Below are 71,903 nucleotides of genomic sequence, written 5' to 3' on the forward strand. Positions count from 1 at the left end.
CCCTGCAACTTTGTTTACAGATCAAATTATTGGTACATTTGTCATTGTGAAGATAGGACATCGGAAAGTGCTATATACAGACAGGCTGAGTTTATGATCTTAAATTATTTCTAGTAGGAAACGTCTGACATTCTCCAAGGCTTTTCCTCATATCTTTTCTTTAACCTTTGATCACTTCCCACCTGACTTTTTTGAGGCCTTGGTTTGTGCTCTCTTCTCTCTCTCTCCCCCTTAAGAGGTGGTCTGAAATAGAAGTTTATATTTTCATTTATTCATCAAACAGTTCAAATAGCCTACATGTTGAGCCAGGCACTCTTCTAAGCACTTTGTAAATATTAACTCTTTTAGTCTCCATAACTATTCTTTGAGGTGGTTACTGTTATTTCCACCCCTTTTTATAAGATGCGGGAGATGGCAAATAGAGATATTAAGGAACTTGCATAAGGACACACAGCTAGGGAGAGGGCACGCTGTAGAGCTGGGATTTGAACACAGACCTCAGTACAGGTGCTTAATCTAGCTGCAGTGCTGAGGTACAGACACATTCTGCTACTGGCCCACAAGCTCAACCCTTGGTAGGCTCTTTCCGAGTCACTAGACTTTTTCATTTCTGCCCAGAGCATGTTGAGCTCTTTATAGAAAGATGCCTTTGAATGCAGAGGTTGACAGCTTTATTTGTGGATCCACACTGTGGTTTTTGGCTAGAGTCTGCTGGGCACTGGCTTTGTGGTAGTCATTCTTTAAAGTGGTGTAATATTCACACTGTTTTTGTTGGATAATTGTATGTCTTTAATTTGCGGTATTATAAACAGAGCAGTAATTTGGCTCAGGAGTAGACATAGAAAGTGATTTGCTATCCATTAAGCCAAGTTTATTATGGACAGGCAAAAGCAACATCATAGAATATATTCTGGCGAGTGTCTCCTGACTGGATAGTTTTAAAACAACAACAACAATAACAAAACAGCAACAACAACACCTTCTTAAGAAGGTAGGAAACACTTCTGCTTTCTTCCCTAACAGGTGAATATAATTTTTCCTTTAGATATTATGATAGTTTAACTTTCTTTAGAATATAAATTTTAAAGGGGGGGGGCGGAAATCACACCTTTTTTAGTTTATGGTCTTGAAACAGTGATTGTTTTTTAAAGACCTATTTAAACTGCTGTTACCTAAAATGTTTACCTTACTCAGAAAATTCTGTTCAAGATAAATAAAAACATTAAATCATGTAAAATAATTACTCATTTAGTAAATTTGAAGTCTTCAGATAATAAGCACATTTGAAATAAGAGCATTCATTGTTAGTGATTCTTTTTCATAGGTGTTCTGTGATTTAGTTGACTTATTATATATTTATAGGCTAAGAACAGATTATTTAGAGAGCATCTTCTGTTACAAGACATTTCAGTGGTTTGAAAACGTGAGCCTAAGGTAATTGTTCTGTCTTTGAAGATAAATCATTCCTTTTGTTTAGTTCATTGGTACAGTATTTAAGTTAATTGGTAGGTTTCTATTTAACCCGACGGAGACCAAAGAGCTAGGTCAGACATATGCCAATGGTCTTTCTGGGGTCCTGACAGAGCTACACACAAGGAGGACCCAAGTCCTTAGTTTGTGATTAATGTTTACAGAAAGTAATATTTCTACCTTTTTATAGGTGGAGTAACTGAGGCACTGAGAGGTTAAGTGTCTTGCCCTCAATCACAAATCTGTTTAGTAGATCCAGGAAGATGGGGGAACTCATGCCAGCTGCCCATGATTTTGCCTCCAATTCTCATCAATTCTAAATTTTGTAAGTTACAGTTCCTGTACATTCCCACACACAGGTTACAAACTGGAAGCTGGACCAAAAATGAGAAGACGTTGACATTCACTTTCGAGGGGAAGGAAGCTACCAAGGTTTGCTTTGGATAACAAAGCTGACATTTAATTAGTTCTTTTTCCCCCTTATATCTAATGCTCCCTATGGACCCAGCTCTCCTGGATCCACTGGCTCTTTGCTCATCCCCCATGGCTTCTGTCCATGAGGATTCAATCAGCCTCAGACCGCTGGCCAGGGTGGGGGGCAGGAGGACTGTAAATCTAGGAAAGCTGCAAGTATTCAGGGTCTTGAACTTTATCAGGTTTAAATGTGTGATTGTGAAAGTAAAGAGCAGAGAAATGACAGCACTCAGTAAATCAAATGTAGAGAAGATCAAGACTGTCAGAGACAAGAGAAAAACAGGCTCTGGGCACAAACCCGGCTGAAAACCTGCAGGGAGGGGAAGACTTTTATGTTCCCTCCAGACTTTGCCTGCTGAAAAACAAATCTCTTTCCCTGTCATTTTATCTAGAGAATAATATTCTTTGTTATGACCCACAGACTTCTCTTTTTTAAGTTTTCATGATTTAGGTTTAACTCTTGTTTTAGAAGATGGGATGCTATAAGAAAAAAGAAGCAAAAAGAAAATCAGCTGATAAACGTCTGGAATAGCCTAGATTTTCCTCTGTCGCTAGTGTGTTCTGTTGTAAATAAAACTGGGAAAAAGTAGTGTATTCCATAGCTCTTCACAGATCTTTATTGTTTTGTTCCTCAACAAAAATGTGATTAAAGTAGAATAACGTCCTACATACAGAGCAACACCAAACTGAAAGGTCAAAAGCATGAGAGAAGTATAGTTAGCTGGCCGGGTCAATTTAATTAGTCCCCCCCCCCCACTCCCCGCGGACCCTCCCTCCCCCCATATCTAACGCCAGTCCTCACAGTGGCTCCCCTTCATGACCCCATCTGTTAATTCACTCCTATCTACTGCCAGAAAGAAGTTTCCAGGGACGGGTGCTGCTAAGACTGGGATTCTTTTCCCGGAGCAGAGGATGAGCCTCAAGATTACTATCTTCATTCTGTAGAAGATGTTGGTCTGTTGCTGGCATTTGCAAGGGGAACAACAAGGAATGTTTCCTCTTCAAAGGAGCCAAAAGCAAGTAAAGAACCTTTTTGTCTCACCTCCCTCCTCCCCCCTTTCCTACCATAATGCAATAAATAAAGTCTTCACTGCTGGCACATAGGAAAAGCCTAAAACCTGTGGTGAACAGCGGCCTCAAAGAAGTTCTTTCCTGGGAATTTGGCTCCAGGGGGTCAGTTGGGTCCTACAAGAAGTTAAAATTTGGTGTAGGATATGCAAATCTATTACACTGTAGATATTAGTAATAACAGTTCACACTACACGTTAATAAAACAGTGCTTACTATGTGCCAGGTACTATTAGCACTTTACATATAAAAAATCTTTTAATCTTCTCAACAATCCTATAAGGGAGGTACTTTTATCATCCCTATTTTATAGATGAGGGTATAGACACAGAATGGTTAGGCAACTTGTTGTTACTAATCACACAACTAGTAAGTGGCGGGGACAGGATCCAAACCCAGGCAGGCTGGCCTAGAGTTAGGGCTTCTAGAAAGTCCCTCAGTGTGTGAGCTAGAGTGATGCCCTTCTTTTCAAATTTACCATGAAGCCTAGAGCACAATCTGAACTTGGGTATTTTACTAGAGAAGAAAAAAGACTCAGGCATCATCCTCCATCTTGGAAATTGTCTGTGGTACTTTGCCTGACTGGCTCTATAGAAGTGCCAACCTTCTAGACTGTAAACACTTCAAAACTAGAGGCGAACTCCTCTAGTTCTCCTTTACACAGTGTATACTCAGTACTGCTGGGTAAGTGCAGGACTGCATGTAGGTAGACAACTCTTTGGTCCTAATTCTCTGCATATTTGTCACATAGCTGAATGGAGAGGTCATATTTCTGGGTGGCAAATGCAATAACTTTTTATTTCCTGGCACCTTTTTTCCGCTTTAATTGACTTAGAGAGGAGTGTTAGTTACTTAGTAAATTTCCCAAACCCTATCACCTCCTTTTTCTGCTGCCCCTTAACAATCTCACCCACCCCAGGGTGGGGGCCCCGGGGTGGGCCCCCCCGCCCGCCCCACAAGAAAGGTCTCTGACCTGAGACTAATCTAGGCCAGTGGCATCTGGGCCCTGACCCTAGAATTGGCATTGCCTGTACATCTAGTGACACCAGCAAAATCCAGGGAAAGCTCAGGTTCTCCCTGTTTAGCAGGCTACAACTTTTGGATCACGTTCACTTTTTGGGGTATAGAAATCATCCCTTTCTCTCTAATGATCTGATTTCTCCCTACCCTGGAGTCTGGATGAGGAGAAAGGTTTAGATAAGGTGGATGATTTTGGAGTTCACCCTATCTGGAGGGAGAGAGGAGAAAAGAGTCATCTTTAACTTCTGGGCCCAGCATGAGGTGACAGACAGAAGCTAAAGATGCTGGATTGATTTTTGGAATTCAAAGCCCTGTCTCCAGCTTCGACAGAGAAGAACAGATGAGGTAAGGCAGAAAACGTGGGAATAAGCCCCCCATTGCACAGAAGTTAAGGGAGGTCTCATATGCCACGCACAGCTTCTTAATTTATCATATTCAAAGTGACAGAAAAGGCAAATGGGAGACTGGAGGATGGGAAATGCTCCATCTACTTAAGGGGAGGACAGACAATTCTGGATGAAACTCGAAAACATGGCATTTCACTCCCCAAGCCCACTTTCCAGTCCTGGATCAGGAAACTGGATATTCCCAGATTCATCTTTGGTTAAAGGAAAGGGATCACCCCAGGGGCAGGGCCCCGGCCCAGCTGGCAGCCCTAGGCTTTACATAGTGATGCCAGTAGTAATTAATAATGATAATAAATACTGCACTTCATAACCATACCCAACCTGAGGATGACTGAATGATTGGACCTCTGCCTCCCACCTGTGCGCAGTTAGTCCGCCAGTCCACACCCTCCCATTTGGGTCTAATCCAGCTGCGGGGTTTCAGCCATCACGTTCTGACTGGGGTTCAAAAGAGTGTCTACTACCCGCGACCAGAGATGTGTAGGTAACACTGGCCTCAGAAAAACTGCAGGGAGTGCGGGCCGAAAGGTAGGGAAGTTTGGCTTTGTAGTATTATTCAGTATCAGAAAATAATCAAAATGGGATGGTAACTTAGGCCCCACTGAACTTGGTTTAGTTTTTCTGCAAAGTGCAGCGGGGGCTCCTTTGGGAGCCCAGCTTCGGCCTAGGGTTCCCCGGCTTCCCAGACCCCAGAGCCTAACACCCCCAGACCCGACAGCCCGGGGCCTTCACATTCCCCGTGCTACGGCCCGAGGTCCCGCGGGGCCCATCGGAGTTCTGGGCTGCTCAAGTGGAGATCTCAGGGTGTCAGGGCACATTCAGGCCTAGGGGAGGAAGGCCGGCGCCGGGGTGGAATGCCTTTATCGGATCCGCGAGCCACCCGCTTCTCCTTCGCTTCTTTAAGCGATCACAGAAAGACACCTTTCGATCTTTTGTCAGACATCTTGGCCCTTAATAGCTAAATTTATTTGGTTTAAAGCGGCCTTGGGAGAAGCAGGGAGGGAAAATCTTTCGTCGGTCATTGGGTGGCCTAGATAACAAGCTTTAAAAGAGAGAGGGGAGAAGAAAGTAAAAAGGTTAATGGATGAGGGGAGGGCTCGAAGGCGCCCAGCGTGGGGCTTTTACAGCGACTCTGCCCCGGCCGCCCCCTTATCGCGGCCCTAACTTACCCGTGGCGTATGAAGTACATTAAGTCACGTAAACAGCGCGCGGAGAGGAATGCCACCGCGGTGACCTTTCGTGCGCCGCCGTAGCTAGCCCACCTCCGCGCCGCGCTGGCGGCCGCCGGCGGCGCGCGGGGGGCGGCGCGGGGCTGCGGGGCGCGGGGCGCGGGGCCACGGGGCTCGGCTTGCGGCCGCCGCGCGCGGGAGACTTGATTCCCGCGGCCCGGCGCCCAGGGTTGGCGCTGCGTGTTCTGTACCCAAAGTGACCGGCGGCGGGGCGAGGGGGCGGAAAACCGGAGCGGGGGGTTGGGGCAACCTCTGGGCTGTGTGCAGTGTTCGCGCTTCCGCAGCCACCACCTGACATTTCTAAAGAGTACTTTTGGGTTTTCGAGAATTAAAATCCAAGTCAAACCGCCACCAACAAAATCCCCAAGAAACCGCCGTCAGGACTCCGGGAGATGGTCTGCGTTGGACTGACCGCCGCTGAGTGGGGGCAAGTGTGCGCGAACGCGGGCGGGGATGGGGGCGTCTAGGTAACCCCATGTCCTTCGGCCAAAGCGTCTCCGGGACAGGAGAAAATATGGTATAAAGGAGAAGGCCGCATAAATCTGGTTAAAGAAAAAAATCCTCTCAAGTTAAAACTATGTTTTAAGTCTAACGTTGTATTCTTTTTCTTTCTGAAACGTCGCTGGAGCAGCTAGGAGCTTTGTCGAATGACAAAATAACGAGCTTAAATAGGCGGGAGTAAAGCCGTATGGTGACGCGGGTCCTCGGGGTCTCGTTGCTTCTCCGGAAGCAGCGCACGACTGAGTCCCCCAACACCGTTTCTCGTTTGGCAGCAAAGCCTCCGCCCCCTGCCCAATTGGCTGCTGCTTTCTGGCTGAATTCGAATCGCGAATAGTGGTGTGGCCCGGCCCAAATAAATCAGCCCTGGGGACAGGCCGCGCCCCAGAGTCAGCCCCTCTCTGAGGGTGAGGAAAGAGGCGGGGAAGGTGGGGGGTGTTTGCTGTGAAGGGGCTACCCCTTAGGTCTATGTAGTCCCGAGACAAACGATTTCGTTCCAGATTAGTAAACCCCAAAAGAAGAGACAGGCGGAGGGAAAAGGAAAAAAGAAAGCAAAGGGGACAAAAAAAGGAAAGAGAAAAGAAAGAAACAAAACCACAAAGAAAACACAACTTCTAAGAGCCTGTCTACCTGGAGCACTTTGGGGGGCCTTCTCCAGCTCCGTTTGCTCCCTAGTTTGCGGTGCAGTCCTTTCTCTGCACCTCCTATTCTCCCCCACCTTCCGGGACCTGCTAGGGCGCTTAGAGGAAACTCAAAGCGACCGGGCCTGGGGCCCGTGGGGGATGGCTTTGAAAATTTGCGGGAGTTTAGTCCCCAGGTCCAAAGCCTATGAGATGGGAAAACTGCAAATTGAAAAATTCAGGCAACTTGGTTTTCTGGCTGAATAAACTCTACGGGTTAAACAGTTTTGTTTTATTTTAAATTAACTGACAAGAAAATCATTTCACTACCTACTCCCTCCTTTGGTTGGAAAATCAGTCTAAACCGCCCCCAAAACCCGAAAAAATAATTGCGACCCTGCAGAAAAGCAAAGAATGACCTACTCCCTCCCCTCTTTGTTTTAGGAGATGTTAAAAAGATTTGGAATCTGGAGGGTAAAATGCCAGGTCCCTTCGAGTCCTTAGAGCCATCACATTTGGGACTCGGTCAGTGTCTCTCCCACCGCTCACCTCTGTCCCAGTGGTGCCGGGGGCCAATGCACCCTCTCACCGCTGCTGCTGAGATTCGGGAAAGCAGATCCTGGGGGTTAGTTATTGTCCAAGGAAATTCACACAGACACTCCCATACTTGCAAATGTAACCAAACACACACAGCCGGGCTGGATCTCCCAGGGGCTCCCGCTTGAAGGCCCTTCACAGTCTGGACTCTACAACATAGCCAAAGGATTTGTTTGTTAACTCGTCTTTATTAGAAATTATTTCACTGAGATTGAATTAAGAAAAGGAAACTTTTGCTTTTAAGAGCAAACCTGAGAAATATTTAAAAACAGCTGGACTCAGAGGAAATCAAATGTCTACAACATTTCTGTAATGCCTACGAAGGGGCTTCTGCAAAACTCAGTCTATTTAAAAATTTGGTTGGAACTCACATAAAAACCAAAAGAAAGGCAGGCATTCGAAGCCCAGGTCGGAGTTATGCGGTCAGCGGACGCCAGGCTCTCTTCTGGTTATCCCACTCGATCGAACTCAGGTTAAAATTTAAAGCCCCTGGATCCTGCTCCTGTCGCCAGCCTCCTTTCCAGAGTTTTCTAGTTTCAGCCTTTCCGAAATGCAGCCACACGGAAACTGGGAGCCATCGCAGTGGCTGGGGGAGGCAGAGAAGAATGTAATAAAAGTGACTAAATTGGATGAGAACAGTTTATGGATCTTCTCAGTAGCAATGTAAAATTCAGAAGTGTTTAGCATCAATTTACATCGAAGAATGGGGAAAAAATGTCACCGACTTACTCTATTCTGCGCCCTCCTCCCCCCATGCTTCCAGGCCCTGTCCCCCTCCCCCCCCCCCCCAGGACACACAGGTTCACAGCTCACAGTTATACTGAGTGGAAACACACACTTAGAGCCTTACAGGTCTCACAATCTTTTGAAACCATATTTTACCACGTCCCTGCTTATTCCGGTTCAACTCTGCTGAGGCTCTTCTCCCACAACTGGAAAAACACAAAACAAACAAACAAAAACAGTACAAACCCTTTCATGGGAGGCTGACCTTTAGAAAATCATTTACTTCGATGTACCTGAAAAAAGTGTAAAAATCCAATCCCACAAAGCAACTCCTCCTGCCCTAATTAAAATTTTCTCTTGCCAGCCTTCTGGGGTCACGTCTGTCGGAAGAAATCCTTTTCGTGAGCGAAAGGAGCAAGACCTAATATGCGGGCTCCTGCTGCCGAGGAACCTGCGGCCGCGCGACTCGTTGATGACAGATCGGCGCTGATAACCCCGCGACGTTTATTTCCAGTCCCTTTGCCGGCTAAGGACCGTATCAGTTTGTACACAGTTGTGATAATCATTTGGAGGTAGCGAAGAAGGGGTGTGTATGTGAGGGTGGGGGTTGGAAGTGGTATTTCTCGCTGGGTCCAGGGAAGGTGACACCCCTCTCTCTTCTTTCCAATGATTTATCTGAGACTTACCTAAAGTTCTCCAGGGAAAGCTCAGAGCAAACGGGACACCCAATCTCAGAGAGCATCTGTGGGCGCGACTGGCGTGAAAGTCCTTTTCCATCCTGTGCACCTCAGGGACCAACCTAGTACACCATTTACTAATTAACGTTAAGTATACAACGACCCCAAATTAAAAGTCTCAAAGGTTAGCTGGGAAGGGCTGGCGTGAACTTCCCGAAACTTCCCAGGAATTTAGTATATTTCTTAAAAAGCAAGGCAGAAATAGGGAGCTGGGCACCCAGTTCCTTCCTTCTCATATCATAAGAGCCTCGACTAAGACGGTCATCAAGACTTGAGCCACAGACTGTTGAGAAGAGGTCGGGGAAAATTTAAGGTAGGTCAGACACAAATGTGGAGCAAAAGAAAAAAAAAGAAAAAAGAAAAAAGAAAAAAAATCTTATTTAATGTGGAAGGAGGCGTGGAGAAGGCCAGGAGAGCAATGTAACCCTATTTTGGGGGTACATTGACCCGGGAGCTGGCGTGTCCCTCCCGAGGCGGTGGCAGCGCGGGGCTTGTACACAGCCAACTTCTGTGCCACCTCCACTCCCGTGAGTGCGTGTGTAAGTAGGGGCAGAGGAAAGTGCTCCGCCAAAGGATGGGTGTGGGTCGCCTGCCAGGTCAGGAGTTCTGCCACCATGGCCCCTCCCCGGGCGTCCCTGGGCTCGGCGCCCCCTGGATGCACTCGCTCCCATTCCCGGTACAGTGCTCGCAGCTCAGCTCACACTTGCAGGCTGCGCTGCGCTCATTGTCTGCCATGGAGGCGCGCTCCCCTCCCCCCGCCGCCCTCCGTCTGCTCCCCACCCTCTTTTTTCTCCTCCCCTCGCTCCCTCCTCCTTTTCCTCCACCTCCTCTTCACCTCTAGCGCCCAGCTGCTCGCAGAGTGCAGTTCCGACCCACAGCCTGGCACCCTTCGGCGAGCGCTGTTTGTTTAGGGCTCGGTGAGTCCAATCAGGAGCGCAGGCTGCAGTTTTCCGGCAGAGCAGTAAGAGGCGCCTCCTCTCTCCTTTTTATTCACCAGCAGCGCAGCAGACCCCGGACTCGCGCTCGCCTTGCCTGCGCCCTCGGCTTCTCTCTGCGCTCGAGAGCACCCTCCGCCGCGGCCGTTCTCCATGCGCAGCTCCCGCCCGAGGTTTGGCTGCTTTCTCTCTTGCTTGTGCCACCCCTCTTTCCTCCTTTCTCCCCACCACCCGTCTCAGGACCCTGGGCTTCGGCTCTCGGGCCCTCTGCGGGCCGCGGTCGGCTCCGAGGGTGTCTCCCTTCTCCACTCCGGGCAGGCTACAGCGGCTCCCAGGTTCCCGGGACACCGCGCACTAACTTCTGCTGTTTTTTCCTCTTCTCCTCAAGCGCTTATCTGCGCGCAGCCTTATCTCGGAGTTATCTTTGCGCAAAGGGGCGGGAGCCCCAGTCGGGCGGGCAAAGAGACTTTTTTCTTGCCATCTATCCCAGGTCTGTGTGTGAGCATTCACTTTAGTATGGTTATCGCCAAAAACCTCAATCGATTTGGAAAGGCAGCCCCTAGAAGGCCTGTCCGGCTGCATTTCGCCTCCCTCCTCGACCCCCTCTGAGTCTGTTATTCCTCCTGCTCTCCCCTTTGGGGTGGCTTTGGCTGAGGGGCGGTCTCACGTCTCCCCTCCTTTTCTCTGCGCTCCGCTCCACCCCACTACGTCCGATTCCGGAACGGTCTGGCCTTTCCACCGCTGGGGATGACTGCGGGGTAGGCTGGGGTGGTCCGGTGTACATAAGCGCACGCGCTGGCGGCTGCAACGCGAGCGGCGTCTGAGGTGTGTGGCGCCGCGGGCAGGACGAAGGTTGGGCGAGACTCAGCCCCGCGGGCGCCCCGCGGCACCCCACACTGCCTGTGCCCGGAAGGTCTAAGACTGCTGTCCCCGCCCCGGCGCCCCACCTTCCCCGGGCTGAGTTGCATTTCTCTCTGGGGCTCGCGTTCCGTCTTGTCAGAGCAGTTCGGGAAACTCTGGGAAAGCCAGTGTGGGAGAACGCGGCGGTTTCGTTTTCGGAGACAGGTTGCCTTCCTAACGCTAATGATTTTCACGCGGGCAACCTTCACACTGAGACATTCCGGGTGAGGGGCACCCTCAGAGAGGCGGGATAAGGTAGCGCCGACACGCGAAGCTACTTAAAAGTTATTTGGTGTGCCATCGGCCCGCAGGGAGCCACTTTGGGGAGGAAGGAAAACCTCGTTCAGTCTCGCAGTCTCCTTGGTCTCTGACGTGCGCGCGGATGAAGGATGCTGCGGAGGGGGTGGGCGCGGAGGAGGGCGAGAGGACCCGAGCGGTGCCAGTAAGAAAGGGCGGGTATCCCCGTCCTTGGAAGATCCAGTGGCGGCTGCGCAGGCTCCAAAGCAGAAACAGGATCTTTGAGGAATCTTATTAGCTAGAATGGGAGTGGAAGTGAGATGCCGTACAGCACGCGCTTTTGGTAACCCCTTTTTATTTCTCCTCTCGTCCCTGTCTCCCTGTCTCAGGAGCTAGACGTCAGCTTGCAGCGGCGCCGGACCGTGGATGGCCTTGACTGACGGCGGCTGGTGCCTGCCGAAGCGCTTCGGGACCGCGGCTGCGGACGCCAGCGACTCCGGAGGCTTTACAGCACGGGAACTCTCTACGCCGCCTTCCCCCATCTCCTCCTCTTCCTCCTCCTGCTGCTCTCGGGGTGGGGAACGCGGCCCCAGCGGCGCCAGCAGCTGCAGGACGCCACAGCTCGAAACGGAGACGGCGGCGGGACCCCCGGCACGATCGCTGCTGCTTAGCCCCTACGCCTCGCATCCCTTCGGGGCCCCCCACGGACCTTCGGCGCCCGGGGTCGCTGGCCCCGGGAGCGCCCTGTCGAGCTGGGAGGACCTCCTGCTCTTCACTGACCTCGACCAGGCCGCGACTGCCAGCAAGCTGCTGTGGTCCAGCCGCGGCGCCAAGCTGAGTCCGTTCGCACCCGAGCAGCCGGAGGAGATGTACCAGACCCTCGCCGCCCTCTCCAGCCAGGGGCCGGCCGCTTACGACGGCGCGCCCGGCGGCTTCGTGCACTCGGCGGCTGCCGCGGCAGCGGCGGCGGCGGCGGCCAGCTCGCCAGTCTACGTGCCCACGACTCGCGTGGGTTCCATGCTACCCGGCCTGCCGTACCTGCAGGGGGCGGGTAGCGGGCCTGCCAATCACGCAGGCGGCGCGGGCGCTCACCCCGGCTGGCCGCAGGCCTCGGCTGACAGCCCGCCGTACGGCAGCGCGAGCGGCGCGGCGGGCGGCGGGGCCGCGGGGCCCGGTAGCGCCGGCTCGGCCGCGGCGCACGTCTCGGCGCGCTTCCCCTACTCGTCCAGCCCGCCCATGGCCAACGGTGCGGCGCGGGACCCCGGGGGCTACGCAGCGGCCGGCGGCGGGGGCGCGGGCGGCGTGAGCGGTGGCGGCGGCAGTAGCTTGGCGGCCATGGGCGGCCGCGAGCACCAGTATAGCTCGCTGTCGGCCGCGCGGCCGCTGAACGGGACATACCACCACCATCACCACCACCACCCGAATCCCTATTCGCCCTACGTGGGTGCGCCGCTGACGCCTGCCTGGCCTGCAGGACCCTTCGAGACCCCGGTGCTGCACAGCCTGCAGACCCGCGCCGGAGCCCCTCTCCCGGTGCCGCGGGGCCCCAGCGCAGGTAAGGGTCGCGCCGCATGGTGGGCGTGGGGGGATTTGAGGCTCTGGGACGCAAGTGGGTGTGGAGCAGCAACTTGATTTGAGCCCTGATTTCGGGGCTTTCTGTCCGGGTGCGCAGAGGTCGGCCTGGCCCCAGGTAGCATTTGTCGACCTGCGGCTGCGCGACCGGAGTCTAGCAGAGTTGATATGGTGCTTCTATTTTGTGGACTGTCTCAGTTCCCTTTCTATGAAAGAGACTGAATGCAGATATATATCTTAGTGCTTAGGAGAACCTCGAGAAACTTGATGAATAGTGGATTGGGTGGGCATTTAGAAAATGATACTGCGAGGGAACCAACTGGGCCCGAACCCTGTCTCAGACACTAATTTACCCCTGTGTCAGACACTAATTTTCGGGAGTGGGAGACTCCACTTGGGGAGTAAGTTTAATAGTGTTGGGCACTTAATTCACCCTGTCCTCAAATGTACATATAGTCTGCAAAGGTGAGAAGTTGTGCTTTCCTCAAGGAGAGTATTTAAGAGGGCTTCCCAGTGGAAAAGGACCTAAGGACCTAGTTGGCATCCCCACCTCTCCTTCAGAGAGAGGGAAAGAAGAGAGAGGACACCTGGACACCTGGGCAGCCTTGTGACTATCGCGCGGGAAAGCTAGTGGGGGGCGGGGGCTTTGAGTTGCCATGAGCTGGGAGGGGGTGTCTGGGGCTGCTGTTGGGATCCAGGGATCCAATTTGTAGAATTGAGCTCACCAATTTTTCAGTTTCCATTTCCCCTCATACTGCCATTCCAGTGTCTTAGCGCAATTTGGGGTGAAGTAGGAAAATAATCCTCAAAATACCTGGAAACACCTCCATTTTGAAGTGTTTTGTTCTGCTTAAAGAGGGGACTGCTTGAACTGTGTCTGGCCTGATGAACACGCTTCCGCTTCTTTCCTCAACTGCAGCATTGTGGATCCTTCTTGGTACTTTCACAGGTCTCTCTTTATATCCAACCTGTTTGATAACCTATCTCTTAAGACAAAACTTTTTTTTTTTTTGGCTGTTTGTTTGAGGGGAGCTGTGGGAGCTACAGAGGTGGCAATGACGAAAGAGGTACATTAGCCTACATGATCCTACCTGATGCTCTCACACCCCAGGTCTGGAATGTTCATAGGCACCTCAGCCCTCTATTTAGGGACAACACGTCTTTTAGGGACCCCGATTAGATAGAATAAAGTGAGGCATTGTCAACCTTGGGTTCAAAAAACATGTTGGAAACTCTAGTAGCCTGAACATGAAGGATCTGATCTGAAAAGCATTTTCCTAGTAACACTGGGAGGGAGCAACAAACTCTTCCACTCCCTCTAAGATTTTGGTCTCAAAATTCCTTGTTTCCCCTGCAAAGCTGTCTCTGGAGACCATCTTAATCTTGTATGTAGAGTGGGAAGTGGAGGATCCTGTAGAGGTTTGCTCTTTTGAGTAGACTTGAGACAGGGAGAGACAGCGAGAGACAGCGAGCATTGTTACTGTTCTTGGTGCATAGGGACCCACGTCTGGCTTCCAGAGGCAGACAGACTGGGAGATGAGGGATCTTCAAAGGACGGGAAGGGGTGTGAGGGTGTGAGGCTTTTGTCAGTCAGAAATCCAGCAGGAACTCTGAAAGGGTGTGTGAGTTGGGTAAAGGGGAGTTGCAACTGGATCAAGATAGTGAAGCTCTGCCAGTTTGGTGACACACCTTAGCATCTCCATATTCCTTTCTCCTAGTCTTCTAGCATTTCACAGGACTGAGAAAGAGAGGTAGTCCAAAAGGCATAATTGGCATCTTTGGATATTTAAGGTAACTGGTTCTGTGTGGAAAATCTTTTAGAGGTAGTAGGGTGTGGTTGCAGGTGAGTTATAAGTTTCTTTTCATTTTAAACTTAGCCTATACGTTCACTAATTTTTTTCACCTTCAGGATAGCACATTGCAATATTAGAAAAATCTTCTGTAGACTCAGAGTATGTTTAAAAAAAAAGAAAAGAAAACGGGAAGGGGTTTAGGAACACACTCAAGCTTTTGCATAGCCTTTAAAGAGGGTGGAAAGCTACTAAGTGAGAATAAGCTAGTCTGTGGTGGCAAAGGCAAATGACTCGATTGTCCTCACTGCTGTTCTCATGCTAGGGAGACCTCAACCCCCAATGCCTATCATCCCAGCTTCCTAGCTAGATTCCCTGCTTCTCCACTTTGATTTAAAAATTTTTTTTTTTTTTTGGAGGCACTGTTTAATAATCGATCCATGCAAACAGCAGGGCTAAAACTTGAGGGCTGAGCTTTCTCAACCTGCCCAGTGCTGAGGCCTCTGGGAACCTGCTCCATACATCTCTCCCTGATTCTGGTGGTGGGTGGGTAGCAGGGAGTCCTGGAGTGAGCTCAGGGTCCTCACAGCCCTTCAGGCCCTGGGCCCAGTGCCCTCTTAAGTTCCCGCTGAACCGGTTCCATTCTTTGGGTCCTGGGATGACATTCACTGGAAGAACCCTTCTCCTCTGACTTTGTCACTCCCCAGGGCACTCAAGGCAGCCATGTTAGGAGGGAGATGATGATGAGGAGGGGGAAACTGATGAATGAGCTTTCAGCACTATCAGATTTTGTAATTTTTATTAGAAAACGTTTTTCTTATTTTAATCAGTTATAGCATTGTAGTTGCTGGGTGAGGGGTTGAGAGAGGTAGGAAGGGAAATGGGAGCTATCAAATTTATTTTAAAAATAAGAAAACTTCCTAAATTTTATTTATTCAAAGCAGACTTTAAGTTTTGTCTTTGAGCTTTCAGATGACTAAAGAGATTTACCTGGAGAGCTCACACTGTCTTCTCCTGGGAGTCTTTATTGTTCCCAGTCCCGGGGAAGGAGGCCAGGCATAGGGCTGGGTTCTCCAGGGAATGCCCCACTCCTCTATAGAAAGAGAGGTTCTGATAGGTAACATTTTAAAGTCAACAACAAAGACAAATACCTTGTTTAACTTCAGTGTCCTTGAAGTCCTGAGCATTTTACTGATTACCGTAGTAGTCAATAGTGGCTTTTAGGGCGGAGAAGAATAAATCTTTGTGATGTGTTGTAAGTTGCAGTATCCCCATGACAACTTTGAACTGAGTTATGTAGGATGCTAGTTTCTTTTAAACTTATTTCTTGAGAAAGGAGACTTGTTTTGTACAGTAAGTAGTATTAATGGAATTAAATAATATTTATTCCAAAGACACATTTAAACATCTACAACAAACAGTTAATGGTAGAAAGAAGCCGTAAACTGTGGGGGAATGAGAAGGAATAAAAAGGTTCGGCAGCTCATATAATCTTCAAATAAACCTCTAAAGTGTAATGTATATCTACTTTAAAAATGAATTCAGAAATGCTCCTTAAAGACAGCCAAATTGGAACATTTAAACCCACTATAATATAAATAACCCTAGAGGAGATGTTTATTTTTAAATCTATTTAAAATACTTAATGTCTCTTCATTTTAGATAATATTTTTTCATTCATATTTAACCAATTTAGGGAAAGTAATGTTACACCATTTACTCAAGATTGTTTTTTAATTGACAGGTTTACGTTACTTGTCAACTCTGAAAACTGACCAAATAGCAAAATAAATGTAATTTAGAAAGATTATGTAAGTTGAGATTTTAGTGTAGGAAAATAGGAAACAGTTTTATTTAGCACGGGGACGGTTTTAGTAATTTTCTAAATCAATAAAAAAAATCAACCGTTTGTGGAAATGTTGCATATAGAAGCTCTAATTAGACCCACTTCAAAACCGAATATTTTAGCGTTGATCTTTGCGGCATGAAAATAAAACTTAACATTTGTCTCTGTGCCTATTAATGTTAGTGCGTTTTTTTTGACTTGAGGAGACCTGAGTTATTTTCTAATTAATTGATGTAAATGCCGAAGAACAGTATTTCTAATTCAAACTTGTTGATTTTTTTAACTAGGGAAAAGGAAGGGTGTCAGATATAGTACATACTTTTAAAAGAAAAAAGAAAGATAAAGGAAGGCATCCTCACTGTCCTGGGATATTTGTGGGCTGGAGCGGGGTCAGTGATCAGTGTTAATATTGTATGGCTTGCTCCGGTTTGGCAAGTGGCATACTGTAATTATGATGGATTTCAGTTTTGAAAAGCTTGGAACAGCCATAACGAATGGGTCAGGGGACCCAAATCAACCTCCTCACAGCTCATCTCAACCCGGAGGTCCTTGGTGATAGGAGGCAAAAGATGCGGCTCTGCTTCCAGCACTGTCTCCTTTCCTTGGTTTTTACTGGGAGCGCCCAGGGGTGCAGAGAATGGTCAGCAGGTCGATAAGGGCATCACCAGCTGGGTCCTTGCTTGGCTGCTGCGCAGAAAAATCCGTGGGGAAGGGCGCAGGCAGGGTAGCAGGCAGCGCGTCGCCAACACTGGGACTATGGGGACTGGGGGTCGTCCGGGGAGGCTCAAGGAGCGGCGTGGGCGGCGCGGCCTCACCCGGCCTTTGATTATCCCCTCACCGCAGACATGCTGGAGGACATGACCGAGAGTCGCGAGTGCGTGAACTGCGGCTCCATCCAGACGCCGCTCTGGCGGCGGGACGGCACCGGCCACTACTTGTGCAACGCCTGCGGTCTCTACAGCAAGATGAACGGCCTCAGCCGGCCCCTCATCAAGCCGCAGAAGCGAGTGGTGAGTACGAGCGCCGCCCTCCCCGGTGGTCCGGCGCAGAGAGGCGCAGCTGCTGCGCTGCCCTGCCCGCCCGCCGGCCCCGGGCGCCCTCGTAGGTACAGGTGCGGCGCGGCTCCGGGCCGCCTGGGTCTCCACGAGCGTAGGAACCAAGCTGTACCCTTCATTCTCTATGCTCTGACCCCGGGCTGGAGGTTATCCCGAAACAGGCGTATGTCTGGAGAGCGAAAAGCTTTTTTCCCCCCACGTACTTAACGTAGGAAATGACATCGTTAAATGAGAGAGGCAGGAAAAAAGAAAGGTGGAGGGTGCTACCTTTTGTTTTTGTTTTTGTTTTTTTTTTTTTTTAACGTACAAAAATCTGTATTGATATATCTCTGTATATTCTTGTAATTAATTCCATAATTCTGGAAGGACACACAAGAAATCAGTAATGATGGTAATCCCTGGGGAGAAAGACGTGAGCACACCGGACCCAGGTCAGGTGAAGGAAGATTTTTTTCACTATGTACTCGCTGGTCTGGTCTGAATTTTATTCTTGAAAAACCATGCTCATTATAACGTCCCCCCATCCTCGATAGAATATGACAACAAACCCACACTCCCTTTCTCCCTACAGCCTCATTGTGGGATCCTCTGGGTCTCCTACCCTCTTCTCCTTGAAGTGAGACAGGTTTTAGCCTCCAGATTCCATCTGTCTTTTGGATTGCCCTTGAGTCTGGTGAAAATTTATTTACTCTAGCCTTTGTCATTTTGAAATCTGGCTGTTTAAAGAACTACATAGAACTTGAGAAAAAATAGTCTGTTCTCAAATTGAGGATTTTTGCCCATTCGAACACATTTTCTCATTTTTGAAAGTATGGGAATTCTGATTTTCTTCAGGGATTAATCTCTTATTGTCATTGTTATATGTTTTTCTTTTTAGGGGAGGCTATTTACTACTGTAGTAATTAGAGAAAATAAAGCTTTCACAAGCCCCACTCTAAGGCTAACATTTGTTTAGCCAAGCACGCAGATTCTAATACCTTTTAAAGTAAAATATTTTACAGTTAGATGCCAGACATCTTAAGTATCCAAGTAATTTATTTAATTGTTATACTCTAATTAGCAGGAACAAATGCTACACATGTTGTTTGTGTTAAATAGATTAGAGTGAAATTGCATCACAATGTAAGTCTGACACCTTAAGGAGAACCGATTAGTTTTATGGTTCTTTTGTTTTTAATGCATTTAAAATAAAGTGGCCAAGGTTAATTTAATGAGTGTATGTGCCTTAAACTTGTTACAACCTCCCATAGCTTAAAATTTTCTTCAAAGGCCATCCCTAATTTCAGTGCCTGACTCCCTTTGGTTTTCAATTTTCTTACATGCATGATATTGAAAAAAAAGTAGCGGCTGGAAAATATTCCAAGGTAGTTCTTTGTTCTCATGTATTATTAGTCAATGTATTAACAATGAAACTATTATTATTATTTTGGAAGGCACATTGAGCTGAGTACTAGCTGAACTTGGAAAGGTAACATTTTCTCTAGACTGAGCAAAAAAACTGGTAGAATAGTAGCCATTTAGGTTCTAGTTGCATTATAAATTAGATCTAGTAACATCCATATTTAGATAGTACCATTTGTTTTGTGTCCTTACCAGTAAAAATAGCAGAAAAATGATTTTTAACATTCTGAAACAATTAGTTTTCCTTCTGGGAGCAGGTGTCTTGGCAATAACAGAGGTCAGCCAATGTGCTTTGTAAATAGGTTATAAATGATACCAATTGAAGGGTGTGTCTATCAATTAGTTCTCCTTGTGGAATTCTTAATTATGGTTTTAATGGATCTACCTTAGTTATCTACCTTAGAAGTAGAATGTTGAACCCAAGTTTGTTTAGCTAGCAGTACAGAACCAATCACTGTGAATTTGAACTTTTAACACATTGCAAAATAAAAGATTTATGGTGTAACTTGAATTCCTTGTCAGTGATGAACATAACTGAGATCACTTGTTACAAGGAACTTTTATAACCCATTCACCTTCATTTCACATGTTTATGAGGACTGGCTTTACTTATGATCTGCAGTTGACCGTCATAAAGTTCTTTGTTATAATGGCAAATTCTGATAACAAGTTTGTTCCACATTGGCTCCAAATTCCACTGGAAACTGTCATAAATGACCTGTTCATAAAATGAGCCTTCCTGTCCCTAGTTCACTGATTACAGATTTATTAAGAGAAAGGAGTGCTCTCCTAGGAAATTATTTTCTTTTACCATAAAGAAAAAAAGAAGCCCTAATGTGTAGGGTTTTGTTTTCATCATTTTAGCAAAGCAATTTCGCAAATAGTTCTCTCGTCAGACAAGCATATTCATTTCAACCAAAAGTCAAATCGATTCTTTTTCTTAGTGCTGACTTCTTAAAATATTGTAATACTAAGAGGCTTACCAGTGTCTCTTTGTTTTTGTAACTTGTCTGTAAAGAGCAATGCTGAAGTAATACCACAGGATGTGAATTGTAAATGCGAAATTCAATTTTATCTTTTAAATTTGCCAGCAAAGGATTTGGAAATTCCTGTCCTTTAATCTGTGAATATTCAATACGTGCTCATTTTTTATTTTTGTTGTTCATTCTTTATGACTTCGTTTCTTAAATTAATCAATGTAGCTCACTTATCAAATTCTATAACTTCCATCTTGCTTTGGTTCTTGAATTTACTGCTATAACTTTTTTATTGAAGTCATGGCACTGTTTTTTGTTTGTTTGTTTTTGTTTTTTGTTTTTTAATATGCCTATCTAGGTAATTTGAAAACAAAGTTAGATTTTTGCCATTCTGGGGAGGAACTTTACTGGGTTAAATTTTCATTTTTTTCTTTACAAAAATTTTGTACATTTTCAAAAGTCTATTTTTATTTATATATATATATATATGCCCTTCTAAAGTTTCTGATTTATTTTTCTGCACATATCTGAGAAATAGACCTAAGTATTTTCAGTTTTCAGGTGAATCGGAGGCTGCCCAAAGTCACTTAACACATTGATTGTGATTGATTGCATTTCATGACTCTCATATCTGACCTCTGACGACAGTGAGTGCGGTTTTTGGCCAATGCGGTGATTGCTTCCTGGTTATTCTATAATGTACGGTAATATGCTGGAGCATATAGTTGTATGTTTGGGATTGAGCACACTATTGTTGATCCAGGAAGGTCAGCCTAATTACATTTCAAATTTTTTTTCTCAAGGGACTTCTTATTTATAATAACAAGGTACGTGTTTGTTGATGATAGGAAAACAATACATTGATGTATGTACCATAAAATAAAAATCACTTACAAACTATACACTAACTTTTTGTGCTGCCTTATAGCCTTCCTCCCGGCGGCTTGGATTGTCTTGTGCCAACTGTCGCACTACGACCACCACTTTGTGGCGCAGAAACGCTGAGGGTGAACCTGTGTGCAATGCTTGTGGACTCTACATGAAACTCCATGGGGTGCGCCACATATTCTCATGTGTATATATGTTGATTATAGTTAGTACGTAGCTTCAGTTAAGAAAATAATCAACAATGCAGAGAGGATGAAAATGGGAAATCTGGTTTTCTGTTTGCATGTTATTGAATCTAGGATATTAATTATATTAAACTATTATCCTACATACCAGTGAGAGACAAAAAATTCCAATTAAGATGTCACATGTCCATTGTAAGACAATACAATTTTAGAGATTAAAATGTGAAAAATGCATTTTAGAATTTAACATGGTAGTAACCCTTTAAAAAACTGCAAAGAAAAAAGCATGGAACCAACTAGAAATGCACAATAACTACTAGTACATTTAAAAGTTTTGAATGCAATCAAATACATTTATACAAAAGAATAATATATTTGATAGTTATAGTTAGAAAGATTCTGTACTTCATTTTAAGGATAGCACAAAATAATATAAACATATCAATCCTAAGGAAAGTAACCTTGTATATGTAGAAGGAAGAGAATACATTATCTCTTTCAAATAAAAACAAATATTCAGTGGTTTTACACTATAATTGAAGTTGTTTAAAACAATAAACATTAACCAAACGAATAATTTCTTCCTGGCAAATCATTTCTCTAATGGAATCTCTGCATTTGATGGAGAAGTGTAGTCTTTGTGCAGTTGGAATCTATTGAGTGTGTATAAAAATTGGATTGAAGTTTATGCTAAGTTCTTTTAAATGAGGGCTTTAGTATTGATGTTGTATTAAAGGTTGTTTTTTCTTCAATATTTTTTAAACGTAAGGACTATGCGAAAATTTTTTTTAGGTGCCTCGACCACTTGCTATGAAAAAAGAGGGAATTCAAACCAGGAAACGAAAACCTAAGAACATAAATAAGTCAAAGGCTTGCTCTGGTAAATATAATAAAATGCTATTTGATTGTAAAGTATTTGCTAGCCTTAACGGTAGTGTATATGTATATTTATGAGGTTAATTTTGACTCACAGGTAATAGCAATAATTCTGTTCCTATGACTCCAACTTCCACCTCTTCTAACTCAGATGATTGCAGCAAAAATACTTCTCCTACAACACAACCGACAGCCTCAGGGGTAAGTGTTAAAACAGCATAGATTCTTTCTAAACTAGTGGGTAGCTCCCTTGTATATTATCTCAAATTTTATCTTATCTGGTGGTACAATAATCTAAATCAACAGTTCAGTTTAGTTAGCTGATACCTAAGAATAGTTTTTTAGAGGAAATTACATTTAAATGTCAACAAAATGACAAACTTAAGTGCTTTACAAACCTCTTAATTAAGATCTATATCATATTTTTATAATTAAGTTAACCCAAGTAAAAATGAAAAGTTTTAGATTGAATGCTTTAAATTATTTTATTTCCAGGTTTTTATCTGAATTGATGTGTGTGTGTGTGTGTGTGTGTGTATACACACACACACACATATATATGTATACATATATATATTAGATCAGAAAAACTACGAGCTCAGTGGTTTCATATATCAGCACTCATTTAGATTTTTTTTTTAAATTGCTTTTGTTTATCATATAAACTTCAGCTTTTTTTCTTTTCCCTACCTCTTCCTCCCTTCTCTCTCTCCCTCCTGCCCTCCCTTCCTTTTTAAAAAAATCATCTTCCCGTTATAATATACCACGTGCTGCTATATTCACTGATCTGCCTTCATCCAACTGTCCTCTTGCTGGAAGGTCTTGCTCTCTTCAAATGCACCATAATTGTGCACAGGCTTCTTTCAGCCTATCGACAAAGCTGTGAGCAATTTGGTTTGTGAGCATGAGTCTTTGTGAAGATCAGAGTTAGTTTCTGTAAAATTGTGATTACAACTCAGTTTTTCTCAAAAGAAGAGCATTTTCCCACCCTACTGTTTCCCAAAGTTTTCTAGAATGCTTTTTCAAAAATGACCATGTCTCACTGAGGGGGGCCCGGACAGCTGGACCTTATGGCGTGCCCTGGGTGATGGTAGGGTTATGTATCCTGAGACTAGGGTAGGACAAAACACCAGCATTAAATCCCTATTTACTTAGTAATTGTTTCCTACATTTAGTTTTGCCCTATTTGGGGCACTTTGAAATACTACAGATTCCTGGGTCCTACCCTGGATTTTCTGAGTCAGAGTCTCTGGAGGTGGGGCTTGGAAATCTGTATTTTTGAACCAGTGAGGCAGGTGAAATTGAAACCGCTGCCCTTGAGGTGTCTGTCTTTCAATCAGGGTTTGAAAACCACAAAGCTAGTTTCTTTTTGTTGTATTATTGTCTTAAACAAAAACTAAACATTTAAAACAATTTCGAACTGTGCTTAAAACAGTATTTCTTTCTTTGTTCTCTGACCCAGATTCTTTTGAGCTTTTTTTTTTTTTTTTCTTTTTTTCTTTTAAATGAGACAAGTTTGATCAGAGTTTCACAAGGGAAAAAGCCTTTTTGGTTGTTTTTGTTTGTTGCAGACACAGTTAAAAAATGTTTCTGGCCTTTATAAAGATGGACTCTGATGTATGATGTTTTTACAGGAGGGTTAGATGTAATTTTAATGGTCTACAGTGGTAAATAGAACAGTTACTTGTGGGGAAATGAAATGATCAAAGTTATTTAAAAATAATTTTTATTATGCCCTAAATCCTCATAAGCAATTATGTAGCGAAATGAGGCAAAACAATGTGGTTTTCCAAAGCGTGGAGAGAGCAGCCAGGTTTTTGGCCTCAGCGTCTGTCTGTTTTGGCTGAAATTAGGATTGCTGCCAGCTCCAAGTCACTTTTGTTGGTAATGCAGTCCAGTTTAAGCATGGCAAAAGCCAAATTTGAATGATGAATGGCACAGAAATAGAGATACTTGCCCAACAATAGGCTTTGGGGGCTTGGAACTCTGTTGGGTGGAATCCATTTTGCTCTCGTGATTTTGTGATGTAAAATTTCAAAATTGGCTATTTGCAAGTCCAATCAGTTGTCTTCCCAGGGGAGGAACAGGGAAAAGGCAGTGACAGGGTCTGGTCCTGGCCTTTCTGGAAGAGGGACTTCAGAAGTTCTGCAGTCCGTCCCATGGCTGCTTTGATATCTGAGCATCTTTCACCTGGGACCCAGCACATCGGAGATGGCTTGTCAGCCAGTGCCCTTCGGAGGACCACTCAGTTCCTGTTAGAGGCCAGGAGGCAAAGCATCAGGATTTTAGAGACTGGGGGAATTTGAGAGTGCTTCCATGCAAGAAAAAAGCAAGCCCCCATCCTTTCTGTAGGCTGGGCAGCCTCCAGGGAACCAGACGTATGAACAGTAGGCAGCCTCAGAAGGGCTTCCGGACAGCTCTTGCAGGGGATGGGGTGGGGTGGGGTGAGGTGGGGGTGTGTGGGAAGGGTGGGAGGGTGAATTGCCTGCCCTCCTCCACTCCCTCCAGGGACCTACTCCTTCTGGCCACTGCTCTACAGGCACTGGTCTGGCACTTGGGTTTCAGGTTTTCCCCTGATGGTGAATCCATCATGGATATCTCCATCAGCCCTTACCTGAGGTGCCTGTAGTGGGGAACTAGACCTGCTTGGCAGAGGCTAACCTGCTGGCTACCTTTGGAAGCTCTCCCCTTCTGAGAATAATTACAGACTCCAGTGGTTTTTCCAGGTCACTACCAAGGTGTGCCAGTGTGTGCCCATTGGTCCTTTAGCAGTTTTCAGAGCCTCCTATAGGTGGGCTGGGTCTTACCGTACATGGCCAGCATGGCAGCTGAGGAGCTGTAAGGTACATCCTGAAGGAGTTATCTGTGAGCAGCTGGCAGAAGCATTTGTGAAGGGCAGCTGTGTCATTTTCCCGTTTTGGTCATGGTTTACGATGTTGGAAGGCAGTTGGTGTTGGGACTGACTACTTATAGGATTTTGTGAAGGACTGTAGATGTGGAAAATGTTATATCCACAAAGCAAGGTTGTATCTGGTACACAATACGCTGCCTTCATTGGTTCATCATTTAAGTTTCCCATGATGATGAGTCCATCGTATTGATCTCCAGTGGCCCCTGTAGTGGAAATTAGGGGTATCCTAGTTTAATAGGGACAACCAAGCCATAAAACAAAGAGCAACCTTAGGCATACTCACAGTGGAAGACAAGAACCTGGGGGCCACATTCTCTATCCAGAGATTAAGAAAATAATTTTTGCACTGCTCAGAAGCCTCATTTCTTTGACTTTTTTTTTTTGCATGTTTGCCTTATGTACTTGTTGCTACTTTGTGTTTTAACTAGACCTCTGCCTGTGAAAAAAGGAGACATTCCTTCTGATGGTCACCAGGTCGCTGATCCAGCTACCTCATGACTCAGTTTCTCTTTTTGTAGGCCGTGCATGTGTAGTGTGTGTATTGGAGGCAGAGAGGGCAGTTTGTTTCCTATGTAAGATCACGAAGACCTAGTGTCATGCAGCCTAGGATTAAAATAGCCCAGGTCTCAATCATTTGGAGTTTTTTGTATTTGCTAAGACATGTGTTAAACTTAATTTTTGATAGGCAGTTGATTATTTTTTGATTTTTGAATTTAAAGATAAGTTTTCCCAAAGTAGTCTTTGATTCTGTCTAAAATTTTCTTATATGTGTAGATTTACTGAAAAATGTTTATTTGGTTGATCTATTTAAATCTTTTATTGAATTCCACTTATTGACTGAGTTATGCCTTATGAGGTTTTTTGGTTATTGTTATTTAGGAGGGAGATATAGTAACATTATATTTCATCAATCCCAAATAAGGTTTAATAGTCTATAAATAGTCTATTCTTCTAGTGACGTATAACTAAATTTGTAAACATGGAGGATACTTTATATGTATGCATATATAATGTATATATGTACTTTATGTTCATATGATAATATGTATATCATATGATATAATATGTATTCAATATCTCATTTATAAACTTTATAAATCCCTAAGTTTTATTAGATTAAAGGTATTTTTAAATTTTATTTGGAACAGGAAAGATTGATTTGGGGATGAAACAAACAATAAGACTTAATGTCTGGAAATAAATCACTAAACATATTTGGCTGCCTGAAAATAGTCCTATAAATAATGATTAAAAAATTAAAATGTTCTTAAGTTTGTATTAAAACTACAATTATATGTTGGAGTCATCATAGCACATATAATGTTGAAATAAACAAAGATGAACTATATATGACTAGCCCTTGTTATATGGTTGTTGTTCCATTTAAGAAGCATTGCACTATGGGAGGCCCTGTTTACAACTGAGTAAAACAATATCCTTGACCTCAAATTGTTCATGAAGTGGTGATAGTGGTGGGGGTGAGTGTGGGCAGATCTTGCTGCCGGTTAGATTTGGAAGTGCTGTTAAATGAGTGACAATAGTAGGAGGCAAAAGGAGGGAGTGGTAGATTCTGGCCTGGCTGGATTTGAAAATGGCTTTACAGAGTAGAGGAAGTTCATATTAGTTGGGTAGGGTTTTTTTGCAGGGGAAACGATGGAATAGAGATCTCCAGGAAGAATAGGAGCAATGTATCTCTGGTACTTCAGGGACATAGTTTTAGGAGGTTTAGTAAGGATGGCTGGAGTACAAAGTGTAAGAAGCCAAAGGCAGGAGATGAGGCTGGAAAAGTAGACAGAATGTAGATTTTTGAAATGATTTCAAATTAATACCAAGTTAGCCTGAAGTAGGGCCCAAACTACTTTCATTTACAAATGATGGGCTTTCTCTTAATTCCCACTGCAGTGACAAATCTGTTTCTGTCTCTAGCTAGAGTCCAAAAATTAAAACATTCTTAGCTGGGAGTATTTCGATAATTGATGTAAACAAATGCTAGCACGCTCCTATTTGTACATTTTATAAGCAGGGATTCCCCTTACAATTAGTAAGAAAACAAAAAATCCTTCCTTGGAGCTGGTGACATGCACTGACCTCAGAATGTTTACTTTCCTAGTCTCCATGGCTGCTCAGGGAAATAAGGTTTGGGGTGGCTGCCTGGTGACTTCCGAATGAAAATATTTTAGGTATAGTGTTTTAGTGGTAGGAAAAAAGTTTCCTCACCTTTTGTTCATTGTTGGTGATAAACTTCCAAAAAGAGAAGTAGAGGTCCTTAGACTGAGGCAAGGACCTCATCTCAGGTTCCTCACTGGCTGGTTCTGTGCCTGCTGGGTGGACCTGATGCACTCTGTGGTCATTTTCTCCCTATGGAATAGGTATCTTCAGTCTTGTTTTATCGATTCTTCTGGAATACTGTGTTCCCAGCTAGACCTGTTTTCTTATTGCAGTCACCCCTTGAGAATAAATAATGTTATTCAATGACCTTGTCAGAAGACAAACTTCCTAGCTGTGTGGTGCTAAATCTTGTTCTAGAAGTGCTTTGAAAGAGTTAATGCACACAGTTAAGTGCTTGTAGCCAACAGGCAGTGATTTAGGGACTAATAGTTGTTAGGATATCTGGATGTCTTTATAAGGCTTTCTGAAGGAAGGTTAGTTAGGTGCCTTTTAGGTTAATATTTAAAATTATTTTTATAGATTTTATTTAATGTATTAATATTTGTATCCTATGATTAAACTTGTAAAACACTTTAGTCATGTAGCTTATCTCTTTATTAGCAAATTCATATTCCACTGTCTTTTTCTCCAAGTAATTGAACTTTGAATATACTATGGCATATGGTTGGCCACAAAATAATAGTTTCTATTATTATTAACTGTGCCTATAATATTTAAATAGCTGAAAGGTACATCCATGAAAGACATATGCAATATGCTTTCACTTAGAGGAACTTGACTGTGAAGAGGTGATCTAATTTAAGAGGCCGCTGAAACAGAAACAAAAAATTACTGCTGAGCTCCTAACTTGACTATTCCACAAAAGCGTTTAGAGTCCTTGAAAGCCAGACATTAGTGTAGTCTTTCTTCTTATCATCATACTCTTGCTTTTGTGTTTTCTCCCTTTCCCATGCTTTCTTATTTATAAGATAGTGGACATGGGAAGGCAGGAAACTAGCTTCTGTCAATACCGTTTATGTGCTAGATAGTTTATGTACATTTTCTCTTTTATTTCTAATTATTACTCTACTAAGAAGGTGTTTTTATGACCATTTCCCCTTTTTTTGGGGAGCTTCGAAGGTAAGTAGCAGGCTCAAGGTTATGTATCAAATTAAGAGACAGGGCTTGGTTTGGACCCAGGTCTGGCAGATGCAGAATCCACATTGTTATCACTATGGTATGCGAGATTAATATGACAGTATATGTGATGTTGAAATCTTTAGAGAGAAGGAATAACATTTTCTTAATGAAATCCAACTAATTTTGATTAGTGATTTTCAGCATTAAATATTGTCCCACTGAACCCAGGTGGGAAAATAGCATCAGAGAAGTGATTTGCTTGTAATCAAATATATAAGGCATATCATACAAATTTTCTTGTTAATACTATACTTATAAAATGTGTTATAGTACTAAGACTGTGTTAGTTGGGTAATAGAAAAAAAATAGGCAGTAAAATTTACTGTTGTGATGCACTTAATGTGATTATAAAAAATTCTGTTACAATGTTAAATATAAGATTGCAGTACTAAAATCCTTCTAATGGTGTAATTTAAATTCATACAGTGAGTGCTAAATTAGTCAGAACTTTTCAGAATATTCAAACTATCTTCAGTTAATTTTGATAAAATCATTGACAAAAACATTTTTAAATAAGCAAGTCCATTTCCCCTCAGAGTTTATAGACCTAGATACTTTTTTTCTAAATGAATAAAAAAGAGTTAAAAAGTCATTAATCTCCCACAAGGGTCTGAGAGAGAGTTGCGGTTATGTCTTATTATTGCCTCATTTATAAACCAGGACCTGGAGTGACTCCATAAGGTCACAAAACAAACTCGTGTTGAAGCCGGGACTGGAACCGACGTCTCCTGCCTCCCAGACCAGGCTGTTACCGCTCCCAGGAGTTGACCAATCATCATAGTTATTAATATCCCACTTGCCACTTGCTACAAGCCATGAACATAAATATTTTGTTGGCATTTTATCTTCACGCTCACTATGTGCCAGGCTCCCTTTCTTTCTTCTTTCACAGCCCCTTCTAATCACTCACGTTCCTGTCTGACCACATTGGCCTTCACTGTGAAAGTCACACGTCACCCTGGCAGGGAATGTTGAAGTATGTGGAGTTTGCATACTTTCCTTTTGATCTCAAGGCCTTTTCTGGACTTCCCTCTTTGTTTTTTTTTTTTCTTGTATGTGTGTGTTTGTGCACATGCGTGTGGCACAGGGAGGATGGTAAGAAGGAGTAGTTAGAAATACATGGTACTATATCAATATCTGATGGCTTTGTATGTATATTAGCAAACAGTAAAACTGTATTGCTTTTTTAATAGTTTATAATGTATATGTCCACCCACTTTATCATGGGATTGTGGTTTATTTAATAAGTGATTCCTTATCACACTCTAAAAACCAGAATACTAGGCAAAGAATAAGTGTGGGGAGAATGTCTTTTGCCTTTTTATATGGGCTCAGATTAGAAGGCTTCACCTCAGGATACAACTTTTCTTTGTCGATTATAGATTCTTTGCAGTTTTTTTCCCTTTGCCTCTAAGAATATACAAAATTGTCACAAAACTTGAAATAATGTTACGGGAAAACATGGCCAAATTTGAGAAATCTGGCTTAGAATACTCTGAAATGTTATTGCTAAATGAATCTTCGAAGAAAATGAATTCCTTTACTGGAACAAAAGTAATTTATTATGCATTTCATGGATGTCTGCCAGAAGAGTTACTAGCAATCTGAAGATCTAATGGATGTGAATTAAACACACCCTGTTAGCTCTCTTCATGTTTAGACCCACCTGTTAACTTTCTCTGAAATTTTAATAATTAAAGACAAAGCATCTCAAAAGACAGGTCTTGGCCTATGTGATGATTCATAATTCTGCTATTTATCATACCAAGCCCAGCACTCGAATTTGTGAGACTGAGCACACAGAAATTATTTTATCAACCTCAGATTTTAAGAAATATTCGAGTAAATAAACAACAGGTATTTACTTTGATGCCCTGTGGAAGCCTCTTGAGTAAACAATTCTGAGTCAGTATCTGCCAACGTTCAAATGCTGACTGAGTCAATGTGCTGTCCCTCTTGGTCGTTGTGAGCATCCACGATTTCTTTCACCAGAGCCGGGGCACACACTCCAGCATCATTTTTATCTTATTAAACACAAATACTTTTAATTTTAAATTCTCATTCAGTTTAGTTGCTTGATTGATGATGAAGCTGGGATATGGTCTGAAGTTTATTCTGGGCCTTTACAGATCAGCAGCTGGAAGGAAACAGATTCGGGCAGCCAGGCGCTTAGCTGCAGCTCTGTGTGTGTAAGCTGACGAGGTTTTTAGAGCCTCCATTTCCCCCCTACTAAAGGGGAAAAGTAATTCCTACCATCTGGTCCTTAGGAGTATTGTATATTGTAAGCGAGAGATGCCTGCAGACCTCTTTGAAGCTCAAGAAGAATAGCACTATTTAATCTTCGAAGTTAATAGTGGTGTGCTTTACTAATGTGGGAAATTTAGAGATATAGAGCTATCGTGTTGACAAAGTAACCATTTTTAAAATACTACTTTTATTTCTCTGATAGCAACAATTTTTCATTCTTTATGATAACTTCATACTTTCATAATGCTTTCTTATAAATGCTGCCTGATTCTTGAGACCATGATATGCTTTCTCTAATTGAGATGGTAAGATTAAGATGCTTATCCAATCTCCTGAAAAGCCAGTTTTGTTATAAAAGATCATAATTCACTAGGTTTTAAATCTTGCCTCAGGATCCTTTGCCACTTAATTCAAAGGCTAGAAAAGAACTATCATTTTGATTCATTTCAGAATAACTTTTCTTTAGCATGCTAATGACTTCAAGTTGTAGAACAAACCCTCTCTACTGCAATTTATATTTGTATATCGGCGTTTTACTGACAGTCCCAGAGTACTTATAAACTTTGGGCCATGCCTGTCTTCACCACAACATACTTGCTGTTTCAGTGTGTGCGGATGCGTAAAACAATTTGCTCATCTGCCCAGAGGACATTGTGTGTATAGAACTGTTCTTTTCTCCTTGAAAAGGCAGCATCCCAGAGTATGGCTATAACCTAGTTTACTCAGGCCCAGAAGGGGCAAGAGGGGTCAAGGGGGCAGCCAGCGAGCTCTCCAGCAAGGAATTTGTTAAATTACAAAAAAGATAACTTCCGCTAAAAACTGAATTAGGTCATCAGCTGAGGTGACCATGACTCTCCCTTCTTGAGAGAGAAGGTGCTCATGTTCTCTTGTTTTATTTGAGTTGTGATGGGAGAATTAGAGGTTTTGGTTGTAATTGATGATTTTTACATGTCTTGGTAGAGACAGAACCTTTGTGTGTTTGTGTATTTCCTTGTGTTGACATTTGCAATTCAAATTATTATTGAATCACTTTTGTGTCTGGTCCTATTACCTCCATCCAAACTGAAATGAGTGTTATTATTAGGGTGGAAGTTTGGATTTGTCTGAAAGTTTTTCTCCTTTGTTGGAACTTAACGTAGTTTTTACATCTTCTTTTGAGGAAGGCTGCTATAAAGCACTGTGAGAGTCTAACCTAAGAGGTTACACAAGCAGAGAAGAGAGTTTTGACAGTAAGGGACGGCTGGCTTCTGCTCACAAGAAAAAGCTGTAACCACAAATTTATTTAGATGTGTAGGAAGGACAGATCAGAGGCCATGGAAGCCGACAGTCTGAATTCGAGCTAAGGCGGCAGGCAACATGATCATCATCAAAGTCGCATGCTCTGGAAATGATCACACACTCACCCTCAACCTGCCTGGGGTGCAGTGTTTCATTTTTTCAGATTGAGGCTGCATTAAGAGAGATTATAACATGGAAGACTGAGTGCATCCCTGTTGATTCCTTTTTGGTTTCTTCCTCCAAAATGAAATGTATGTTTATAATTCAACAAGCCAGAGAACCTATGTTATTCTGGAAAGGCTGTGTCCTTTAAGAGTTTTCTTTGCTCAGATATGTTGCCTTTTCAGAGCCGTTTACGTGGGCATCTCTGTTGGAGGCTGTCTGGGCCTGCTTATTATGGGATTTGCGGAGTTAAGGAAAAGAAAGAACTGACAATGTTGGTGAGTCCACGATGAGCCAGACATTGCTGGGCATTGACTATATGAGTTTATCAAACAGAAATCCTTGACTTTTTAGATATATGTCTGAAAACGAGCAAACGCTTATTCTCATTGCAGGGGGAAAAAAAAAGCCGGTGATCTAAAGATGAATTGTGCCTTCTTCACAGGCTAGTAGGTATTTTCCATGTCCTGGTCTGCAGCAGCCAAGTTGTTCCTGAAGTCATTTATTCCTTTAGGAGGGAGTTTTCCAGCCCAGCTGCTCTGCTGGTCTGTCGTCTCCCACCTAACCTGGACTGCTTTCAGTGCTAAGCCCAGGCTGGATCTGGTGCTGATAACACTTTTTTTTTTTTTTCAACAGGAAGTAGCTCCATTTTCAGTTGTCTGTGGGAGGGTGGAGGGCAGATAAGCTGTGAATGGAAACACAGAACAGATTTCTGCTCCACCCTCACATTGCACTTTGATCAGAGAGAGAGGACCTCCGCCTGTGCCTGCCTGAGCTGCCAGCAGAAAGGAGGAAGGATGGCTCTGCTGTGGGCATTCCCAAGCACTGTTCTCTCCTGTTGTTCAGAAACACTGAGTAGATTAAGTTGGTTTAGGTCAGCGACATGCTTGCTTTTTGCTATGTTGAGGTTTCTGTGATCTGAACTAAAGTCCTTTCAAGGGTTGAACAAGATGTAGGAAAACATATTAACCAATTAATATTTGTACTTGTGTTTTTGTATGTGTGTGCTGGGCCCAGGGTCATATATAAGTTTTCTCTGGTTTTCTCCTGATGTTGTATTGATTCTCAATAGGTAGCTCTTGGATATCACCAATGAAGAAAAAGGCACTTAAGACGAATAATAAGAATTGGGCCAATTCTGGACTTCTATACTTAGAATACCAGTTTCAAGAGCTCAGGTTTTACTGGTGAACCCATGTGGGGTGTTCAGCACTTTAATTTGTGGAACCATGTTCCACATGGGCACAGGTAGCCAGGTTCCAGACTATGCCAGGTGGCATGGAAATGACTTCAGGGTGCATGAGGCCCCTTGTCATTCTCCCTTCTCTATTACTGACTCCACTCTGATTTTTCCCTGTTTTTTCATGCTGCTCTGTCCAGGCTGGATCATTCCCCAAGTGTTTGCGCCCCATGGTTCTGGTGCTAGTGTCTACTCTTCTCCCAAAGTTAGACGGCACTATGCCATTCAATTAAAACATTCAGAAAGGCATAGATGGCTAACAGGTTGGGCCCTCTCAGATAGTCCCCTGCCCCACATGCCCTCCTGAGTTTCCTTGAAATACTCTTGTGCGTGCATGGACGCTTGGTAATTATAGCATAGAATTTATATCCTGCTTTTTTTCACTTAACAATGTATTACAGATTTTTTTCCATTATGCTACATGATCTTATTTTTAATAATTGCATAATAGTTCATTAAGCAGATGTGCCTTGCTTTTTCAAACCATCCTCATGTTATTAGACATTAGATTATTTCCATGGTTTCCACTATTATAAGTAAACCTGCAATGGATATCTTCCCATGTGGAGCCTTTCCCTTCCGTTGAATTATTTCCTTATAATACATTTCCAGAGGTAAAATTTACAGAGTTAAGTAGGGTATAACATTCTTGATGGCCCTAACTGCTTTCTAAGGCATGTACTAGAATATAGCCCCACTGATGATGGATGAGGGTACTGGGGTTATCACAGTTTCATCCAATCTCATCATTGTGATCTCATGTATTGTTACATAAAAGTCTTATTTTTTATTGAGGTACAATTGACATACATAAAAGTTTTACTTGTAACATTTTATGTTTAAATAGGGTAGCCTCATTTACAAATAAGCTTCTCAAGCTTTGGGTACAAATACTTGCTTCACTTTTTTCCAAGAGAGTCAGATGTTGCTTTTGATATCAGGTGAGTGTGTATATATGTATAATATTTTTATGAGCTCATCTCCTATAATTTGGAGTTTTCCTTCCCTTTGACGGTAGGGGTCTTGGGCTGCCACAAAGCATAGCATTTTTATCTGAATTAAGAAGACTAGGCATCACAGCTGGTAGCTTTTGGGATTATTGCTCAAGTGTAACAAAAATATTATTCAGATTATAAATATTGTAAAGATTTCTTTAGTGTGGCTTATTTGAAAATGGCCAGTGAGCCTTTTGAAGGGCTGTGGAAGCAAGCACCTTGCTTCTCCTTTTCGTAGAGCTGTCAGTAACAATTCGGATAAGGTAATTGTTTAGGCAGTTTTCACTTAGCTCTGGATGAGTTCCCGTTGCTGCTCCCACCCACTGATGATTGTAGCTCACTCACCTGTTGAAGGATGGAATTAGATCTACACTTGTTAACCTTAACAACAATAATAATACTAATATTATATACTCATGTGGTCTTTACTATTGTTAGCCACTTGTAAAGGCTAAATGAATTATATTAACTAAGTTATTAACTAAATTAATTCTTGCAACAACCATACATATATATATTCTTCTTTATTTGCACTTTCTAGTAAGAAAACTGAGGCACAGAAAGTTCTAGGTCAGGCCTTTTGCTTTACCTCTCCCACATTGCCTCTTTTGACTCCCTTGCTTAACCTTTCTGTTTTAGCTGGCTTTTCTTGTGGACAGGCTCCCAGACCCTGCATGCAGAACACCCTTTCCTCTCCAGTAGTGACGGCTTACCTTTATGGAATGGTGAACATAGCCAGGCAGCAGACTGATGCTTTTACAAACATCTCATTTAATTGTTACAACCATACCTGAGGAAGGTAAGACAAGGGCCAGTTACCGAGGAGGAAGCTCATGGAGGTGGCCACACTCAGTAGGTGGCAGAAGCAGGAGAGCACTTGAAAGCCCACACTAGTGTCCACCATGCTGGTTGACTCTGGCCCTTCCCCAGGAATCTTTCTCTTTTCTGATTCCTTCTAGGACCTCTTTCCCTACCTCCTTGTCTCAGCCACTCATTTAGCATTTACGATAGGCAGTTGAGCAGTCTTACTTTAAAGTACGGACGTGTCCTGGCTCCTCATGTGGCCTGGGAGCTTGTCCAGGGAGCGACTGTCTTTTTGGGGCTCACCATCCCAGTGCCCAGATCTCATGAGTACCTTGCTAATGTTCCTTGTTGCTGACTTGTGGTGACAACAGACCACTCTGCTATCTTTGCACTTTTGGCCATTTGAGGTGGGCTGCTTCCTGGGCCAACCCAGGCACCCTCTTCATTTCAGAGAATAGCACTGAGAATAGCACTTGCTGTGCTGAAGTCAGATTTGGTCAGATAAATGCAGATGTGATTATTGGGGGAATAAATAGATCAATACAAAGTTGGGTGTGGCACAAATCATTCATGAAGGAACTCTTACTAGTCGTATGATAGCTAATGAAGGACTCTAAAATGAAGAGTCATTTTGTAATTTCATATCTTCCTTTTGTTTATTTCTTTGGGGATTAAATCTGGATCCACGATGGCTTTGCTCATAGTGGAGGCTCTGGAGTTTTAAGGGCCAAAGTTAATACCATATTTATACGTGTAACCAAGTCCATCTCTTCAGTGTGTTCGACAGGATTATTTCTATTCCAAAAATTTCACAAGATTTTATTTAATACTTTAGACATCTCAGTGACTTTTGAAATTTGCATTTCCATGCACCCAAAGCCCTTAGTTTGTCTTTTTATATTTGTGTTATTTAAAAAGAAGTTTGGATGTGGGAATACCTTTGTCGCTAGATTTTTATAAACCCTCATTTTTTGCAAGGAAAGGGAAGGGTTGGATACCTGTGGAGGGAGGGGCTGGATTTAATCTGTCCATCTGGGAGGAAGTTTGCTTGGGCAGATGTGGTGTCACATGGTTAGACCTCCTTGAGCCCCTCTTCCCAGCCTCAGGAGGGTACTGTGAAGGTTAGAGAGAAAAGCAGAGTTTATACAGGGAAGAGCAGGCCTACGTTTACTTTCAGGCCCCTGAGTGGAGGAGCCAAGGAGGCTCACCACACCACCTTTGATTCAGTTCAGCTTGTGTCTGTCTGGTGCCCTGTGTTTCTCTGAAGTGGATGTAACATCAATTCAGCCAGACACATGTTTTAAGGATTTAATGAGATCGTATATGTAAAAAAAGGAATGCTTTAAAAAGTACAAAATGTTCTACATGTGTCAAAAAACAAGTATCCAGTCATTTATGTAGTGGAACTCTGAACACATGAAAAATAATGGGCTTCTGGGCTTTTAGAAGGAAAAAAGGCAGGATTAAAAAGTAAGCGATTATGGCCAGAATTTTCTTTTAAAAGTCAAATGCAGCTGTTTTCTCAAACTAATCTAAACATAATTTTGTTATTTTGGTTTGATTCTACTAAATTATATCATGTTTTCTATTTGGCCTTTCTCATTTGGACGGAAGAAATGAATGAAATGAGAAAGGTGACCTTTTGCTTCAAGAAATAATTGCCATGATCATGACACATATAGGATATTAGCATTTTCTTTATAATGTGGTCTGCTTCAAACATAGCCTGTCCTTCTGGGAAAGAATTAAGGTAAATGAGGTAGATATTAAAACCTGTGTATGCGTGGGTTAATTTTCGTGAGGTCAGTGCTCAAAAATTTTTATTTATCAGGTCTTGCTGAACTGAAGCTTTCCTTTTTACACTTTGACAGAATTGCTAAGCCTTGTGGCTCCGCTGTGTGTGTGTGTGTGTGTGTGTGTGTGTGTGTGTGTGTGTGTGTAGTGCTCTGCATTTTCTCCTTTGAAATGATTAGATTGTGTGGGCATTAGTAGCGCTAATTTACCTATGTGGTGTGGCTGGTTTCACTTTCAGAGATTTTAGGGTTTGGCACTTATTACAAATAGGCTTCCTCCTTTTCTACTTTTGTCCAGCTGCGCATCTTGCCAGGTGTTAACGTCCCTGAGTTCCTAAGAGAACAAGAGAGTGTCTCTGAGCATGCAGACCTGCAGAGCTAGGTCAATGGCACCACACAGCACAGTGGCTGGCCCTGTCCCGGCTGTACCGCCCACCTCATTTGTCCGTGCCCTCCCTGCCCCATCCCCTCAAGATGTTCACCTAGCTGGAGAATGCCTCCTGACAAATTCATCAATAACTCTCTCCCCTTCTCTTTCTCTTCTCTGTCCCTTCTTCCCCAGGCGGGTGCCCCGGTGATGTCTGGCGCAGGAGAAAGCACTAACCCCGAGAACAGCGAGCTCAAGTACTCAGGTCAAGATGGGCTGTATATAGGTGTCAGCCTGGCCTCGCCAGCCGAAGTCACGTCCTCCTCGGTGAGACAGGATTCATGGTGCGCACTAGCCCTGGCCTGAGCCCGCTGCTGGGAGCGGGAGGGCCCTCGGGACCTACAGTGATTCTGTCACCCCATCCAAACTAGGGTGAATATGCTGACAGAACATTCCTCTGATGCATAATTTCCGTGCCTTTGTTTTGAAAGAGATGCATTTCCCAAGAGGCTTTCTCTACCTTACCACCCAGCCCCTGTCAATGAAGAGCCAGGGAGAAGATGGAGCACATCTGGGGAAGGGCCAGTACAGCCCACAGCACGTCACCTCCTCCCTGGCCACAGCCCCTTCCAGCCAGCCTGCCTCTGGGTCTGCCAGGGGATTCAGTGTTCACTGTGCCACTTCCAGAGACTGGGACTAGGAGTGGGGCCTTGCCTGCTAAGGAACATTGAGAGAGATTTTTAAAAAAGGTTTTATGTGTATTGCCCCAAATCATGTGCTTCTTCTGATTGGTTTTGGTTATTCCAGAATTTCTTTGTACCTTTTCCATCCATACCCAAATTTCACATGTGTTCATGGAGAAGACTATTTGAGGCCATTTGGTACACACCTGGAGGCTGAGTCGGTTCATGAGGTCTCTTGTCAAAAATATTACTCAGTTTGCAAGACTGCATTATAACTGTAACATACACTGTGACTGAAATTTCTCAAAGTTCATATCGCGTGACTGATCTGACGTCAGTTGGAATTTGTAAACAGGGTAGCAAACAAGATATTTTTCTTCCATGTATACAATAATTTTTTTAAAAAGTGCAATTTGCGTTGCAGCAATCAGTGTTAAATCATTTGCATAAGATTTAACAACATTTTTTTATAATGAATGTAAACATTTTAACTTAATGGTACTTAAAATAATTTAAAAGAAAAATGTTAACTTAGACATTCTTATGCTTCTTTTACAACTACATCCCATTTCTATATTTCCAATTGTTAAAAAAAAAATATTTCAAGAACAAATCTTCTCTCAGGAAAATTGCCTTTATCCATTTGTTAAGAATTTTTATACGAGAACACCAATATTCCCCTTTATTTTACTGTGGAATATGTGCTGGAAAAAAATTGCAACAAAACTTTACTACCTAACAGACAACATTTGTAAATACTCTAGGCATCTGTACACACTATGACGAATTCTCTATAGTGTGACTAACCCACAGGCAGGTTGGTTTACATTAATTTTTTAAAAATGGGATGTCATGGAAACCTATTTCACCAGAGTTTTAAAAATAAAAAGGGTATTGTTTTGTCTTCTGTACAGTGAATTCCTTCCCTTTTAATTTCCATTTTGATACTGTATGTGGCTATAGATATTCATATAAAACAAATGCATGTGATGTTTGCAAATTGCCTTATGGCCTTCCTTTCAATGAATTGTCCTTTTGGAGCTGTTTTATACTTTGGTTTATTTGAAGTCGATACATAGTATTATCACATTCAGTTTAAATTGGGGACAATTTTTATAAGCAAAAGGGACCCAGTATTATATGACATTATCAGATAATAAGCATTCTGTTTAGGATTAATCCTTTAAAATATTTTAAAAGTTGAATTTCTTTCTGAATGAAATATACTCTGTAGCCCAGAAATGGTCTTCTTTCTAATTCCTCTCATTTGCAAAGTATCACTAAGTCTCAAAGTTCATCTGAGGTTGAAATCCTTATGCTCTCTAGAAGATATAAAATGATCTGAACAGTCTGTTTTTTCTTCATTGCTGGGGGGATGTAAGGAAATCAGGAGGCTGTTCCACAACACAAAATGGTGGCATTTCATTCTGGCTTCTGAAGCATGGGACATTTTTGACTTCTTTTTGTGTGCTGATTACAGCCATTCTATGGGGCCCAGTCCAAATCTTTCAAGAGAAAGGACCTTTTTTGTTTTTGTTGGAGTGGTGTTGGAAGTCAGACTCAGAGCTGTGTGCATGTCTGGGAAAGTCATTGAAGCCCACATGCACCCTGAAACCATATGGTTGCCTAGAACAGTGGTCAAGAATGCTATATCTGGAGGCAGACCACTAGGCTTCAAGTCCCTGCTCTGTATGCATCAGTTATGTGACCTTGGGCAAGTTATCCAACTCGTTTTCCTCATCTGTAAAATGAGGGTAGTAACATAACTCATAGGATTAAATAAGAGAGTCCATGTGAAGTGCCTAGTGCAGGGCCTGGCACTTAGTAAGCATTGAATGTTGACTTTGAAGGAGGGTGGCAGGAGCCCTTACCCATGGGTGTTTGGAATGTCTTACACCTTGTGGAGAATCAAGTGGTCGGTGAGAGTGTGTTCCTTGGCTCTCCTGCACTTCTTCAACAAAGCTGCGGGCAGTGAAATGAAGGAATCTCCCTCCCCTCCTCACCAGCCCAGGGGTGGCAGAGATGGATGGGGAGGATGCTTGAGAGATACCAGTCTGAATTCAGCTGATTGTTTTAAAGAACAGGTCTGGTCTAACAGCAGAAGAAAATTATTATTCCCTCATTTCCACCCTCCTCCCTCTTACGGTTCTCATTACTTTGAGTGCTTTCTGGTGGGTTGGTAGTTGTTAGAGTTAATACGCTTTGATCGGGAAATGAATTTTTCTTATTGGGGCTTCCAAATGATCTTATTCTCCAACACCGCTCCCCCCTCCCCCCCTGCCCCCCGCCGTGGATGGTCTCAAATGTTGCCACTTCCAATCCTAAGATGCCACTAGGCTGCTAAATCTCTCTCTTTTTTTTTTTTTTTTTTTACCGAAGGAGAAATAATTCTAGCTTTCATGGAATAAATGACAAGACACAAAAGGAGGAGAGGGCTTCTTATAGCCTGTCCTAATACTGTGAACTCCACTACTCTTAGCTTTTTCAACAGTAACTTTCTCACCTATGATTTTATAAAGCAGAAATTTGATAATTTGTTCCAAACACACTATCTCAGTACTCCTCCCCCAAAGTATGACATACAGAAAACAAGTCATTTCTCAATAGGGCGTGTGTTTACATAGATTCTACACCCCAGCTTGGAGAGTCCTCGGACCCATTACCGTGGGTTGCAGAATTTATGTTCTGTGTCACCCGTGGCTGATTTTAGGCCATCTTACATAACCGAAGGCTTGTGTCTGGGGTTTCTCTTCAGAGTGACTTCGTGTTGTTTCCTGGTGCATGTGGGGAGGGTCAGGAAAGCAAAGGGAGCTATTCATTTCCCCCTGCAAATAAACTAACTTCTTGCTCATGGGAAATGTTTTCCCCAGTCCTTGGAAATTTGGTGTAATTACAGATTGTAGATAAATTAGCTGCTGAGAGGGCAATACAGCAAGTCTTTGGTGGCTATTGCAGATTCCAGGCTGCTTTCAGTTTGGGGCAATGTGGTGGCTTTGGTGCAGTTAAGTTCTACATCCTGGCATTGTCTACGAGGTCTTTGGATCCCCATGGCTCTAAGAAGGAAATAATAGGTGTTTTTGTGGGGGGTGGGGGGAGGGGAAGGGCGAAAGGGGAGGACAGGGACCAAATATTCATTCAGAATAAGGTAGCTAGCTAATTAAAATGTGTTGATTCTGGATTGAGAAAGCAGGTCAGTTTGGCAATGCTAGTTATCTCCTGTTTGGAAACTCTTATGGGCAGCAGATATGAGTTGGATTATTTTAAATGAGAAACAAATAATAAATTTGCTAAACCAAATCTTTTTGAAAACGGGGTCTCCGAGTAAAAATTCAGCACCTACAGACCAACTTGAGGCCTCGAGATAGGTTTGTGGGGCTGAACCTTTAGCTGTAGCTAAAGAAGGGCACCTCTGCTATGGTCCCTGGAGGTGGCGACAAGTTCAGGGACAAGGTGCTAGCCATCTGTAGGACCAGCTGAGGGAAGGAATCCTATGATGTCTTCAGTTGTTTCACCTGTAAGATATCAGTAGGCTGAAAGCCTAAGTTCGTAGAAACTTTGGATAAATAAATTATAGTTGGTAGTTCCAAATAGCTTCTAAAGGAGAGTTAGAATGCTGCAGGTGCATGTTGATCCTCTGAGGTGCACATCAGTGTGAGTAACCATGCTCCTGCCAAGTGTTCTATGGCATGGGTCCCCAAATCCCTGGGTCACGGACTCGTACTGGTACCAGTCATGGGCCTGTTAGGAACCGGGCTGCACAGCAGAAGATGAGCGGCAGGCAAGTGGGTAACACTTCATCTGTATTTGCAGCCACTCCCCAGCACTAGCATCACCACTTCAGCTTTACCTCGAACCATCAGGCGATTCTCATAGGAGAACCAGTCCCTGGTGCCAAAAAGGTTGGGGACCACTGGTCTATGACGTCTCCCTAGTCTGCCCTGGAGAACTAGCAGTTGACACTCATTGTTCTTCCTGCTCAGTAGCTATTACAGAGAAGTATCATTCCACAGTCGATGTCATTATTTTAGTCAAAGAGATATTTATTTTGCTTTGTGGCTTCCTTTTTTTTTTTTTTTAAAGAATGAACATTTTTAAAAAGGGCTAAAATATAGTAATTAAAGATGAAATAATGTTTAATTAGTAGAAGGGCTTATGTTTCAGTCATCAGTGGTCCCCTGTGGTAAGATAATCATCTAGATATCCTTTTTGGGCAAGTTATTTCCTTTCTCTGGATCTCAGGCTCTACAGCAACCATAAAATGGAGAAATCAGGCATTGTGGTCTAAAGGTCCCTGCCATCTGTGTTTGCTGCCCACAATCCCATGTGCAGATTATAGGCAATGAGGCGATGGTGGGTCTGCGGTCTGGTTGGGTTCTCCAAGTCTGAAGCCTCTGCAGGCCCCTCTATGATTGGGGAAGCTGGTGGGATTGGAATTTTCTAGTTTTTTTCTGGTTCCCTTACCTCCTCAAGTTTAGACTTATGGAGGCCAAGTCCTCCTGTTGCCTTAGGCCACAGGCAGTGAGAGTCCTGGTCATGTTTATGAACACAGGGGCTTGGTGAGAAGTGCTGCCACCCCCTAATGCAGAACCCCTTGATAGAGAACTTATACAGTGATATGGACCCAGACCGGAAAATGGAAACGTCTGGCAGCTGAGCAGTCCACAGGACAAGGAAAAAACAGCTTTGCTTTGCTTGGCCCATTGCTTTAATATCTTGTAGTTGGTTTTTTATTTCTTGGAAACCAACTTTTCATTGTTGTTTGCCTTCTGTGTCTTCTCTTTAGCCATTAGAGAGTTTTCTTCCCTGTCTCTCCACCCCTCCCCTGGCTTTTGCTCTTATTTTTGTGAATTTTATTCCTTTAATACTCTAAGACTAGTTTGAAATAATAATAGCAAATATTATTACTATGTGCCAGTTTCTATACAAAGTGCTGCACATATATCAATTTATCTAATCCTTATACCAAGTGAATAAGTTGGTGCTATTCATTTTACAGATGTGTCTATAGAGGCACAGAGAAGTTAAGTAACTTGCCCAAGGTTACACAGTGACAGTCTGGCTCCAGAGCACACGCTCTTAACCACTCTACCATATTGGCTTTTCATCTTGATTTAAAGGGGAAGAAATTGAACACAGAGGAGGAGCCAAAACTGTCTGAGACTTGAGACTATGGCCTTTCTCTTTCCCCTAGCATCTCAGAAACATACAATTCTGATTTGCAATTCAGGCATGCCTAGATTGAGGAAACGTCATAAGTGTATATGTTTCTTCTACTTACAGGTTTCTTAAGAATACCTAAGGTAGTGAGTAGTCATTAGCTGGAAAGTAGTGAGTTTGGAGATGTCCTATCTTTGAGTAATTCGCTTCTCTCTTTTTTGTGTAACTTTAAATAAGGCCTGTTATCCTCTTACCTAGCTCAAACAATCAGGGTAAAGCCTTCTACAAAGTTTAAAAAGCTGGAGAAATTATCAAGAGTGGTTAAAACTGAATACCAGAGAGTACAAGGAATACTTTATTGTGTAAAATCTTTCTGTGCTTGGTTGTGCCAAAGGATTGTTTTCAGGAACACTTGTGCAAGATTTTAGCACTGGTGTCTTAGGCCTTATCTTTTTAAATAAGTGTTTATTACTGCTTACATCATTGTTGCTATTATTATTTTGATAAGCGTGCATTACTAATGATGCTTTCTGTCAGGATTTCTCAAACTTCTAGATGCACAAGCACCATACAAAATGTTTGTTAAAAATCAAAGAGTCCCTGACTCCTTTCCCAGAGAATCTGATTCTGTAGGTTTGTGTAGAGCTGAAGAATCTGTGTTTTTGGCCTTTGCATTAATTAAAATTTCTTGAATGGTACAAAATTCAAAAGTTATAAATTGGGATATAGTGAAAAACAATTGCCCTTTCTACGCCTGATCCCCACCCACTCTGTTCATTCTCCTAGATATAACTTTGTATTTCTTGTATTGATCATATGCATTGGCTATAGATGCATACACAAGCATATACAAGTATATGTTTTTATTTTTTTTTACATATGCGGTAGCATACTGTACACATTGCTTTGCATTTTGCTCTTTTCCCTTAGGATATTTGGATAGTTCATTATTTAATTGGTGCCCTGTTGAAGAAAATTTGTTTCTAATCTTTTGCTATTTAAGCAATACTGCAAGCATTTCCCCACATCTGTGTTATTTTACTCATACCTATGGGATGAGTTTCTAAAATTGGCATTGCTGAGCCAATTTTGATTTATATCGGCAAGTTGCTTTCACAGAGGTTGTTCCAATGTGCACTCTCCCAGCCAGTGCACAAGAGTGCCTGTTTTCCCTTAGTTGAATGTCTGTTATCAAATACTCTGATCTTTGTCATTTTTGCATCTGAATTTTGTTTTGCATTTATCTTATTGTGAATGAGGTTGAACATCTTTTCGTATAATTAAGAGCCATGTGAACTCTATGCCCAATCCTGTTCATATTCTCTACCTGTTTTTTCTATTGGGTTACTAGTTTCATTGATTTGAGAAGTTCTTTGCATATGAAGGAAATTAGTCTTTTGTCTGAAATATACTTTAAATATATTTATTCTTGGTTTTATTTGATGTTGTTTATACCTTTTTAAAAATGATACTGATCTTTTAAAAAGGTAATTCGATTTATCACTCTTTTTTATGACTTCAGAGTTTTATACACTATTTAGAAAAATCTCCACTGCTAAGATTATTTTTAAAAATCCCACATTCTTCTAGTTCTTTTCTGATTTTGCTTTTGAAGTTTACATTTTGTTTCCATCTGGAATTTCTGTTTTTGGTTGTTATAACATGTAGAGTATATATTCAACCATTTCTTCTTTCAAATTGCAGTCTAATTGTTCCATCATCATTTCCTGAATTATCCATTTACCTCTCACTGATTCAAATGAGAATTAAAATATATGTAGATTCTCATATGTATATGTATTCTTGTATAAATTCTTATTTGGATGTATATTTAATATACATTTTGATATCTATTTCGGTCTATTTCTGGATTTTTCTATTCTATACCAATGATCTATTTATTCATGCTTTAGTTGAAATTCCTTCAACTATTATATTTGCAATATAAAGGTTAGTCTCTTCTCATTAATTTTTTAAAAAATAAGAATTTAATCACTATTTCACTTATTTATTTTTCCATACAAATTTTAGAATTAGCTTGTTCAGTTTTTTAAAAATCTTGTTGGTATTTTTATTGGAATAATATTAAAATTTTAAATCAACTTAGGGAGAATTAATATCTTGTTAAGTCTTCCCGTCCAAGATGAAATATGTCTTTTTATTTGTTTAAATATTTTTTTGTTCCTCATTAACATTTTAAACTTTCCTTCATGTAGATCTTGTGCATGTTTCCAGTTAAGTTTATTCCTAGGTATTTCATACTTCTTGTTGCTAGTATATCGCTTCTAATTCGTTGTTGTGTATGCTGACAGCATATTGAGTTTGTTTCCCAGAATCATTCTGACTTTTCATATCTTTTTTTTTCAGTCAATTTTTTTTGTGTGTGTGTTTTCAGGGAGAATATTCAGTTTCTGTTTGCACTGTTGTTGAATTGGGTGTTGATGAGAAACCCTGCTCTTGGTGTTGTCTGATTAAGGAAATACATACCTCCTAATGCACGTTTTCACTTAAATCCTGGATTTATATAACTTTGGAGATGGAAAGAACTTTGCTGAGGTGCATCTGAGGAAACTGAGTCTTAATAGGTTAATTCCTTTTGGTCAGTAGAGAAGCTGGGTTTCTAGACTCCTGGCTTAATGACCTAGGTTCTGGGCTAGCCTGAGAGTTCACTGCGTGAAACTCAAGAATAAAACATTGTGAGCAGAAGCTTGTCCTTTGGCAGAGGCTGGCAACTTGCTACTCTAAGTATTTCTTCATTAATCAGTTTAGGAATTAACAAACTGCCAAAACTTGCACCAATATGGTTTTCCAAAGACTTCGTATGTCCCTGAACACGAGCTCTGAGTTACCTCCAGGAAGTAGCACAAATGACCATTAGTCTTCAGTGAATCATCAGGCTGCATTTGCTGGAATAAATGAAAGCAGTGTGAGAGCAGGAAGTCAGGACAAACACCTACACTTGCTAACCCCATCAGCTTTCCTTTCTGAGGCCCTGGAGATCAGTTATCACCAAATGGACAGATATACTCTGCAAAGTTTTTGCAGGCTTCACAGCTTACAAATAAGAGACTGCATTCTTCAGGCTTCCCTCTTGTTGAATCTGGCAGTAGGAAGATCTCTGCCTCTAATGAACTGGGCAATGACTAGTAGCTGGCTGGCAGGGACATTGATGGCTCCAGTTTAATGATCTTTATAAACCCACTATACTTAATTCAGAGCACCCTTTATTTTAATAATACAAAGCATCTTGTTCATGGAAAATCATTAGGGGCAACTCTTAGGTATTATCTATCAGTTATAAAGCCATGCCAAATACCATTTGGTCTGTGTGGAACACAGTGGCATAGATTATACAACATTTAACATATCTGTAACTTTTCATTCCATATATTCTCTCTTACACTCTTATTATTCTTCCTACTTTTGCCAGGACTTCCTTGTTGTTTATTCTATTCCTCCATTTACATTTTGTCGATGACTTGAGTCTACAACAAACATTTCTGACTCTTTGATACTACTAGATTTAGTGGTGGAATTTCTAGTTGGGTCCTTCCAGGAGAAATTCCCAAAGCTGTCTCCTCTCCTTTACAAATGGGTGAGACATTCTTTTATTTTGAAATGGACCACAAGATTGCCTTGGATCAGGGAAGTGGAGGGAGCTGCTCCCAGTTTAACCTTCTTTCTTTGACCTCTTTGAAGCATGTGACATTGTAGACCACTCCATTTTTTTTCAAAACCTCCCCTTTTGACTTGCATGATGTTATAGAAAAGTCAGGTGTGATGGAATGGAAAGACAATGGACTCTGGAGTCTTGCAAACATGGATTTGAATCCTGACTCCATATACCAGTTCTGCGGCTTGACCAAATTACTTAACCTTTCCAAGTTGCAGTGTTCAGTATTTAAAAAAGAGAGCCATATTACCACCTAAAAACTCATCAGCCTTGAAGTCTTACTCAACTTCAGCTTTATGAGGGGTGGAGTGGCACTTGTAATTCTGGGCAAGGTGCTAGTATGGTCCCTTCACAAGATAGATGCTCACTAATTTAGATGCTTTCTACTTTTCATGTGCAGCCTAGAACAACATCATTCATTTATTCTCCATCTATTAGAAATCTCTAGAGAAACTGAACCATGTATAGGTATATATGTATATCTATGTATGTATATACATTTTTTTCTATGTGTATATCTCTCTATATGCAGAGAGAGATTTATTTTAAGGAATTGTCATCTCATGTAATGATCATGGGGGCCGGCAAGTCTGAAATCCATGGGGTCAACCAGCAAGCTGGTGATTCAGGTTGAGTCGATATTGGAATCTTGAGTCTGAATTCTGCAGGGCAGTAGTCTAGAAACTCAGGTGGGATTTCTATGTTACATTTATGAGGAGAAGATTTTCTTTGGGGAACCTCAGTTTTTGCTCTTAAGGCTTTCCACTGATTGGATGACACCCACCTACATTATGGAGGGAAATCTGCTTTATTTAGTCTACTGTTTAAATGTTAGTCACATCTAAAAAAATACCTTCAAAGCAATATCCAGGCTGATATTTGGCCAAAAAATTGGGTGCTATAGCCTAGCCAATCTGACACATAAAATTAACTATCACATTTCACAAGCTTGACTATTGGTCCTTAGGAACTAGACCTCAGTCCAAGGTTAAAGGGCTTAATTAAAGTGGATGTTGTGATGATGACACAGCTTGAGGGGGCCCTAGCGATGTGTTGGAACTCACTCAGGATCAGTATTCCGTGTTGATTATTTCTCAGTGACTGTCTTAGGGTTCTTAAGGCAGGGCAGGGTAGGGCGAGGTGGTGGTGATGGAGGAAGTTTTGTGGAAGGGTCCTGTGCTGAAATGTAGGAGCTGCCCACTCTCACCCACTCAGCTCTGGGCTTGGCTCATAGTCTATCTGTGTGACCCTGGGCAAATCACTGAGCTTCTTCTTGGCCTTAGCTTACTCGTCCAGAAAAAGTGACATTTAGACGTGATACTCTTCAGGTTCCCTTCTCACTTTTTAAAATTGGGTTTCTCTGTTCCTCTTGGTGCACGATTTGTAGATACTCGTAAGAAATTTATGGCTTGTGATTGCTTCACTTTTTTGGAAATGGCTCCGTGTTTTCAATAGCATTAAGACTTGACATCACATGTTTATTGACCAGAAAAGTGATGCCTTTTCATTTCTGTGATGTGATGATGTCATTCATCTAGTTAGTGCTCAATAGGAGTTTCTTAGATTGAAGAATATTTTTAAAAAGTATATGTCATTATAAAGACATGTTCACAGCAGAAGTTCCAGGGTAATGATAGATAGAGTCCTCCTCTCCCTCTGCATTCTCTTTCTTGAACTTTAGGGATCTGTAGAGTATATTGGAAAAAAGCAAAGCTTTGGAGTAAGATAGATCATGGCTTAAATCCTGGCTTTTTCACTTACCAGCTGTGTGAGCTCGGTCATAATATTCAATTTCCCTGAGCCTCAGCTTACTCACCTGTAAAATGAGGGTAATGGGATATCTCACAGGGTAGTTGTGAAATGAATAAAATGTTTTCTATGAACTGCCAAGCACAATGCTTGACACAGAGTAAATCTGAAATAAAATTTTTTCTCTCCTTGGATTGTATCTGAAGTTCTGGAGTCCTTTAGAGCCACTAGTAAGTTTGAGGCAAAAGACTCACTTTCAGAGATATTAAGAAATCTATATGCCTTAAAAAAAACCACATTAGGATGTGGTCATCTTCTGAGCTTGTCACACATGAAACTGGGGGGTTAGGCTGTAGTACTTCGCTTTACTTTTAAAACAGACAGTCTGTGCTCTAGGAATGGGCAGTTCTTTCATTCTAGGAAGAAGTGATGAATCATTATAGAAAATATTATTTTTTTTCTCAAGTATCTTACCAATAAAAGTAATTCAAAATAAATCTGTAGTTGAGAACAATTTGGGGAGAAGTCATTGTGGAGATGGACATTCCAGGGCTGGAGTCAACATCTTTGAATTAGTTAATCCTGGGTTTTAATTCCTGTCACTCTCTCTCCAAGGCTTCGAATGTCTTGTATATTGAAAAAAAAAAAATAATTAAGATATAACTTTATGTCAAAAGACTTAGAATACCATTGGTGATAGAAAGGATGGTAAGTAATGTTCTAACTAAAAATAAGCCTCTGTGGGTTGCTGGAGAAAAGGTCTTTTTCCAGCTGTAGAAGACAGCCTGGAAATGCTGCTGGGAGGCAGATCCCCCCCCCCTCCACCCCGCTCCCCCCCGCCCCCCACTGCCCTCCACAGGGGTAATCACAAGGCTCTGACCCCCTTTTTACAGCATCATTTGTGTTGGACCCAGATATAGTCACCTCCTCTCTCCACCTGGTTTCATTCAAGACCTAAATTGATGTTAATTACCGTTAACCAGTTTCTTTCAACTGTTCTGCTCTTCAAAGAAGATAGGTTCTAAATTATCTTTTTCTTTAGTTGTGGCTGGGGGTCACTTTACTACATTCTAAATGTGATTTTAATTGACACTCCCTAAATAGCTACAGTTGGGACTAGGGGTCACCCATGCCCTTCAACTCATTTCTTCTTGGGTTGGTTACTATAAACTGGCCAGATCAACACAGCCACTTGTCTCAACTCCACTTCCACATGGAACAAACAAAACTGTTTCTGACTAAGGGCTTTTAACAGGGCTTTTAACTAAGGGCCAAGGGTTTGGGGCTCCATGCTCTTCTTTTCCAAAGTGGAAAGACAAACTCTTTTTTCACCTGACTCTTCTTTCCCTATAGTGGATGCTTCCCTATGTGTTAAGCCTGAGAAGCACTTTCAAAACTGGTGACATTTATACAGTGAGAGAAAGAGTGAGAAAAGAAAGAAAGAGCATTAAAGATACTCTGAGTGAACTGTTTCTGTAGAGCCTGTGCCCTGTGCTGGGCTGGGCAACAAGAGGCTGTAGTTTGTTGCTTATCCATCAGCTTCTTGTCTGTCACCTGGGCTGAGGCTACGGGTTGGCGGGCCCTTAGGAGGGAGTCCTCCATTCTATTCACCTGATCTGTCTCCCTTCCTGCAGTGGAAAGCAGGGAGGTCCCTGTGGCCCAGCCTTACTCCCAAACAGAAGGTTGAGATGGAGTCCTGTTTGCACATTCTTTTTCTGAAGTTTTGCTGCTCACATTCCAGCAGGGTCAGGAAACAGGAAGCCAAACAAAGGAAAGAAGTACGAGGGAGAGACCTAAGGAGAGTCAAGAAAAGATAGACCCGCAAATCCGATCTAGTAATTGGCTGATTCTGTTAACTTCAGGTAGAGTAGGCAATGGGAATAAAGAAGACTTTTTAAATGAAATGTTTTTATTTTAATGAAATCTATGAACAAAAGAGCATACATATTACACATATTCAGTTTAATGAATAATAATAATGCAAATACCCAGATACCCACTACCTGACTTAAGAAATAGGGCATTACCAATGTTGAACTCCTGTGGGGCTGAGGGGCCTTTTCAGTTACCTGTGGCTACTTAATTCACAGCCAAATGTCTGAATCCACCATACATTTACATTTAAATATGTCAAATTATCACCTCTTTTAGCATTCTCCAGATAAGAACTGGTTTTAATTATTTGAAGGATTCCCTACTTCTCTAAAACCTCATTATCCTCTCTCCCACCTCAGCCACCATTAAGGATTTCCCCCAACTTTTGTCTGTCAAAAACAGGTTGATAATCCTTAAAAGGAGACCTATTTCTGTGAATAACATCCATTTAGCTACCTGATTCTTCCTGAATTCTGCAGATATTAAAGCCGGGAATACTCACAGAATTAAGGAAGCAGAAAATGCCTCCCTTTGCAGCACAGATAAGGTGCTCATATTTTCAGGTCTTTCAGGGAGCAGGGATGGAAGAAGGCAGGTTGCAGTACAATTTTCCTCTCTTTAATACACAGGCACTGAGATTTGCAACAAAGATCTCTTCTCCCTTGTCTGGTCTTTTCCAGAGAGATATTGTAGAATGATTTCATCTGTTCTGCATGGGTGACCTTGGGAACTACAAGCTAAATGGAAGGCTGGTGTAGGTTTGATCATCTTAAGACAGACACAGCTAAGAAGCCATTTGGAGCAGTACTGAGTATCTACCTGCCACCGAAGGTCAAGAATCATCTTATCATTGCTCATCAATCAAAAGCAGGCTATGATGATGCTGTCCCCATACACATCATTGTTTGTGTGTTATTTCTAAATCTATCATTTTCTGAGTGTCCCTAGACACTATTTCTAGGATTTTTAGGTACCTTCCACCCCATTCTTTCATCCCCCACTGGGCTGAACCTGGACCAACTGTCAGCTCTCCTCTCTATTGTTGTCTCCTCTACAGCGCTTTGAGAATGATCTGAAGGTAAGACTAGATAGACCTTAAACTGTTTTCCTTGGCTTTGTTTCAGAGTGGACCTCTCTCTTCCTAGTCTGTTTCCCAAAATTCCCATGACCTTGTACTACCAAGTGGAGCTTTTTGGTCCTGGACCCAGAGGAACTTCTGGGCTTGGAGCTTTTTTGGAAATGTTTTTGGACTTGGCAGTATCATTGATGGGCAAGGTACAGGCAGAAGGAGAAGAAACTTATTCCTCTCATGAAAGTTCATGCCACTTTACAGAAGGCTAGTTCTGAGAGTCTCAGTGCCTTAGTATGAGACCTTGCCCTGAATCCCCCACAACTTATAAAGGACCTCAGAGCCATTAATGATGACTGGAGGATGAAGTCACTAGTGAGTCAGGTGGAGGCTTAATTGTCAGCTAGGAGCAGGTGATCTGGACCTGTGGCCTGCAAACATCTGGATTTATTTGTGAAATTTCGTATGTGTGTAGGTATATACATTTTTCTGGAGAAAGGTTCATTGTTTTCATCAGATTCTCAAAGGCTCTTGTGACCCAAAGTAGATTAAAAATCAGTGATCACTTCTGATTGCTGATTTGCAATAAAATAAAGATATAGTTGAGTTTTTCGTAAACTTAAAATTATAAGAATTCTCTTTATTCTGGGATTATTCTCATTCGATATTTTTTGGTATAAAATATTTCATTTACAGGAGTTAGTGATAGTTGAATAGTAACTACAGAAAACAGTTCTTTCTAGACAAATAAAAAGTTTATAGCAACTCCAATTACAATTTTTTCCCCTTGGCCTATAAACTCCACCTTCTGGAAACCACTATTCTAGAGGATTGCATTATATTTGCACATGATTTTAAAGTGTGCTGTTGAGTATTACTCTTCACCCACTATCTCCTGTACATGAGAGGTCTTTTATTAAATACAAAGCCGATTTAAAGAAAGCGATGTGTTAAAAAACAAACTGAGGCATATTAAATTTTTAAGCGTTTATTTGAAGAAAAATTGACTTGAATTGGGCAGCACCAACCCTGAAGTTGTTAGGAGCACTCCATTGACAGGAGCCAGGGGCAAGACCTTTAGAGAGAAGATGCAGAAGCGAAGCAAGGAAACAACTTGATTGGCTAGAGCTTAAGCCGTTGTCTTATTTGGGAAAACCTAGTTGTGATTGGTTGTCCTTAGGTTCAATTCCTTAACCTCGACGCATTTACAGGCTTTTGGTTTATGTAGGTCACTAGGGCATCAGAATGGCCTCCTTGTTTAAGTAATTAAACCTGTCTTCTCCTGGTTCCCAGAAAAGAAAGAAGGTGGGCAATTCACCTAATCTTCCTGGGCCCTAATTTTCTTATGAAAATGAGGGAGTTCAGCTGGGTCCCCTCAAAGTTTTGTCTGAATCTAATATTATTTAATTCAAATGAATACATCTGAGGCCAAGTGGGAAGGGCTGAAATACAGACTAGAGCCTTGTGTCCCTGCCCTCCCCCCAAAATAAAATCTGGAGTGAAAGAAAAAAAATGGAATGTATTTAAAATTTGCAAAAATGTATGGCTTTGTCTAAAAATGGTTAATTTACTTTTTATACAAAGATGGGTAAAGGAGAAACGGATTGAAATCAGATACAGGTTGCCCCCGCTATCTAAAAATAGTTTCCTATGAAACTTTTCAAAAACTGAAATGACATAAAGTAAAGAACATCCCCCTTTCCAAAAGTTCATGATACGTTACTTCACTTTTATGAAAAACCTACACTAATACACTTGTTTTTGCTAACCAAAAGAAATCTGAAGAGAACTTTCACTTTTATAAAGAAAGATTTAACCTGTATAACAATAAAGATAACAGCAATGTAAGGAATAATAAAAACAGTTATTGCCCATCTCCTTGAGTGCCAGCTCTGAATTGACTTCGCATTCATGATCTCATTGAATCCTGAAAGGCAGGTTTGATCATCCTGTGTTTCTAGATCCAGTCATTGGCTGGGCAGTCAGTAAATGGCAAAGTTATGATTGGAACCCAAATCCTGAAAGCTCCTGCCCCTGTGAACACACCTCGAAGCCCGAGCTTCTTTTCCCAAAACGCTGTTGATGTCCAACAGTGTTGCCACAGACTACGAGTTTGTTGGAGCAGATCAGACCCCACCCTAGACCTCTTCCAGCAAAATCTAGACTTAACCCAACTCTCAGGGGATATGTATTCATGTGAAAATTTGAGAAGCACTGGTTTAAATAATTTTTTTTTTAAGCAGTTATCCCACATGTTAATACACATCAGGTGTTCCCTGGCTTGATGGTTGAAGAAGAAAAGGCTAGATGAAAGAGAGGGACATTCAGGTTGTGAAAGTGGAGTCCTTCCTCAGTGATTTGTTTGTGAATTTCTGAACTCTTGCCTATTTTCTCCCTTGAAGACTAAATATGTCACAGAATGTACAACCCCAAGGGTGAGCCCCAGTGTAAACTGTGGACTCTGGGTGATGAGGAGTTTCATCAGTTGTAACAAACGTACTACTCTGGTATGAATGGCCACCATGGGGGAGGCTATGCCTGTGGGGGGACAGGAAGCATATGGGAACTTTCTGTTTTCACTCAATTTTGCTGTGAACCTAAAAGTGCACTAAAAATATATATTAAAACAACAATAATAACTGAGTATGTGAGCCACGGACTTTGCCAAAGATGGCACAGCCAGTAAGAGAAAGCCTGTTCAATTCTTTTTTTATCCATTTGGATAAAAGGTGCTTTTGAAAGAGGGTTTTGTCAAGTGCTGTGATCTCATCATCTGGCAACACCGGTGGGAGAGGATCCAAGGGAAACCCAGGGCGTTGACGTGTGGGTGACTCAGGAGCCCACGCTGACAGTGAGCTTGGAGTTAGTGGGAGGGGTTGAGGACCCGCTTGGCTCTTCTGGGTTGTAGTGACGGGCACGAGGGCCTGAAGGCTCTGGCTGTGGGCTCCTGCCTGCCCAGAAGTGCTGGGATTTGGCTTTTGCTTCTCTCTGGTTTTCTGGACTTTGTTTTCCCTTTGTTCTTCAGTAGATGCTTGTGACCTGTGGTGGCTCTTTAAAGGGCTCTGCTACCATGGAGCAGCCCTGGTTCTCCCAAGGCGTACACATTCCAGGCCACTTCCTATGCTGTGCCCTCGGTGTCAGTTCCTGAGGGCAGTTAGTATGCCTGAAACACACCCTCTCGTGTGGTTTCTTTCTTTTTTTTTTTTTTTTTGTGGCTTATTTAATAAGATTACTAACATATGTATAAAGCTTTAAAATGTTTTATTGCTTATCTCACTTGATTCTATGACAGTGTCTGGTAAATGGATGGGCGAATGATAGTATTAGGGAGGCTGGGTGGGTATTACTCATCCTCTGGATAATGAAGAAACAGAAAATCAGTAAGTGAAGTGACTTGCCTCAGCTTCTCGCTGGTGGGTGCCATAGGTGCTGTGGGCTACTGTTCCCAAGACTATTCTTTATGCATCCCAAGGTTTCTGGCCTTCCAAGCCCTAAATACCAACAAGATCAGAAAAATAGGTGATGCTTTCCTTGTTACTCTTTCAGAGAGAAAACTGACTCTGTGTTTGTATTTGTGGGATTTCTCGAGTTAGCACTTTCATAGGAGATTAGGATCAGGGTGGAAAACAATATGACAAAGTGATTCTTTAAAAGGACATTTAATAAATTCTTTGGCTGTGCTGTTGTTGCTGAGCACTTAAATAACCCTTACTGTGTCCATGGTGCTGTTTTAAGAAACAAAATACCAAGGAAAACAAGTCTGAGTGAAATGGTGAGGCTTGGCTTAGGGATGCCACACTCGGGTCTCATTCGAACAGCGAACAGCAAGGAAATTGGGTAGAACCATTATGTCCTCAGGGAAGCCGGGGCACTGATGATGAGACTGATTATTCAAATTTGAGGCAAATGGTCCAAGTGGCTGTTTAGCATCTTGGGCTTTCACAGCTTCAATTTCGAGCCAGAAACTCACTTTGGAGGACAGCCTTCAAGTGACCTGTGTTCCACACCTTGAGCAATTTTCCCGGAGGTAGCTCTATTCATTAGCAAATGTGAGAAATGACTAATTAGCACTCCTTGCCCGCACTAAAGCAGTGTGGGTTATATATAGGTGGGTGTAAGGAGAACCACTCCACTTCCTCCCATCTTCTTCCCTTCTGAGATACTTGGATTAACACTGAAAGGACTTCTCCATTAGTGAAAACATCATAGCATTCAAGACTTCTTAAACAGAAAGGATAGATGTCAAAAGAATGCTGAAAAAGTTTGAAAAAAATCAACTTTTACCTTAATGCTACCATCCTAATGTGATTATAGTATTTTTATATTTGCATTTTTTTCTGGTCTTGGTCCAGGTATATTTGATTTGGCATTATGGCAAGCTCGTTGTAGCATAACTATTTAGTGTTGTGCTTTTTCCCCTTATAGTATACTATACATACTTCTCCGTGTTTATACATCGTCTTCATAATGATCATTTTCAGTGTCTGCACAATATTCATCATATTGACACTCTTGATATACTAACTAATCTCTTTGATGGCATTTTGATTGTTTCTAGATTTTCTATCACTGAGGTGGCCAGGAACATTTTGACGTGTAGACACTTTGTCCTGTTTGAAATTGTTTCCTGAAAGAAATATCAGCAGTGATAACTGAAAGAAGGGATCTGGGGAGATGGAGCTATTTTTCTGCTTTGGTGGGGCTGGAGGGAGATGCTCAGTGCTTTCGACTCATCTCGTGGGCTGGTCCTTTAGTGCTTTCTCGGTCCCTTTAAAATATCCCTCTTTGGTTTCTACTTATGCTTCTGCCTTCACTTCCTCCTACTCCCTCTCTCACTGCCTTTCCTCAGCCCAAATCTGCCCGTGGACTCTTCCCAAGCAAAGGGTCTTATCTGAATGACCCATCTCTTCAGTCCTGGCTCCTTTCTGAAGATCTGCCCTCTGAGGGATGGAGAGGGGAGGGAGTAACATAATCTTTCAATCTCATCGGCCTCTGGATCTGATGTCTTATCTAAATATTATCTTTTGTCCTCTTTACATCACAAGCCCACAAGGCAAGGGTCATGCCTTTACATGTGCCATGGAGAACAGAGAGTGCTGCTGGCACTTGGCAAATGTGGAATGTTGATGTTGTAAGGTGTTAATAACTGGAAGATGTGAGTGGATGTTCTGGGGAAGTAGAACCTGTGGCTGAAAATGAGTGGAGCTTCCTGGGAAGGCCACTAAGAAAAGTCTTCACAGGTAGGAGGTGGTTCTGAGCTATCACCCATGTTTTTAGAAAAGTATCTGGGGCTTCTGCTACTGGAGATATTGGCACTCATGTAGGTACTTGAATGGGGTGCTGTCCACTAGAACAACACTTTGTGGAGCATTTTGAGTCCCACCAACTTGAATCCAGGATTATAGAAAAGGGAATGACATGCAAACACCTCTGGGGTAATCCTTCAATGACATCGGGCTATAGACTGGAAATTTTTGACAATTTCTACATTTTAGTATTTGCAGTTTCTGAATGGAAGGTAAACTTTACAGAGGACTTCTCAGGTATAAAAATCTCTTGTTGAGTCAAGCAGGTAGGCTCATCCATTCCCCACTGAGGTCAAAAAAGAGTAAAAATTTATATTTTTTTACTTTATCTTAACTATCTATATTAATATATTTATCTATATTAATGATAGATACCTAACTTCCCTTGATAATTTTAGCTAAGGTCTTTCATTAAGTAGAAATTACATCCAGTAGGACAGCAATCAAAATCCTCATGCATTCCCTCCCTTCTCCATCCCTTGGAGAGCAGATCTTTAGAAAGGGGTCAGGACTGAAAAGATGGGGCATTCAGGGCCTTTTACATTAGTTTAAAGCAAACTGGTCCTTTCTAATGTGGAATCTGTTTTTGTATTTGAAATGAGTTGATGGTTTCTGAAAGAAAACCAATGAAATACACCCAATCCATTAAAAAAAGAAATGTTGCTGCTTATAAAATTGCTATTATTTTTATATAGATTGCATAGGAAGGATACCTGTAACTCTACTTACATATTGTTCTGTAGTTCAACCAGTGTTTTAATATACACTTTCTTCTTTCTTATAACAACTTGTGAGGTAGATACAGGTCTGCTTCCATTTCACAGAAGTGGACACGGAGGCAAAAGAGGGCAAGGGATTCAGGCTGTAAACTGTTGAGTCAGAATTTAAACTCAGCATTATGTATTTGCCTAGTGTCATACTGTCTCCCTGATAGGATAAATGATGGCAATTTAAGGTGTAATCTCATCTGTTCATTTTTTGTCTTTATGAGTATTCTGTGATTTGCTCTCTTTCTTATAGGCTTTCTGACTGTCTCATGATTATCATTCTTGTGTTGTTAAAATTCCAGAGAACTCATTGGACTTTGTATTAGTGAAATAGTCAATATATATATGGCCCAGAAATGGCAGCCTCAGGTATTTTCAGGAAACAGAACTGGAAGAAGGGAGAGAAGAAATGTCCAGTCAGCTAAAAGCAGCCATTAGACACCATGTGAAGCCCATATGAGGCCTTTAAACAGAAATGTTTTGAAGTGTGAGTTGAAGAAGAGTCGGCACATCTAAGTCATATTTGGAATGTTGTAACTGCTCCAGAAGTGCTGCTAAGCTTCGTGATAATGCTGATTTGTATCTCCAGTAGATTTAGGCTCTCTGATGCACATTTCAGTGCCTTACCAGGAGTGAACATTCTTGTTGACTTCTAATAGATAAACATAACTGTTTAAATTGAATTTTAATTAAATTCCTTATCTATGCATTTTAATTAAATTACTTATTGCTTATCTATGTCTTTAGGGTCTCTTGGCACATCTACTGTCACTACTGTGTGACTTGGGGCAAGTGACTTCATCTCTCTGTGCCTCTGTTTCTTGATTTATGAAATAGTCTCTACCACATATAGTTATTACAAGGATTGATTGTGTTTAAACTAGAGCCTTAATGAGGATTCAATAAATGTTAACTATTATTGTTATTATTATTATTATAAAGGCTAACTTGTCCTTTAATGTATTATATATGCTAGATTTGCTCTTCAACTGGTAATAAATACATTTCTTTTTTCAGTTTTAAAAATTATGGTAAAATATACATAACAAAATTTACCATTTTAACCATTTTTAAGGATACAGATGTGCAGCATTAAGTACATTCACACTGTTCAGCAGAGTCCATCTTTTAGAGTGGGAAGTGGATGAGTGTGGGTGCTGTGTGTGCAGTGTTCAGATTGAGGGTCCTGGCCCCATGTTGGCTGCCTTTTCCAGTGCAGCACAGAGCAGGAGTGAGCAGGTGACTGGGCCATGCATAGGAGAGCCAGATGACTGACGTCTGACTGTTCCGTGAACAACTGAGGGGCTGAGAGTCAAGCATTTTTGTTGTGACATCTCTCCAACTTGTTTTTATTCACTTCACTGCCTTCTTTTACTCAGTCATTTCTTCAGCCCTGGTAGGTAAAGGCCTGAGTTCAGATCCATTTTGTGGATAGCATTTGAAATGTCAACAAATCAGAAGCTGAGAGAACCATTCAGAAGTCCTATACACCACAAATTAGAGGCTTATGACTCGGGTCTTCCAGGACTTCTAGATTAAGCACAGACTTTAACTCTGTGACTTTACTGCATTTCTTGAAATGAACAAGGTCAGAAGTTTTGAAGGTCAGTTTCCGAAAGTCAAGGATGTGGGAACAAACAGACTCTAATAAAAATGGGACGTCTATAACCCTTTCTCTCTCTGAGATTGTTTCTTCAAGTTGGTGGTACCATGATTTTGGTAAGCATGAGATTAGCTGGAAAAATAACTGACCTGAAGCTTGCTTGGCACATGTGTCTGCAAACTCAATGGAGAGAGGGAGTTTGAAATTAATTTATTTTCCTGTGTTCCTTCAACAAACATATATTGAATATGTGCTAGAAATTGTAGTGGTCACTGGAATTCTATTTAAAAGGATCTCATCGTCCCCCAGAGAATGATTATAATACATTTCTAATGTGTAGCCTTTTAGGCAAATGCCTGTTATACCTAATGTGGAATTTGTAACAACTCTGTCTGGGCCTCTTTAGTTTGCAGGTGTCCAATAGACACACCTTTTAAATATATGTGAGAGATCTTAGGTTGGTAGACTATTAAACACCAAAGAGCATCAGCTGTCTCCAATGTAGCTGCTTCAGTAGCTACTTAGAGCCCACAAAGTGACCCATTGGCAACCTAAGGATTCCAGGTAGGCACTCCTAGATGCAACCAACTAGGAGCTGGATGTTTTACTTTTTTCCCCAGCTTTATTGAGATATAATTGATGTGTAACATGTGTAAGTTCAAGGTGTACAGTGTAGTGATTTGATATGTACATATATTGCAAAATGATTACCACAATAAGGTTAGTTAGCATATCCATCACTTCATCTAGTTACAATTTTTTATGTGTGTTGAGAACTTTTAAAGTCTCTCTTAGCAACTTTCAAGTATACAATATAGTATTGTTAATTATAGTCATGATGCTGCACACTATATTCCCAGAATTTATTCACCTTATAACTGGAAGTTGGTACCTTTTGACCACCTTTACCCATTTCCCCCACCATCTGTTGAAGGACACTTGGGTTGTTTCTACATCTTAGCTATTCTAAATAATGCTGCAATGAACATAGGGGTGCAGATATCTCTTCGAGATGGTGATTTCATTTCATTCAGATAAAGTCTCAGAACCAAATTATTGGATTATAATTCTATTTTTAATTTCTTGAGGAACCTCCATACTGTTGTTTTGTGGTGGCTGTACCAATTTACACTCCCAGTAGTGTGCACGGGTTCCCTTTTCTCTATGTCCTCACCAACACTTGTTATCTCTTGTCTTTTTGATGGGGAGATTTTAAGTTAGTCATCCTTCCATCCATTTATTTATCCAAAAGCATTGAATATGCTCACCAACTGGGTATTTTTCTGAGGGAGAAATCATATGTAGCATTTCCTTGTCTATTCTGGCTATGGTACCCCATATATTCTGTAGAGCAAAGTTTTAGGAACACTAAAAAGTGAAACATGTGATATTCTTGTTGAATTCCCTGTAGCACCCCTCCCATAAAACCTAACCTGACTAGCCTTTATATCTCCAGGGGTATTTTGTGAAGAGTAACATTTTGGTAAGCAGTGACTAGAAATTATTATACCCACAAGATGCTGTGAAATCTCATCTTTCTCCAGTGATTTGAGGTGTTGAACTTTTGGTTTGGATGAAAAAATTTGAGAAACAAGTATCTCGAGTATGCCAGATCTTCCCTCCTGCATTTTCTAGCTAAACAAAAACTGCCACCTTTCTTTCATGCAGAGCCACCTGGCGTCTGGCCTCACACCTGGGTTGTTTCATCGTTAAGTATCTGATTGACCTGCCTTTCCACTCTCTGCCTCCTACTCTCAATTGGAATCTGGGGAGTTGTGAATGTACGTGTTCGGGAAGAAGGCAGAAATTGCACTACCACCTGGAGGTTCGGCAGGCACACCCCTACAATGTTTATGTTTGTGTGAAGGTGTAGAGGTCCTGGCTGGAAACTCATCTTTTGGGTTGGGTCAAACATGCTGGCGATGCCTAGTGAAATGAATCCCCAATCTCCTGGGTCCCCAGCTTCCACTCTTTCACTGAAGTCACTTCCCTCATCCTCTCTAAATGGGGTAATGGGGTAGTGGGGGAGGGGGTGAGGAAGGATATCTCCCTTTATGTAGTCCTTGAAGGTCAAAGAGCCATAAGCGTTTCCTCTGCGGAAGAACACTACTTCCTGACATGTCGCTTGCATTGCTGTCAGGTTTCTTAGCAGGAAGAAATAGTTTCTACTTCCCTCCCACAAACATTCCAAGGCTTGGAGATGGTAATAGGGTAGAGATGTATAATAGAAAATAAGACTAGAATGGCTTCAGTCCCTTCCTGCCTAGCTATGGGAAATAAAGGAATGAACATACAAGCAAAATAGCAGTTTCCCTAGGTTAGTAAAAATTGCTTTAAAAAGTATAAATGGCTTCATTGTCTTGTATGATACCATGCTGAGTGGCATGCTTAAAGAGCGGCTTGGATTCTAATAAACATATCTTTCCCTAAACACAGCACAAATGCTAGGTTCTTTTTACTTTTATGCATGTGTGTGCATCATCATTATTATCAAGTTAAGATAATATATATGAAAATGCTTTATAAGCAGTAAAAGAAGTGGGTATGGGAAAGTGATTCTTATCGTTATTGAATCCCTATTACTAATACCATATATTAAAGTTCTGCGTTTTATGGGGTGTCATGGCAGGCCCTTTTTAAAGCTGACTTTAACATTAACATTAAAACAGTGTAAATAGATACCTACCTGATGTAGCTCTGGAGGCTCTAAGAGCCAGAATAGCTCTTCTTGTCATGTTACTTTAAATTCCCATAATTTATCCTGTTTTTATGCCAACTGAATGGGATAACATCATTAGACATGGTCATTATGATGTAGCTTATTTGAAAATCTAGCAGAGAACAGAACTTCGAGGTGCTGAGGCAAGGGTCAGGTACATTTTGAAATGGGGAAGGAAGGAGAGGAAGCAGATGACCAGACGGCAATCTATAGCACTAAATGTCTGAAATACAGCATGCCAAAACAAAGGAGAAGGAGCAATGAAAGCCTCATTTGTTTTCTGTCTTATTCCTATTCAATTTGAGTGAATCCGACAAGATCCTTGCCATTTAGAAGCTCATGATCAATGGCACAATGGAGATATAAACACATTGAAAACATTAACAATAGCCAAATGTTTCAATTATGGCAAATGCAGTCTGTGGAGGTGACTGATGGGGAATACTATAAAGTTTATTTTCAGGTAGGTTGCCTGAAAATGTCCCTATCTCCAAGGGAATCAGGGCCTTTTGGAAGATCTAGATGAGCACTAGGGGATTCCAGGCATAAGATGAAGCTCGAGAGAGGACTCAGAGCTTGGACTAGAAAATTGCAGGTTGATCTCTGAAATAGTCAGGAAATCTCACATAAATTACTAAGACACTGTCTTAAGTTAATACAGTAGAATTTTAATGTATTGTAAAAAATCTGAATAAATATATCTTTCCCTAAACATAGCACAATTGCTAGGTTCTTTATGCATAGAGTCTTACTGAAGACCTCAAGCAGATGTGTTGGTTTCTGGGCAGACTTTCTATGCAAGTAAAAATATATAGCTAAAGATGTGTGCCTACAAGTCTGATCAGAATTGATGCTTGGACTACAGACTGTACAGTGCTGTTATGTGCTGTAATTTTGTCAAAGGTTCTGGGTGTTTCTGAATATCTTGTTTGCTGTATGCTTCCCGAAACCATACAGTTTAAACACTGTGGGATAGCTGGTGCTCCTCACTGGCTGGTGATTTGATTAAGCTAGTTTTTATTTCTGTCTTGGACTTTGGAGAATTTTCAGCTGAATTTACCTTGAAAGAGTTATTTTTTCAAAGTTCATTAATATGTTCATTAAAATCTGTTTCCAAATTCAACAACACATTTATTAAAGACCACCAAGATTCTGCAAGTTTGGGGATTTGGCCAGGTTCTGCCCGTGTGGAAGTTTATTCTTAGGAACACAGAGGATAAGATAGAGGAGAATGTTCAAATTTCCAGAAGCTCAGAGTTGTAAATTATAATTATGAATCCCAAATGTTTAAAATTCCAGACTATCTAAAACCATTCTTTTAAATAACTAATTGTTTATTAGTAGGTTTCTGGGCTCAAACTAATACTTTGGGGTAAATGCATGAAACCAAGGACCTTACAACAACAAACCAGCCCACTGTTGAATACTGGAACTCCTGCCTTACATTCAGTGCTTTGCCACCCACTGTGGAAAATACAAAAGAAATGTAAGTCTGTGTCCTCCAAGATTTTGTGGTCTAGTTGGACATTAAGATCAGTAAGTAGGAAACAATGGGGCCTGTCTCAGAACGTTGACAAAAACCTTAACTGAAACTGGCTTAAACAAGCAGTTGGTCAACTAATTAGAGATCAGAGGCAGGACTGGTTTAGGCTAGAGGTCCAGAGGGGCAAAAACATTATTTAAGACCCAGTTCTTTCAGTCATTTCCCTCTGCCAATTGCAAGGCTGCTTCACGTTGAGCTGTAGGATGGCATCGGGTAGCAGTCAGGGTGAGGGCTCCTTCTTCACGTCCTTATAGCTCTCTCAGAAAATCAAGGAAATTCACTTCCCAGAGACTCTCAAAAAGTTTTCTGTCACTTCTCATGGTCCCATGGTCCCTCATCTCTTGACTCAGATTAATCGGGGTTCACTATTGGAGCTGGAATACAGGTCAGCGTCCATTGAAGAATAGGACTGCAAGGAAGAGGATAGATACCAGAGGGTTCAATTGAAAGGGGGACAAGTGAATGTTGAGTTGACCAGTAACTGTGTTCCCTATGGGATACAAGCAATATGTTAAAATGAAATGGGGAAAATTTTGTTATCTATAACCATAGCTGCCTTCTAACAATGCCGGATGTTATTAGATGTACAGCATCTTGTGGTATCATTTTTTGGAAATGTGCCAGGCTTGGAATATGAGATAGTTGAGGCTGACCAGCTATACGCAGTGGAGGCAAGAAAAAATTGAAGTTGAGGGGAGGTTGGAAGAGGAAAAAAATCCAACAGGAAAAGAGACGAACAGGAAGAATCAGGCATTTCCCGGGGGTAGAATCAGAGACAGAAATGCTTAAGGTGGTGGAGGGGGAGTGGCAGATGAGAAGGTTGTAGAGAAATGTCTAATTAACATTTTTAGTGTTGTTGCGAGCAAGTGCAACGAACTCCTTCTTCCTATGATACTATGAGCCCTTCTTCAAAATACTATGTAAAGTTTACTTTAGTCAATAATCCTTTTGCTTTAGTGCTATAGTTGAGAATATCATGTAATTATGCTCTTACTTGCCAGTTTGCCTTTTTGTCACTTTTTTTGGGGTCATTTTTTCCTCCTAGACAGGTGTCTGCAGCAGGGAGGCCTGGAGAGACTGAGACATTGTCTGCCCCAGACCTTAACCTCTTGGCTCCTCTTCTCGAAGGGAAGTGGCTGGGGGGATGCCCAGTAGAGGGGTCTCTTGCGTCAGTAGAGGTCTGCTCTGATGTCTCTCAGACACTCCCAGTGGCTTCTGATGATGGTTATGATTTCTCTGCAGTGTACGAGGGGCACAAAGATTCCTTGGGCTGGCTTCAATGACACATACCGTACAACATAACATATCTTTATGCAGAGAATCATCTTTCTCTTCTTAGTTTCATAGGGGGAGTGGGATTATATACCTTCCTTCATTTTTACCTTACAACAGACCAATGTGGTAGGTGCTATTATTTTTTCTGTTTTACAGATGAGAAACTGAGGCTCAGAGACATTCAGGCCACATTCAGTCAGAGTGAATTCTGAATTCACGCAGAGCCCATAGTTCTAACCAGCACAATGTATTGCCTCCTGCATTTCTGGAGAGATTTACTGATGACCTTCTAGCTAAACTAGGAGACAGTAGACCTGGAGTCTCGGTGTCCTGACTCCCTGTCCAGTGCTCAAACTATGTTTACTATAGTGAGCCAGGGCCTCAGATGCCTTATCTGTAAGATAAGGGAGTTATACTAGATAAGGATCCTTGCAGCCCTAACATCTGATGAACCTATAACATGGGTGAGCTTGGGACCTTGTGTTAATAAGTCAAGTTCCGAGACTGAGGCAAAATTTTACTTTGTTGATAGCTATGTTTTATGTGTTAAGTCATTTTGTCAACATTTGACAAAATTTAATATCTCTTAAGTGCCATGCACTTTTCTAGAAGTGCCTGAGGCAGACAAAACCCCTCATTCCATTCTGGGTAATATGTTTTTACTATCGCCGCCCCCCCCACCCCCCCGCTGCCCGCACCTCCCCAAGTCAGAGAATCTGAGCCAAGAGCAGAAGAATTCTCACCTGCCACATTGCTTTCCTAAAACTAAGTCCATGCCAATGACTTCTCATTCACAAGAGTACTGAGAGAAAGATGGCTGGAGGAACTAACCAGCCCCTCTCACCCAGCAGGCACCTTGCATAGCCTAACACATAGTTTATTAGGTATGAATAAACAAATGCACCCATGAATAAACGATGCAGCTTCATAGAAATTAGGCATTGGCAAATGTGTCGTGAACTTGCTTGACTGAAAACGTTTCAGAAATCGTTTATATCTTCTCATGTTTGCTTGGGAATGTCAACTCTCCAGAAGTTTGGTGTGCTATAGATCAAAGATCAAAATGAGTGCTCTATTATTATGTAACTTTAGTGTTTACAGTTTCTCACTCACATTCTCTCCTTTGTATTTTGGAATTACATGATGTGAGCCAAACCTATAAGGAAACAGTTCCCTACAAACCTTGTATGATCTAATCAAATTTACTTCATGCTACATATTTTAGCAAATTCAAAGAAGCCTTAAGAAGAATAGAACATACATGAATTCAAATTGTTTCCTACTGTTTCTTCTTGCTTTACATCGGGGCAGCTTTATGCTGGCAACGAAATCTGCCTGTTTTCTGGCATAGGGAATATCTCAGTAACCAACAGGGCTCATGTGTTCTTGTATCTTTCTTTTGTTTAATCCAAATATTGACACATTCTCCCTTAAATATTTAGGATGCCTGGTAAAAAGCCAAAGAGTATTACTCGAATTCCTTAAATCAATGATTAAAGATATTTAATCTTGTCTTTCAAACAGCACACCGCAAGTGTAGCCTCTAAGAATGGCCGCCAAGCCCAGTATAGATATGAGTTGTAGAGTAACTAAAAAGTATTTTCAACAAAATCCAAGTTAATTCTTACTTAATGTTGATTCATAATAGATCTCAGTTTAATCCCTTTTGTGACTTAACATATGGATTATAATTTTAAAAAAATTCTGAAGTCAACTATTTATTATTTTTGTATTTATCTATTTATTATCTGATAGAGAATCATAGGAATTAGTACTGGAAAAGACTTAGAAAAACTATGATTTATGTCAGACCAAAAACTGGAGATTTAAGGGGATCAAACAACTTCTCTGAGATTTCAGAGATAGTAAGTGCTCAAGCCAGGAATGGAAGCCAGCTTTCCAGATCCCATCCCACTGAGTCTCCTCCACTAACACGGCAGTGCCCCCTCCCAGCTGTGACTTCCACATTCCCTCTGAAGAAAGCAGTCTCAGACCCTGAGTGAGGAACTTGTACAAGCGAGGCTGACCCGCAAAAGCTGTGGCTGCCCTTCTGGGTGCCTTAACTGGGGTTCTATGAAGAAAATGGGAACATTTCTTTTTCTAAAACCCATTCGCTCTAAAGTAGGGGCTGATAGTTTACCTCAAAAGTATTTATTATAGTCATTGTCACCATTATTAATAAAATATTTTACATTTGTGGGGTTAACTTTCCATGACATTTTCATATGCACTGTTTTATTTTCATTGTACTTTTGAGTGGTAAGTACTAGTATCCCATATACTGATGAGGTACTTGGGGCCGGGTGTGTTATTTGCTGGAGGTCAGTCACATGACCAGTAGGTGTGAGTAGATAAGAGCTCTCACTAGAATATAGGTCTTTAATTCTTCTCCTTTATCCATTTATTTATATTAGAACCGTTACTGAGACGACAAATAATTCTGTAACTGTGAGGGAGGCATTTAAATCTTCTGTGATTTATGTTGAAAAAATCTTGGATTATTCGATCCTTTCTAAGTCACTCTCTTTGGCCTCTGACTTTCAAAAGTCTACACCAAAAGGACAGTTCCTGTTTGGAAGGCTCTCATTCCAGGTTTCCACTGAGTGACCAGGACAGTTCTAGGGTCCCTTGTGGGCCTGGACCCAGCTGCACTTCAGTCCATTCAAGGAAGATCCAATGCCGAGCTGGCAATTGTCATTTAGTGCCCAGAGGCGCTGGTGCTGGCAACACCCCAAATCACCACTGAGGCGTCTGCCTCAGATATTTCCTTGGGCATTTTCCAAATCCTGAAACATGTAGGTTTATGGAAGTTTCTCTTAAGATTTCAGTGACTTATTCTAATGATTACAAAGGGCTGGTTGGGCCAATTTCCTTAGGGCATGACCTCTCTCTTTGGGAGAATTCTGCACACACAAATCATGGATGGAACAAGGAAGTATTTTTATTCATGTGTCCTGCATTCCCTTTTTTCTTTTGAGTAGTCTACCAAAGGCTTCAGGATTACCCCTCTTGCCTGCTCCTTGCCTCAAATGTAAACAGATCATAAATTCTGCAGCAAAGCAGTGCAAAGGTTTTAAAGATTGTGTTTACAACCAGGCTTGATCTCTAGAAAACGAACTTTACTCAAGATAGAGAAAAATCCAAGGGAGAAAGAAGAGAGATAGCTCGCATTGCATAAATTTTTCTTTTTACCTCATCGTCCTCCAATCTGAAAGAAATGCATTCCTGGTATTCAGAACCCAGTGTTTTCAACCATTGACACTGAAATACAGGTTAATGGCAGTTGGGTGTTTGCATGGGTGTCTGCCCACAAAACCTGTTCCTCATGATTAATGATCAGTTGGTTAAGTGTTTCAGATCTACAGGATGGCTACTGTGGATAGGAAAGACTATTCTGAGCTTCAAACATTTCTGTGCTTTAAAGAATTCTGTCCATGGACTCAAAGGTCCTCTGAGGACCAACTGTGGCTTCTGAGAAGCTGTATCCTGAGGGCTGGTGATTCCTTCAGGGCACCTGGGGCAGCAACCACACACCAGAAATATGGGTGCAGGTAGCCATCAGAGGTGGCCTGGACATTGGGTCAACTAGTCGCAACCTCCAAAAGCCCGCTTTTTTTGCTTCCATTCTTGGCATCCCTAGAGACAGGCATGCCAAGGCTATACGCAGTCCCTGGAAGGAATGAAGGGCTGAACCTGAGAATCTGGGGGTGGCTCAACCATTGTGACTCCTTGGAGAGGTGTCATCAGTTAAAAAAAAAATTTGAGAGGTTTCCTTATGACCACTTTAATCATCTGTCTTGGCAAGAGTATTTGAAATAACATTTACCTTTCCCTTTGTTTTCAATTAGCAGCAAGCAACAACGAATGCTGGGCCTGCTGACCTGCCCCCAGCCCTGACTCCTCCCACATTAACCCCAGCTGGCCCATCCTCACAGCTGCTCCCGCAGCCCCTCTCCACCCAGGACCACACAGCTGTGGTTAGTTAATACACCTCTTTGGGTTACATTGGCCTTTATTTCTCACGTGTGTTTGCCTTGTCTTCTGCTTTTGAGTGTAAAAGTCTTGGCATAAACAGGGTAGCACCTAATAGCACTGTGAAGGAATAGTGACTGACTCTGCTTTGTCATTGATTGAGAGCTGAGTCTAGAAATTTCTCCAATTCAGCTGGCAAGACTGAATTGTATGGGCTGGTATGAGAATTTGCTCTGTGCTAGGTACTGGGCTGAGGACAGCGACCAACCCAGTGATCAAGATAATAGTAATCTTAAGAATGTCTTTTGATCTGGCCAATTGTTATTTTTCAATTCCATGTGAAATTCTAAAGGAACGTCCCTATTTGTATCAAACTTATCTTAAAGGTGTGTTTGCTGTAAAAACACTCCTTCAAGACAAGATTCTCCATTCTTCCCTTTTAACCTCATCTTCTCCTAAACAGAAATTCTGGACCCTCCACTACCTACCTCTGTGGGTTACAAAAATGAGATTTGAGGGTCTCACAGTCAAGAAAACTAACAAGTCAATATTGGTCAATACCAAAGCCCTCTCACAAGGCCAGCAAATGTCAGAAACAGACATTTTATTTGAAATGTCATAAATTTCAGGATGTAGTAGAAGGACTGGTGAATACTTGTTTCAGAAGTGGATGGAGGGAATTTTGCTGTGCACATTTTGCTAAACACAGGGTAAATAAATAACAACTAGAAAGTTATTAATTTGTTCAAGCAGTGGGTGTCTCACTGGGTACCAGAGTCGTAAATGCGCCTCAGGTCCCTTTTATACCGTACTCTGTGTATAGCCATCCTGATCTCTAATTGCAGCCGTTTTGGATTGCTTGATTTTCTTTAAATACACACTGTTAAGTGACAAACTCAGGAGTGAATGTTAAACTTTCAGTATTCAAAAATTCACTGACATGCAATGTAAACCCAAAATAATAGTGAGTTCTCAGTGAGAATGTTGCCTCAACAACTGACCCCGTGTGGTCTGCTCCTGGATGATCTATTCATGCGTTGTCTGTAAATGATCTCCCTCGATCTTCATAGTGACTTGTGAAATATGTGTGATCACTACCATTTTACAGATGAGAAAACTGAGGCTCTGAAGGTTAATAATAATATGCCCAAGAGCTCAAAGCTCTAAGTGCCGTAGCAGCGTCTGGATCCAGGTCCCCCTGACAGCAAAGCCCCTGCTTGTTCTGCTGCGCAATATTAATACACAGAGTTGGATTTGGCGTTTGAGAGAACCAGTTGGAATTCTATTTCAGGTATTTTTCATTCCATTTATTTTAAAGGGGGACAAGGTCATAAATTGCTTTATAGCTTTTTTTTTTCACCTATCATTTTGTTGACTTCTCCCCCAAACCCCTCATTCTGATTCTTCTCTTGGTCACCTCAAATTCTACCTAGATCCTATTTTGTAAAAATAATTTATTTAAAAATAATTGTAAACTTGCAGAAGAAGTTGTAAGAACCGTACAAAGAAAACTTATATCTCTTTCACCCAGACTCCCTAATTATTAATATTTTATATTTGCAGGTTTTTTCCTGCCTTCTCTCTCTTCTCCATATATAATTTGATTATATGTATTATACATAAGTAGGTAATTATTTATAGTCTTTTTATGAACCACTCATGAATAAGTTGCAGATGTGCTAACTCCATCATTCTTAATTATTCTAGTGTGTATTTCTCTAAAGCAAGGACACTCTCCTGCATGATTATTGTACAGTCATCCAAGTCACTTTTCTACATTAGCATTTCATCCACAGACTCATTTGCCTTTAACCAATTGACACAAAGATGTCACTTCTTTCTTTCTTCTCTAGGATACAATTCAGTGTCATATGTTGCATTTAACACCCAAGTCTCTATAGGTTCTCTTGATCTGAACTGGTTCTTTAAGTTTTCCTCTATCTATCAGAACTCTGAGTGGAAAGAGTGCTGGCTTTTCATTCTGTGGGGTGGTCCACTCTGGATCTGTCTGCTCTCTTCTCATGACCAGACTCAGGCCATGCATTCTTGGCAGGAATCTTGTAGAAACGATGCCATGCACTGAGAAGCTGTCAGCAGTCTTGCCACTGGAGATGTTAGCCTTTATCACCTGGTTTCACACCATAAAGTTTCCACTATCCCTTCATAACTGATGAAGATTTTGTGAAGAGGCCACATTAATATTCTGTCCCCACCAGTCTGTCTCCACTGATGAGTGCTTTATGAATCAACAACCAAGATGATGGTTGTCAAGTCAGTTGTCAGACTGACTCCCATCATGTCCTCATCATTTTTTTAAAGTCTTTCCTTATCTTCCTGTACAACAAGCTGTTCTAGACTCATTGCCCCAGTCTAGGAATTAGCAATTTCTCCAGGGAGCTCACTGGTATTCAGAACCCCAAGATCTGGTTCACATACAGACATAGACACACACACAATATCTATTCCTGTGCATGTATCATAAAGTGAGTACATACTGATGCATCTTATTTGAATCCAACACCTCAATATTCTGGCTTTCTCCCTTTTAATATTTGTAGGTTCCTTCTCTAATGAGGAGAAACAGGCTCCTATGATCCTCAATACTGTGTATACTTGTTTGCTCAACCCCCATATATGCCATCGATCTCCCTACTACTCCTATTGCCTTTTTGGTCAGTTGCCTCCATGTTCCCACATTTTTCCCATCCTGCCTCTGGCTTGGCCACTGGGCATGCCACACCTCTGTGGTTTCCTTTCCTTCTCAATGCTGCTTCTTAGGCACACCATTGCCTCCATTCCCCCACCTTACACAAACCCCATCCTGCTGCTTTCTCAGCCTTGTGTACACTGCTGCTTCTGCACAGGGAAGAGAAAGGAGCTCAGTCCTATTTGATACACTCACAATTTGAGTCCCAAACAAAGATATGTAAGAGGGGTAGCAAGCGTGATCAATGAAATGGAGCTTTCTTTTCTTTTTCAATTTTCGATGAGTAGTACTTAGTATTTCTGATAATGGTGCTGTGCTGTTGTTTAAAATATACTAATCATTGAATAAGCTAGTGCATAGTACTACTCTTCAATTAATGAAGCAAACAAAGGGACTAATTTTGTTTTAAGAAGGATTTTATATTGCATCTGTGTGGCTTTGCCTCTTAATATGGCCCACAATATGTTTTGAGTTTGATTTTGTAAATACCGTTTTATAGGTACCGTTTCCTGACAGCCAGAAAAGCTCAGTGTTCACTTTTTTTCCCCCTTACTTTTTATAAGTACACAAAGGATGTTTCCATAAAAATTCTCATCTGGCCTACTTGGAAGGGAAGAGGGAAAGAAGAAAGTAAAACTCATATATAACTCAGGAATTAGTGGAAGGTGTAAAGTTGAAATCAAATCAGCCATGGACACTTCAGACCTATTTTCTATCCATGCCTTTTTAGGAGAGTGTGGGAGGAATGATAGATATCTGTGATCCTAAAACAAACTGTTTTTACCCTCCCCTCCCCCAACTACATTACTTTAGATCTGAGTAATATCAGGACCTTGCAACTGCTTATTTTGAGAGTTATTTCTCGTTATTTTGAAGATTCTCTCATTCAAAACAATCAGTAAAAAGTTTTGAGAAAGTATGATCTTCAAGGCCCTGTGTGGCATATGAAGGATGCAGAGAATCTAGCATTATGGTTAAACATGCCCATAACGGGAGAAAGCAGACGTGGTCCCTGCTGTGTCTCCTCGGAATGATTACTTCATTCCCCAGAATTTCAGTTTCCTAATTTATAAAATGTGGGATTGTTCTGAGGAATAGAGAAAGAGAGATTGAGAGAGAATGGCCTAGACTTCTTAGCATAGTGCTTGGCGC

At 41.8% G+C, this 71,903-nt stretch overlaps 1 protein-coding gene and 1 long non-coding RNA gene across 5 annotated transcripts; one reads left to right on the plus strand and one right to left on the minus strand.

Moving 5' to 3' along the window:
• Positions 1-5,860: 5,860 nt before the first annotated feature.
• Positions 5,861-9,793, minus strand: LOC118610031. Its single transcript, XR_004953684.1, has 3 exons — positions 9,682-9,793; positions 8,234-8,908; positions 5,861-7,969 (listed from the first exon to the last, which is right to left on the minus strand). It is a non-coding gene; the product is annotated as an uncharacterized LOC118610031 (long non-coding RNA).
• Positions 9,794-9,848: 55 nt separating this feature from the next.
• On the plus strand, positions 9,849-38,254 carry GATA6 (GATA binding protein 6). Of its 4 annotated transcripts, none has more exons than XM_036229897.1 (7): positions 9,849-9,954; positions 11,308-12,473; positions 16,970-17,136; positions 20,488-20,613; positions 21,425-21,512; positions 21,606-21,709; positions 36,849-38,254. In XM_036229897.1, the coding sequence occupies exons 2-7, from the start codon at positions 11,345-11,347 to the stop codon at positions 37,017-37,019; spliced, it is 1,785 nt and encodes a 594-aa protein (XP_036085790.1). In that variant the 5' UTR covers positions 9,849-9,954; positions 11,308-11,344; the 3' UTR covers positions 37,020-38,254. The 4 variants fall into 4 exon arrangements, with proteins under 4 accessions (XP_036085790.1, XP_036085792.1, XP_036085793.1 ...); XM_036229899.1 differs by lacking the exon at positions 9,849-9,954 and adding an exon at positions 10,628-10,936; XM_036229900.1 differs by lacking the exon at positions 9,849-9,954 and adding an exon at positions 10,628-10,905.
• Positions 38,255-71,903: the final 33,649 nt, after the last annotated feature.

The sequence above is a fragment of the Rousettus aegyptiacus genome, unplaced genomic scaffold (assembly GCF_014176215.1).
Source record: "Rousettus aegyptiacus isolate mRouAeg1 unplaced genomic scaffold, mRouAeg1.p scaffold_m13_p_12, whole genome shotgun sequence".
Taxonomy (NCBI): domain Eukaryota; kingdom Metazoa; phylum Chordata; class Mammalia; order Chiroptera; family Pteropodidae; genus Rousettus; species Rousettus aegyptiacus.

Bases quoted from the DNA above. Each gene is read 5' to 3' on its own strand.
- GATA6 (XM_036229897.1), top strand. From the start codon at position 11,345: ATGGCCTTGACTGACGGCGGCTGGTGCCTGCCGAAGCGCTTCGGGACC. The intron at 17,137-20,487 runs GTGAGTACGAGC...GCTGCCTTATAG, and splicing joins TCAAGCCGCAGAAGCGAGTG to CCTTCCTCCCGGCGGCTTGG. The intron at 21,513-21,605 runs GTAAATATAATA...TTTGACTCACAG, and splicing joins TAAGTCAAAGGCTTGCTCTG to GTAATAGCAATAATTCTGTT.